This window comes from Rhinolophus sinicus, chromosome 14 (genome assembly GCF_057876585.1).
Source record: "Rhinolophus sinicus isolate RSI-liver-muscle chromosome 14, RSI-T2T, whole genome shotgun sequence".
Lineage (NCBI taxonomy): Eukaryota > Metazoa > Chordata > Mammalia > Chiroptera > Rhinolophidae > Rhinolophus > Rhinolophus sinicus.
In genome coordinates this window covers 123,209,683-123,270,630 of record NC_142514.1, presented here as the reverse complement: position 1 = coordinate 123,270,630, position 60,948 = coordinate 123,209,683, and the positions used below count along the sequence as shown (strand labels likewise).

The window sequence follows — 60,948 nt, the reverse complement described above, 5'->3', positions numbered from 1 at the left end:
TTTGGTGAATTACATCAGTTTCCCAGCCATTTTGCCAGAACTCATCAGATTGATGCAAATGTGCCTTATCTGTGCCGAGATATGTAGATTTATCTACCTTTTTCTAGAAACACACTCACATATTACACACTTTTTTCCTACTGATAGCAAGAATTGTTTCATGGCGGGGAAATGGGAAAAAATAGTTGTTATATGTGAATGCTTGGGAACCATTTTCATAAAGGATAGGAGCTGAACTTTTTGGAACGAATCACTTAGGTACCTTAATGCAGCAGCAATAAAATTTTTTCCCTGACATTAGAACATTTTCCCAAGATGAGAAACAGATATCCCAAGAACTTTGGGCTCCACTGTGGATCTAGAATTCCCATACAATATTTAATTAGTTTAGCTCTGGCCAAGCTACTCTGGGATTTAACCCATAAGTCAGCTTGAAGAATGCTTCAGTGTGGGTTAAAAATACATTCAGAACCTATACAGTTTCCTAACACGATAGGGCACCTTATGCTTGGTGTTCTGAAAGTGTGCTATAAATACCAGAGCTGTTTGAATCAGGAGGGAAAGGCAGAGGTCTGAGCTCGGTTTCCAGCCTTGCCAAGGACAACGTATCATCTGCCCTGGGGCCTGGGCAGTCCCTTCTCAATGTACTTTCTTACAGAGTCGTGAATGCAGCCACAACTGCATGCCACTTCCTGGATCATGGAGAAGCAATTGGGATGGTGAAAGCTTCATGCAGTGTGACAATTTGGAATAGACTGAGGAAAACAGATTATGTGCATGTACGTATGTGTACATGTGCATGTATGTGTACACACAGGTGTGTGTAGAATAGACAGATAGCAAGTGTGCATGTGTGCTTGACTGTAAAAGCATTTCATCACAACTCTTTGAGCCCAGACTAGCCCATTAACACCTACCTGCCCTGATATCTGGGTAAAAACACAGAATGCAATGTAGATAAAATGACTGTTATATGTAATGTTACATGCTGGGAACTTGAAATGCGTAGCATGCAGTTTCTCTTTTATAGAGAGAAAAATACAGCCCACTGGAGGGATAAGACAAAAGCACAAATAAAGTTTTTTTATAAAAGACAGAATATACATGTTAATATTTATGTTGTATCAGAACCAATGACATCCCATTTCTTAGTATAAATAAAGAGAAAATACAAAATGTTGATGGCCCTACTGTATTTTGACATCTAGTAATTTATTCAAGAGGTGACTGGGTTTAAAAGTAATGACCAAGCACATTTCTCTCTTCTCCCTAGTAAGTAACCTAAGAGAGAGTCAAAAGACATTGCATATCTAAATATGGAACTGAAATAAAAATTGAAGTGACTAAGATTAAGTTTCTTCTATCTGAAAGGATAGGGGCTGGAAATAGAAAATAAATTTAATTATTGCAAAACAAAAATATATATACAGAGGGTGCCAAAAAATGTATATACCGTTTAAGAAAGGAAAACTTTATTAAAATTGTAATACTCAATATATAGTAATAACAAAAGATGAATACAAGCCATGTTTGACTTCTGCAATTACAAGAGGTGCTCAAAGTGGTTACCATCAGCGTCCAGACACTTCTGATTACGGCGAACTACTGCTTGAGCAACATTGACCAAAGTGTCCACTTGTATACATTTTTTTGGTACCCCTGGTATATTTGCATACCTGAGTCTGTGGTCTGAGAATTATGCCTGCTATATATAGGGCAGGAATTACGTTTTAAGATGATAATCTCTCTCTCTCTCTCTCTCTTATATATAATATTAAAGAAAAAGATATTGTAGGTCTAAAACAGGGATGGGATAATGCAGTGATTCTCAAACTAAGATCAAGATTGTAATCAACTAGAGAACTTCAAAAACTATGGACGCCTAGGTTTTATCCCCAAAATTTCTGATGTAATTTGTTGGTGTGTGGCCTTGGCATCAGGGTTTTTAAAAGAGCCCAGGTAGTTCTAATGTGCAGCCAAAGTTGAAAACACTGGGATACTAGGAGAGCGGTTAGAGAATAAAGAAAAGATCTTGAAAATTTTAAATGTGCTTGCCAAAATTAAACAAACAAAAAATCAGCAAAATAATTTAAATAGAAGGGGTAGTGAATGCCCTAGAAAGAACAAAAAGACAGAGACCAAAGTATGAGGAAAAAATAGAGGGTTAATATACCAAACAATTGGAGTTCTGAACAGAGAGAACAGAGGAAACGGAGGAGGGAATTTTTCAAAGAAATGAGAATTTTTTTCCAGAACTGAAAGCCATGAATCAGCAAAGGACTCATTGAAAATCAAATATTATAAATGGTAATAGACTCATAGCTAGGTACATCATTATGAAATTCTAGAACAGAAAAAGAAAAAGAGGGAGCGAGACAAGAGACCATATCAAAAGACTGCAAACATTAACACAAAATACTAGGACATGCATAAAGGAATATGAAAAATATTGACATCAGAGCAATACTGAAGTTTAAAAAGAAAATCAACAAAGCTTTTAAATTCTAAGAGAAATTTATTTTAAACCCATACTCAGGAAAACTATCAATTAAAGGGTGGGGATAGACTAAAGTAGGATGTAAACATACAAGGACTCAGATATGTCACCTCACATTCATCCTTTCCTAAGAAGTTACTTCAGGATGTATTCCATGGAAAGAGAGGAACATATCAAGGAGAAAGACATGGGACACTGAAAATATGGGGTTCTACGTGGGAAAGCATTAAAAGGCAGTTCTATCATTAACACTCATGCTGGGACCACTAGTCCATCTGGAAGGTACTAGAAAATTGATGACTTGACTGTTTATTATAATGAAATCACTTTTTAAAATGAGGATAAGTAAATGAAGACATTAAGGAAGAAAAGAAAGACAGACTCTAAGAAAATAAAGCTGTCTAAGCAAGGAAATTTAATTATAATGTTGGCACTGTAAATTCTTTAATCTACAAAATCTTTTTATGTAACTAATTTATCTGTTATTGTTTTCTGCTTTTGATATTATGCTTAGTTAGCAAGGCCACCCTTCAATATTAAATATATATACATATATCTATTTTTTTCTCTAATACATTTTTTTTTTTTTTTTCTCTTCAAATCTGTAAACCACATGAAATTTATCCTGGAGGATTTGTGAGGCATCTGTTGGGACACATCTCTGTGCTGGCACCCAAGACCTCATATGCATCTCCATAGACCACCTGGGCAGGACTTGAACACAGCTGCTCTGAATTGTGACAGAACACTTTGGGATCCTCCTGGAATGTGGGAACATGGGAGGCTCATGAGGAACTGCTACAAGATTATTTCTCAGGCTATCAGAGATAGTCCCATGGCCTCCGGGATGAGGTTTGAGGTTTTCTGACTCACATCCTTCAGGAGGTGGCTGGAAGCTGTGACACTTAGCTTCAGCATGACATTGGTTTCTCCACACCAGGGTGTCCTGTCAATAGTGTTGCTATCACCTGGTCCCTTTTGTTTCCCGGTTGCCCTGCACAAGGGCCACAGGGAGCTAAGCAGCCTTGGTGACTTCTTTTGCTGACTATGTAAGTGCCGAACAATCTGAATCTGAAAAGGGCTTGTTTCTTTACTGGCCCACATCTATCATTCTTACCCTGGCCTTTTGCTTGACAGTAGCAATTTATTTTCTACAAAATGCTTAGAAAATTTTCCTGATACCATTTACTGGAAAATTCATTCTTTTCCTATTGATTTTGTTTTTTCTTGTTCCTTTTCCTTTAAAAATTTTTGTTACATACAAAATTATTGTATGTATTTTGCATTTGTTTCTGGACATTTTAGTATGTTCCATTTTTTCCATCTCTCTATGTGGGTGCCAGGACCACACTAATTTTTATATATTTATAATCCATTTTAAAATTGGTGGAGAAAATCCTTCTCATTTTTCTTCTTTGTCAGACTTTTTTCTTGATGTTTTTACACATTTATTTTAACAGACATTTCTAAAATAGTTTGGTCAAAACATTAATTTTTAAAAATTCCAACCTCCTGGAATGTCATAATAATTTCTTTTGGGTGGAGCACGGATCTTTTTTTTCATTAGTTTCAGGTGTATAAAACAATGTAATAGTTAGACATTTATACCCCCTCATAAAGAGATAACCCCCCTTCCTCAATCTACTACCCCTCTGACATTGCATACAGCCATTGCATTTCTACTGTCTCTATTCCTTATGCTGTACTCCACTTCTTGTGAATATATATATATATATATACAAAATTATAGCTGACATTCATTATTATTCAGCTTCAGGTGTACAGTGCAGTGATCAGGCATCTACACCATTCCTGAAGTGGTCTCCCTAATAAGACAAGTGCCCATCGAATAATTGATATCTTTATACTATTGGTACTTCCCTCCCAGAAGTAGGTATTTCTCCACATTTACTAAAGCTTTTTTTTTTTTTAATGCCCACAGTAGAGTATTAGTGTTTTCTTCAGAGAGGTCCTGTGCATTTCTTGTTAGGTTTGTAACTATGTGTTATCCATTTTCTGTAGCTATCATGAATGGGATCGCTTTCCATTATCTTTCCTAAATGGTGATTGTTTATTGAAGGGTTTAAACAGGGAGGTGGGTGGTAGCTCTTCCAGGGGTGGTGGGGAGGGGTGGCCTGGCAGGATGCAGGGGCCTGGTTAGAAACTGCGATGTCTGTAGGGTCTGTTGTCAAGGGGAGCAGCCTTTGATGCTCTGTGAGCTTTACCACTTCTATTATCCCAGTTTTTCTCCTCATTGGCAGCTTTTTCTTTCCTTGGGGGCTCCTTTGAAGTAAACGCTTCAAAAGGGTGACTCAACTCCCAGCATTTATTTAACCCACCCTCTGCAAATAGGCCTCTGAGGCCAAGTTAGAGGAGCTGTGCTCATTGAGAAAATCTCAGAATGACATTAAAACCCTTTCCTCTGAAAAAGTCAAAAGATTATTTAAGCCACCCACCTCTTTCCTCCTTCCTCATACTCTAGCACATTCAGAGATGGCTGAGCTGTCAGGAAACTGCTTCCAATTAGTTTGGGGCCATTAGGTGTCGTTCCTCTGCCTATTTCTCAAAAGGGAAGCATTTTGAAAATATGCTGAGATGAAAAGTCACTCCGGAGAGAAAAGCTGGCAGATGCCTCTCAGGAGTGTGAACACGACTGATTTCTTCCTCCTCTTTCCCCAATTTAAGTGCCTCTGAGAACTAGGCCAGGAGAGAACAGGATATATTTTAAAAAGTGAAAATGAAAAACCCCTAAAGAGTTTCTGTATAAAAAGATTCCAAGAGATATGCTTATGTGGGGACCTCCTTCCTTCCTTCCTTCCTTCCTTCCTTCCTTCCTTCCTTCCTTCCTTCCTTCCTTCCTTCCTTCCTTCTTTCCTTCCTTTCTTCCTTCTTTCCTTCTCCTTTCCCCGCCCCATCCCTTTCTATGTTTAACACATTCAGGTTGCATTTTATCTAGTCGTGTGTGTGTGTGTGTGTGTGTGTGTGTGTGTGTGTGTGCGTCTCTGATTACCTACTTATCTATATTTAGCACATCTTATGAATGCTGCTGTTGTCTCACAAGCTACTTGCGTCTACACTTAGTTTCTTTACTCTCTTTATTTGCTTTCTTGTCTTTAACAGATTCTAACCTTCTCATGTTAGATATGTGTAACGTAGATGTCAGATATGTGCCATATATAACATGGCATATGCACATGACAGATATCTTTTCATTGATTTTGTTTTTGTTTTCACTCCATTGAATTCTGATGTAATATTCATCTTCCCTTGTGTTTGCTTTTTAAAAAATTTTTAAATTTATTGGGGTGACATTGGTTAGTAAAATTATATAGGAGGTGCCTTTGAAGTATTAAGATGAACCTCTGTTTCATTTGATTTCTGTTACTGGGTTTCTAATCCTAGCAACCAAGCAAAAGCATCCTTGTCGGGCCATACATACCAATTGCCCAACCTAATGTCTGAGGAGCTAGAGAAACTCTTAAAAACCGCACCTTTATGGTAAAACAAAACAGGCTTTCAAACTTTTAGCCAGCCCCTGCTCTGTGCTGGTAGAAGCAGGTAGAGAGAACATGTGTGAAATCCCTACTATGTGCCTGCCAGACCTTGTATTTATTAATTGCCACCAAACTCCCTTACAATTGTCTCATTATTATCATTATTTCATAGGTGAGAAAGTCAGATGGGCTCATTAACACACTAGTCAAGCACATTAGCTAAGAGGATGGGCTTTAAAATACAGCTTCATGTTTGAATCCAGCCCTATCCCCTTCAAGATTTATGACTGCTTGTCTCTTACAAACTTGTTTCCTTCTCTATGAAACAGAAAAGAATGCCTACGTTACAGGGCACAGTGGTGTCAATTAAATGGCTGCTCTACAAGCACACTTGGTGAACATGCAGTTGCTTTAGTAAAGCCCAAAGTGACAGAGCTGGGTGTCACATTTAGGTTCTTCTGGGTTCAAAGCCCTGGCTCTTACTCAGGTTGGATCCTTGACTGATTCCTCAATCGAGTCAATGCAAGATGTCTGGCACTGAAGAAGCAAGGCATTTTAGCGAAGAAGGCTGTTACGTTATCTGCTCTGCAAATCTGAGAGCTGAAACTGACATTGATGTGTATCCTGGATCTCTGACCAGTTATACAATGTTATTTTACATTGGAAAATATTCAGGAAAGGGAGAAAGAAATCACTGAAATTAGCCTCACTCTGATTCTTCCTGAACCTGTCAAGCTCAAATAGCGAATTTGATCTTGGAGTAATGGTGCACCTAAATCAGACCCGTTATATGCCTTCCAGATGTAAAGAGTTTATATAGTGAAATGCTGCCGCTTTTCCTCAAAATTTACTAAGCCCCAAAACCAGTTTTGGAAATGTAATGCCGCTCACATCTATAAGCACATTTTCATGTAATTCTAAGGCACTCATACATGTCCTATTACATATTAACCTTTATCCAGCCTGAATTTCATTTTCATTGACTTTGAATAACCTAGTATTTCCTATGTAACTGTTGCTATGAAGAAAATTGAAAATGAATGTAAACGCACCTTATAATTCTAAAGTTGGAGATACAAATATTTTAATATTGAAAAACTAACACTAGTCGGGGTGGCTGGTTAGCTCAGTTGGTTAGTGTGGTGCTGGTAACACCAAGGTTGTCAGTGTGATCTGTGCCCTTAAAAAAACAAACAAAAACCCCACTAGTCAAAGTATTCAAAATTCTGTGTCAATAGCTGTTAGGAAATAAAGTACAGAGCATAGCATGGAGTTGAGACCTGGGCTCCATTCCCAGCTCCACACCTGACTCAGGCTACATACAACCTGTGTCCAGGATTCCACTGTGAAATGCGGGAGTGAGTAGTGAATAAGGACTTCGAATGGGTCTCTATCTGTAGAAGGCTCAATTTTTGGTCCCAAACTTTCTATCAAAGTGATACCCGTAACGTAAGAGCCCAGGTTTAGGAAAACTCATTTCTCAGCTGTGTAGAGACTCCCACTTACCACATATATATGCTCCAAGATAAACAAACAAGCAAAATTCTATTTCCAAAGGTTTTATTTCATGTATTACTTGGTGTTAAACTTTCCTAGGCTTTGCATCTAATGTGTCAGTGTGCAATCTCTATCTCATTCAACAGAAACATGGCAGTTGAGTATCCAGAACACAGGTGAGCGCCACATGCTTCCTAGGCACGCTTCAGGAGCTCTTCTCTTGGGCCAACAGAAAAGAAAGGAGCACCTGCAGAAGTAAGGGATACCCCATGCTCCCTCAGACACACAATCGGGGCGCTTCCTGATTGATGGCACTCTTTTATAAAACATGTGGTCCAAAATGGAACCCCTGAAGCTTTCATCATACTAAAAAAAACACACAGATATCATGAGTTAACTGACCTTAAATCAATGTTAGAGAAATAAGGAGAAAAAGCTGATGCACAAAGAAATACAATACACAAAAGAAAATATACAATGTTTTATAAGCTGCATACATTTCAACAAAAAAGTTGGGGACACAGATTTATTTAGATTATTAAAAATATCTATTACATGAAGAGTCCCTTTCACATATTAAAAAAAATGTGACCAGAAACAGAGATGGAAACTGGGTTAAACCAACCCCCAAGTCCTTATCAAATAAGGTATCAATAAAGGAAAAGATATTTTGGAACTTAAAATTAGGGGAGACTATACACAATTTAGGCAGGGGGAGAAAAAAAACCAAACTAACCAAAATGATCATTTACATTTTAGTCTTTAAGCACATAAAACTGTACTACTTAATATATTTCTCCATGAACTTTTTGTGAAATTCAGATCGCAGCGTATCATTTACAAATCGTTTGTCTTTCTTCTGATCATCTACACCTTTTGCACAGTTCTTGAAAACAACATCATCATCCCACCTGAAGGAAAAAAAAAAGAATACTCTTATTTATCATGCGTGAATCAGGAGACAACACTGTGTGAACTGCAAAATTAGTCACTACACAAAAAGATGCCAGCACGTACCGTGTTTCTCCGAAAATAAGACCTAGCCAATCACCTCCAATACGTCCTTTGGAGCAAAAATTAATATAAGACCTGGTCTTACAGTAAAATAAGACCGGGTCTTATATTAATTTTTGCTCCAAAAGACGCATTATAGCTGATTGTCCGGCTAGGTCTTATTTTCAGGGAAACAGGGTACATCATTGGATGCAGCAATTACACACAAAATAATAAAGTAATTCTGAACAGGTTGTAAGCTTGCTTTGTAATAGCAGAAGGAGCAATTCCTATTTAGAACATATAAAACAGTCTTATTACTTCTCCACTATAAGAAGCTTTGAGTTAAACACAGAAATACATACATTTTAATTACATAAACACTGAATGTGTTCAGGTCGAAAACAAAGAGAGGCAGCACGTGGTACTACCCCGATTAGTACAGACAGCTCTAGATGGTGAACTGAACAACTTACTGCAGTTCAGATTAGGTTGTTTTAAGGATTTTATTTATATGCTCTTTCAGCAGTTAACATTTAGTAGTCATCCACTGTAATTAGATTTTAGGATAACAAAAGTAGAAGAAACTACTAGGGTCTAACAATTAAGTCTAATATTGGCACACATCTACATTAACAAAGAAACAGCAGCTGAAGAGCTTTGGCAGGACTCTGGTTGGATTCTTCCGGTTGGATTTCATCTTGTACAAGCATAAAAAAATACTCATGGATGGGCTATAAAATACATATTTTATAGATAATAAAGAGTATAATTTCAAAATATCATCTAGCATGTAAAAGACAAAACCGTACATGCAATATATATATACTCACAAATTGATATGAAATGAAAGACCATGTAAGAATATGTTTGTGTGTGCATGTCTGCATGTCAGAGGAAACTGCACATGGAAAATAAGCAAAGAACGTGCACATATTTGGAAAAGTGTTAGCCAAGTCATTGCTGCATGACACAGACACTTGAAAAGCTGAGCACAGCTGGGTCAAATGTGACCTGCATCTTAACACATGTTCCAATCTCCAAACAATTCCATCTGCATCCAAACAAGGCAAAAGAACAAACTATACAGTTTGGTATTAATATAATCAATGTAGCTTTTTTCCTCTATCCACTCTCTCAACTCACTCCCGAAAGGCTTTTAATCCCTCCATCTCAACACCAAAACTGCTCTCCTACGTTGCTATATCCAACAACCACTTCACAGTACTCATTTTACTTGTCTTGTCATCAACATTTAATCTAGATAATCACTCCCCTCCTCCTGAAAGCAAGCTGTGTGTGCTTGGCTTCCAAGACACCCACCAATCTCTTTTGGTTCTCCTCCTTCCTCACTGGCTGCTAGTGACTTCTCACTCACTTCTCAGCCTAGTTTTTTTTCATTCAAAATTCACTCGATCCATATTTACTGAATATCTAGTACATACCGGGCACTGTTCCAGGTATTGATAGCTAATCATCTACCCAACCTCTAAACATTATCCCAGGCTCAGTCCTGACTTCTCCTCTCTGACTATACTCATTCCCTAGGTGATCTGGTTTTGTAAATATCTATTGAAAATAAATTATTTTCTTTCATTCTCCTTCTTCCATTATTCCAAAATCTGATACAGTAGCCGTGCAGTGGTATTTCAGAAACTTTACATAATATAGTTTGCTATAAAACTCATAACCTGTGTGTATGTATTTCCAGCCCATTTTTGTATAGTACCTTCTTTTAACTTTGAAGTTGGCCTGAGGCTGGGATGGGCCAGTGAGATTAAGGAGAGGGTTTCCACTCAGAATGTTTTCCATACGAATCCTTTCTTCTTCAGCTTTTTGTTCTTGTTCCTGTTAATGACGGGAAGATTCATATTTACTTATATTAACTCCAGGATCAATCTTCTTCTACAGCTCATATTTTAAAAAGATTATTAGGGATAACAACCAACGTAGTGTTGTTTTTTGTTTGTTTTAAAGACATACCAGAAAAGTCTCACCTAGCAAAATAAATTTGGCACTTTTATTATAAATATTTCATGGCTTGCCATTTACACATTCATTAGTTTCTTTTGACTCTGTAATTCTTAACACATATTTAAATCTATTTTCTTTCTTGAAGTACTTACAAAATTAATTGCTTATTTTGAGAAAGTAAACCAATAAACATATTCTAATAATTTAAGAACATATTAAACATCAAAGACACGTTTAGTAAAGCAATTACTTCAACTTTTAAAGAGGGCTATACATAACTGTGATTAAAAATCACTTTATTTTGAATTGACTAACAAGGTAAACTTGTATCTCTAGGATTGGGACAAGTTTTTAGTAACAAAGAAGTATTTCCTAATATAAGACAAACTACTAAAATGTGTCAGTGTGCATATATTCAGTTAACATGCATTTCTACTAATTTACCTGAGGTTTATACATTTTGTTCTATGATTTATTGTTATTGACTTTCTATTTTTATACCTCTCATACCTTTTCAGTTACAAGCTTGTTTTTCTCCACTTTTATTTTAGCATTAACCTCTTTAAATTCAAATCCTCTTTAGTTTCATTCTTAGAACTAGGAATACAAAGTGTCTAAAATCCTTAACCATAGCTTCTAGATCTACCTGATTCGAAGCTATCTTATACCAAGATAAATCCTACTTTGCTATATTTTGGGGATAACCAAAATTGATGATTTAATAGATCAAGGAAAAAGAGACTTTCTGGGAGTCCATTTAAAATAAACCTGTTAAACCAGTTGGAAAAATAACCTGATTTTCTATGCAGGTTAATGATAACTTCACTTTAATATCCAAATGTAAAAATTTCATTTTTATGACGCCAAATAACTGGGAGGTGAGAAGATACAATTCTTGGGGTGGGGAGGGGAGAATTCTTTTAAGTCACTGCTCAGATCTTAAACAGAGTTAGGAACAACCATCATACATTAAGAACAGATAGCTTTCGGGGCTGGCCCGGTGGCTCAGGCGGTTAGAGCTCCGTGCTCCTAACTCTGAAGGCTGCCGGTTCGATTCCCACATGGGCCAGTGGGCTCTCAACCACAAGGTTGCCGGTTCAACAACTTGAGTCCCGCAAGGGATGGTGGGCAGTGCCCCCTGCAACTAAAATTGAACACGGCACCTTGAGCTGAGCTGCCGCTGAGCTCCTGGATGGCTCAGTTGGTTGGAGAGCATCCTCTCAACCACAACGTTGCCAGTTCGATTCCTCAACTCCCGCAAGGGATGGTGGGCTGCGCCCCCTGCAACTAGAAAATGGCAACTGGACCTGGAGCTGAGCTGCGCCCTCCACAACTAAGATTGAAAGGACAACAACTTGACTTGGAAAAAAGGCCTGGAAGTAAACACTGTTCCCCAATAAAGTCCCATTCCCCTTCCCCAATAAAAATCTCAAAAAAAAAAAAAAAAAAAAAAAAAAAAGAACAAATAGCTTTCTAAAAACTAATTATTTTTCACAAATTACATTGATGCTGTAAGTAAAAAGACATTTCTCTGAGATGTTAGAAAACTAGAAGCTCAAGCATAAAATGTATCCAAACTTATAATTAATAATGCGTGTGAATGTAGTAAGGTCCTGGCCATTCTATGTTTGGAATATTATTTCCTTTAGAGTCACTGGTTGGTTGCTACACACAGCTCTGGAAAAAAAGGTACCAATTCTTTTCATATTCAAGTTATCAGGCACATTATGCTTCATGAATACAGGCAAAAGGTTTAACAGCCTGTGGGTCAAATCCAAACCACTCCGTTTTTGTAAATAAAATTTCACTGGAAGATAGTCACGTTCATTTATTTATGCATTGTCTATGGCTGCTTGTGCTACAACAAGCAGAGTCTGCGTGGCCGCAAAACTAAAATATTTACTATGTAGCCCTTTACAGAAAGTTTCCCAGCCCCTGACATAGGCTGACTGGTCTGAAATTGTTACTTTGGGACACCTCAAAAATCAGCCACTAGAATGCCAAATCGGGAAACAGGGACAAAAGAAATAAAATTGTCATTCAACCCCAAGAAACACCAACACATTTTTGTACAAAGATTAGATGAAACTCAAAAAATGACAAGATTTCTTGTCTAAAATGCTTATCTTCCCTAAGGGTTAACCAATGTTATTTAAATTGCTCATTTCTTTATGTATTCAGAGCTGTTAGACAAGCCAAAAATTTAGAATAGAACTGCCCTCTAGTGGTGTGCAAGTGATATTAGGAATGTTCTTATACTTGGACTTCTAGACATAAAAATTACAAGCTATTATAGAAGTTATTCTACCCTATGCCAAACTTTGATGAGAATTGTATTTTAAAATATTTTTCTTCTTCCAATCTGAATTCTAGCAGTCTTCAAAGCCTATCCCAAATTTGACCTCTTTGCTGAATTCTTCCCTGACCCTTCTGACAAACATGATTCTCATAACTGCATGTGAGGATTACTAGAACAGCCTCCTAAATCAGTTCTTTCCAATCTACCCTCCATACTTCTGCCAGAGTAATCTTTCTAAAATGCATATCCAATCTTACGAATCTCCTGCTGAAACTGACTAGCTCCTCGTATGGTTCAGAACATAGTCCACTCCTTTAGCATTGGTTTAAAAACCTCTAAAGCTCTGACCTGTTCTTGCTTTTCAGTTTCATCTTTCATTTTCATCACTTTAAAGGTTTAAGGTATGTACTATGGATCCTATTAAATCCTTATAACTACCTTTGCATTAGACATTCTTTTCTTCCATTGTGTAAACTGACAAACTGTGGGGACTAAGAGAAGTTAGGTAAACTACCCTAGGTTATATGAAATCAACTGACAGACTGCCTATTGACAGACAAGTTCCTGGAAAGAAGGCTGAGGCAGGAAACAAGGAGAGATGAGGATGGCCTCATTACATCCATGGGTTCTTTGTATGCCACGACTGTATCTTAATCATCTTTGATTCTTGATAGACTAAATATCTATTGAACAAATGATCAAACAAGTGAATGAAGAGCAATTTGATGAGTATTATTAAGCATGTGTGAACTATTTGGAAAGAATTTCTAACATAACCAAGAGACTTAGGATGTCACAAAAATTATCGCATTTATAGATCTACAGCTGCTGTAATATCTAGACATGGCAAGAATGATTTCTAATATACAATTTGAATTGAAAAATATTTCCACTTTAGTTATGTAAGATGTAAATATTTAACACTTCAATTTTGATTTTACCTTCCTGGCTTGCTCTTCAGCTCTTTCTTTTTTAATTTTTTCCAGTTCTGCAAGAAGAGCTGCAGTATCGTCATCATCACTCTCCTCTTCAAAATCTTCATCTTCATCTTCCTCCTAAAAAAGAATGGTGATGGTCCAGGAGATTGAGGGAGAAAATGCACATTATTCATTTTTATCCAAAAAAAACTGCACTTATCAAATCTTCGATGCAGGACTAATTTTCCTAATGGGAAGGATGAATGCACCTAAATATGATTGAAATCAACAACCAACCAAAAAATAAAACTTCACATAAAAGCTTATGAATACATACTAAAATGTCAACCCCTGATGTGTTTTAGAGATAATAGCAAATAGTATAATAAATAAAGTACCTTTCAAATTTACATGATCAAAAGGGAATTTACATACGAAAATATTTCTAAAACCAGAAAAGGAACACTTCACACTGATACACAGTATGTATGTATTACCCTGAGAATCAAAAATAATTTTATAATATATAGCTCGAAACAACCTTAAGGTAGGAAGGATGATCAAAAGTACAAAAAGGGTGCTAAAGTTTCAGAAAAAAACTAATTTCAAATGAAACTTATTTCAAACTAATTTCATTAAGTGTCTTAAAATTGAGTTCCCTATATTTAACTAGTGAATTATTTAATTCAATCTGTCAACTCTAGAATTAATTGCCGATATATACAGGGTGCCAAAAAAATGTATACACATTTTAAGAGAGGAAAAAACTGTATTAAAATTGTAATACTCAACGATAACAAAAAATGAACACAAGTCATGTGTATACTTTTTGGCACCCCCCGTAGGTACTTAATTAGACGCTACTCATGAAAGGGCACTCAGATTTTTCTCACTGTATGTAGAAAAATGCAAATTAATTATAGACTATGGGTCCCATTAAATTTTAATGTTAATTGAAGTGCTAATCCTTAAAAATGTTCCAGTTCCATCACTTTCCTCCCTAAGCACAGAGAGAACCATTAAGTGCACTGCACATCTGGAGGGGCATTACTGGTATCTAATGTGGAAAGGCCCCTGGGTTCAACTCTAGGAGGTGCTACTCATAGACAGCCCAGTCTATGGAGTGCTCTCTGGAGGTCTACAACATGGTAGCCCAATCTTTGTGATTTAACATAGAGAATTATTTCTTAAAGAAGCATATTCTTTAATAGACCACTTCCGTATTTGGGTCTCCAGAGATCAAACTTGTTCTTGAAGTTTGATTAACCACATAATAACACTTTTTGTTTTAAAATCAATGATAAAAGTTTAGCATTGAAATCAGGGCTATATTTAAATAACAGTTAAGTAAAAATAAATACAGGGCAATGAAAGCCAAAATAAAATAATATTTCAGAAAACACGCTATAAATAAATTACTACATGGAGACAAAAGGAGTTAACAAAACATACGTCTGTTAGCGGGTCATCTGCATCGAGGTTGGCAGCGGGAATCTGGTCTAACCGAGGCTTCTTTGACACGGAAGAGGAGGTTGTATGTTCTGGAGAAAAACAAACACCACTTAGCTTACTGAAACAAATACTGTACTTCTTAAAACATTTTACGGACGTGGGCACAAAGAGCTTAGACTATAACCATCATGATAACAGGGATCAAAACCATGGTGCCTGGCAAATAAATCCTTGTAAATATTTGTTGACAGAATTAACAAAAGTATTGATTTTCACATGGGAACTGCAGCCTCTCTCAGGGGAATTTAGAGAATAGTTTACATATGCTGGAAATATAAAAGATGTTATATTAATAACTGATGTCCCTAAACGCCTTCCTATAGTCAGTGACAAAAATGGGAAAATTTCATAGACTGAAATCACGGGGCTCCAAAAAGTGTGGCTCTTGTAATAATCAATAACTCCTTGATCTAAACTGAAACAATGGCTGCTAAATAGCCCCAATCACCCTTTTCCTTCTAATACAGAATCATAAAAAGATGGACCTGAAATTGACCTCATTATCACCTCTCATCATTTAAGAAAGTTTTGCAGGTCATACCAATATTTAAAAGAAAATACATAATCTATTCCAATTACCCCATGAAAGAAAAACTACCGTCAACATAATTTTATGAGACAAATGTCGGGGTAGTGTTTGTACCTCGGGTTGGACGATCTCTATTTTTTTCTCTTGCAGCAGCTCTCTCTCTCTCTTCCAACTCTCGCCTGAAGTCACGGTTCCGAACCTCTTCAGGGGCATCCTGAGTGGTCTGTCTAGAAACAAACCAGGACAAAAACGTTAAAAAACAACTCCAGCATGTAGCAATGGAAGATAATTCACAAAAAGCAACTTTGTCCTCGAGTCCCTCAAGTATGAAAGAGGGAACTGGACAAAATTATTATCCTAATGTGAAGGTTATTAACAGGCATCCTTGTGATATTTCCATATTTCAAGAAGCCCAAACTGAAATCATATTATGTCCCCGTAAGGCTGCAGATTGATTAAAATGTCTTTATTTTTTTGTTAGTATGTTAACTCAGGTCCTGCTACAGTAATACTTTTGATCTCATATTGATTAGTAGTAATAGTGCATGGTTCCTCTGAGTTAATATATTAGTTATTGCTCTATCTACATACAGAAATTCCTGGTTAAACAGGAATTTCTGCTTAAGGAATATCTGCTAGTATTTTACAATCATAGAGCATAATTTTAGTGTTATACACTACTGCATTCTATTCCCATGAAAATAGATAACTTAAGCAACGTAAGCTAAACATGCTCCTATCTCATGACCATGCTATTTAACAGATTTGATTTTGCTTTGTGAACACAAAAAGAACGAAAGTCTTCATTACCTGTATTTTATCTTTGTGTGAGAAGGTAGGTCTCTACTTGAATATTGCTTTGAGAGTTGGCTCAAATCACCTTCTCCTTTTCCTCTTCCACCTCTTGCAGGTTCAAAAGTTGGCCTAGCCGCTGTTGTCATCTTTTACGCTTTGAAGAAAAATATCACATTACTTCCCATATGACAAAATCTCATTTGGAAAGTATTAATCAATATTCAATTATTGTGAAATAATTTCCACAGCTCATTCCCCAAAACTTACTTAAATAACCTCAAACAAAAGTTCTAAGGGGAAAAAAAAAATGAGGTTCAGGGGGGTACAAGGAATATGGCTTGTTAGGAAGCCCCTATCTGGTACAAAAATTCTAGTCACGAAGATCTGAATTTGTGTTCCTCTTCTCCTTCTGGTTCTGTCGCCTTGGGCAAGTCACCAAGCTTAAGTTTCTCTCATCTGTGGAATGGGGATATTTGTCATAGAATTATTATGTGATTTGACATGGCAAAACTCTTGTAAAATATAATACTGCCATGACTGAGTCTTAAATATTCTCAACTCAACCTTACTCCACCAGACTCCTTAAAGTTCGCATTTTATCTATTAGGTTGGTGCAAAAGTAACTGCGGTTTAAAAGGTTAAAAATTGCAAAAACCGCAATTACTTTTGCAACAACCTACTTAACGTCACACAAAATAGGCTAGTAACTACCAAAACAAAAAGAATATTTTAAAAATCACAAAAAAGATACCTTAATTACAATTACTGAGTGTCCTGGAGAAAAGTGTGCTAAACTTCAATGACAGTTACATGGGAAGAATTCTCCAACAACCTTCTGCTGACCCAACTTTCTCTTACAGCAGCCAACGTAATACAAAATCAGGCCTTTTGTAGGTTATAACTTAAGGAATGCTCAAAAGACAGGAATCTCACCCCCAAAGAATTGTGATTAGATCAGAGACTCGTTCTTTACGTTACTTTTGGTTTTGAATAGTCGAAAGAATACCACACCCAGCAGATGTGGCTACTAAAATCCCGTTAAGCGTCAGAAAACCAAGTGCGTGGAGGAAGTTTGGGTAACTAACTGGTAGTATACGTCTCTAGATGTTCAAAAAAGGTAAAAGGATGTATCCAGTGGAGGAGAAACAGGGTTTCCTGCCGCTGGGGGCGCCGCTGCCTCCCACACCCCCTCCGCACAATTGTCACTCTTGCCACCCGGGAGTTCGCCTTCGGGAGGTCACCAGGAACTCGCGGACTCTTCACCTTGCCCCACCCCGCGACAGATGCGAGGCCCAGACCCTGCTTAACGCGGTCTGCAGTGTTGCCTCGGCGCTGCACTCTCCGGGTCCCCGGGGACTGGAGACGCGCTGAGCTCCACCCCCCCCCCCAGCTCCAGGGCCTGCTCCGCCCGCGCTCGGTCCTCCGTCGGCGACTCCGACCCAAACCGTCCTTTCCCGCCCCAGTTGGATAACGAAGACAATCCGCTCTTTTCCCACCGCTCACGTTGGCTGAGATCCGATGCAGCAGCCGTCGAAGATCATTCAGACACCATTCCAACTCCTGACTCCCAGAACCCTCTGCGCCAGGGGCCAATGCCGAAGACCCGGAAGCGAACCGCACGCACTTTAGCCGCCCTTCAGAGGCGGAGCCCTCGACCAATCCTCAGAGACCGAGGGGGAAGTCGGCGTGACGACAGCGAGGGGCGGGGCCGAAGCAGCCCAGGGGGCGGGCGTTTGAAATCCGTGCTTTAGAGCAGACCCTAAACATGATTTTATACCTTCAAGAACCAATTACTTAATGTCTCTTCCGTCTTTTCCTTCCCCGACCCCCTCCCAGACTCCTTCATTCCGGTACTGCGTGGACGGAAAGCCCCGGGTAGCCGACACCACGTCCCCGGCTAGCGAGAGAGAGCGTAGAAAAGGATTACACCAAACTGTTTAAATCCAACGGCTCCTGCTGCCTTTTCTCCTGATCTAGACCCAACAAGCCTAGAGAGTTGGGCTACGGAAAAACTAGTATTTTCATTTAATTGGATATGAAGAAAGAACAAATATGTACGGGGGCAACCACGATCTTTATAAAGGTACCATTCCTGCAAAAATATTAGTCTTCAAAGAAAAGGTTGTATTCGTATTGTTTGGGAAAATTTTTACTTTAAAAAAAGCTAAGTTCTAGCGGGAGGGGAGATGTCACTATTAGAGATTCATTTATTAATTGAGCGTTTAGAACGGTGGGCCCAACTGCCAGGAGCACGAGATGCAATTATTATAAGATGGCTACTCATGCGTCAGGTGAAGTTTTAGAAAGACAACGAATAGGAAAAAAAAAAAGCATTAATTGTTCTTCCGTCTCTCCTCCGCCCCCCGCCCCCCCAAAAAAAAACACTCTGGGGGCGGGGATCTTGTTTGCTTAGTTTATTTTGGTATCTCATCACTTGGCTATAGTAGATCCTCAATAAATGGTTAAACAAATGAAAATGCAGCTCCTTCAACTTAGTTTAAAATGTAAAAGAGCTTGTAAAATTAAACATTAAAATGATTGTTTTCCCAGAACTCTTTCTTTGAAACTTTTAAATGGAAAAAAAAAAGTAGAAAAACTCCCTTTCTCCATAAAGTTCAAGATGTAAATCTTCATTTTTCTTACTGAAGGTATTACCCAAGTTTCACACATTTCAGTAAAGGACACTGTTATACTATTACTTAAACCCAAATCCTAAGGCTTCTACTTAAATTCCTTTCTCGTCACTCTTCACATGCAGTTCCTTTACAAATCTTGCTAATTCAACTTCCAAAATATACCCTAAATTTCATTCTACTGCCAATATCCCAGTCCAAGCCACCGTCATTTTCCACATGGATTGTTACTGCCTCCTGTTGGATCTTCCTGCTTCCACCTTTGTCCTACATTCAATTTTGCATGTAGCAGTGAGAGTGATATTTTAAAATTACGAATCACATGGTGTTACTGTCCTGCATAAAAATCCATTACAGTTAGAATAAAAATCATATTTCTTAATGTGGCCTGAGGACCCATCAGGCCTCCCCTCCTGCCTACCTCACTGACTTCACTTCTAATCAGTCACTTTTTTACACACTAAGTTCTAGCACAGCCAACTGGACATCTCTGTTTCACAAACAAGGAAAGTCTCCTTTACACTAGCTTTTCTCTGCTGCCTGCGCTCCAAGATAACTATATTTCCATCCTTCCAGTCTCAGTCCAAATGTCACCTCCTCAGTGAAGTTTTCCCTGACATATACGTTTGCATCCCTACCCCTCCAACACAGAAATATTGTCACATCATCCTGTTTTATTTTTTCATAATACTAAACCTACCTGAATTTGTTCATTATTTGTTTATTGCCTTATTTATTGTCTGAAAGGTGGCATAGCAAAGTCTTTAAGAGAAAGAAACCTGTAGCCTGACAGGCTTGGTTCTGAATTCCAGTTCTGCCCTTTCCTAGCTGTGCACCTTTAGGCAAGTTATTTTCCCTTTCTGTGCCCTCAGTTTCCTTGTATAAAATGGGAAAATTCTACACTGTACTTCATAATGTTATTATCAGGATTAGTTGAATTAATATTTGTAAAGTGCTTAAAACTGTCTCAGCAAACAGTACTTGCTAAATAAATGTTAGCTATTATTATTATTAATATTATTTTTATTATTGTCTATCTTCCTATATTAGAACATAAGTTCCAGAAAATCAGGAACCTTGTCTCTCTTGTTCACTGGTGTATCCTCTGCATATAGAACAGTGCCTGGCACATAATAGGTGCTGAGTAAGTATTTGTTGAATGAATGAATGATTGATGCACTATGAAGTGGAGGAATGAAGTAACAATGACAAGGTGGTGACACAATTATAGAAAATACCCCTGATTTTTGTGTTCCAACTGCCCTTATCAACCCTGAGCCAATCACCCTGATTCACTTAACTACTGGCCCACCGCCTAATCTTTTGATCATTATCCGCGGTTAAATAACCACGCTTGTAATTTACCAGCAGTGGTATAACTAACACCAACATGCAATATAATCAGTCCACAAAATTAAAAGTTTTGACTTAAATTCTCTGAAAGTATTAAGAAGAAAAAGAAAGTAATTTTTTTTTTTACTTACGTGATTGTAAAGTACTAACAAGAAAATGAAACTATAAAGCTTTTGAGTTAAATGATTTGAGAGTCTTAGAAAAAGAAATGAAAAGTAAGTTTACTAAAAATTTAAAATTCATCCTTTCAGCTACGCTTGCTGGCAAAAATCATTTATTACCTCCCAAGAATTCTCATCTTAAACCTATTACCACAAAAATCTAGTTGAGCCCTTAATTCTGCCTGCGAGTCCTCTTATATTGTCCTAATTGTTTATTTTCTCATTCCGCAAATAATATGATTTCTCACATTCCTCTCTTTCCTCAAATCTGTATGCCTCTTCTACCCTCTTGGCCTTCCTCATCCTCTTTCCCGAGTGGACAATCGTCTAACTTTCCAGGGAAAATAAAAGCTCTTAAACAAGGATTCCTCATCTGCTCCCCAGCAGACCTACCAAGCTGCCTTTGACTTTTCCCATGCCCTCAGCTTTCCATGTGTTAGAGGTGAGGTGACCCAAACCCTCTCCCTTATGCTCGGGGTCCCAATCCCTCTTGTCTGCTTAGTGACTGGCATCCTACTATATTTCCTGTCTCTCATAATCTATTAATCCATCCCTTTCAGTTCATTCCTACCAGTTTTTGGATATGGTGTAGTACATATTAACCTTAAAAATTGCTCCTTCGTTTTAACATGACACAGTTGTCTTTTAATTCAATGTGAAAAGGATGTTTTGTATAACTATGATAGCAAAACTGACTATTCTTATAGCAGGATATAATGTAGGAATTCTAGCTTCAAAGCCTACACAAACACTACGTCCAGTTGAATTAAACACCCCAAAGGAAAAAAGTAACTGTAGAAATCTAAGAAGAAAATTTAAGACTATATAAACTAGGGTTTGTAAAAGATAAACTCCAGATTAGCAGGTGAATTCTGTAATGTATCTAACATATGAAGGATTACAACTACCACCACTATTAATACACATAATATAAAAAATACAAATAGCCCAATAAAAAAATTGGGCAACGAATGTAAACAGGCTATTCAGAAAAAGCAATTCCAAATAGATAATAAACATGAAAGACTCAAGCACCCCATTAAGAAAATGAAAGCAAACTAACAATTATCACATTATAGCATCAGCTTGGCAACAATTTTTAAAAATCAATAATACCGTTAGATGGGATTGGGCGCAAAGGGGATCCAGTCAGACAGTGGGGAGGCATTGACTCCACTTCCCTCACAGTCAAAGTCAAAGGTGCTCACAGTGACTTACAAGGCTCTCCTCAACGTGTTGACCTCTCTTGATCATGCCTCTCTAGGCTACAAGCCTTCCTAGTGTTTGAGCATAGCCCCTGCATTAGCTATTTCCCTGGCCAAGAACACTCTTGCCTGTCTTATTCAAGTCTTTGTTCAAATGAGGTCACCAATTAAGACAGCCCTGTTTATAGCTGGCAACCCTCCTCCGCCTTTGTCCTGTAACATCCTGCACTCCTTATCTCGCTTATCCTGCTCTACTTTTCCTTTAGCACGTATCATTTTCCATGATCCTATAAATCTAGTTGTGTTTATATTTCTTTCTCTACCTATCACTTGCAGGATATAAATTCTACAAGGGAGGAGTCTTTGTTTTGCCCAGTGATGCAGTCCCCATATCTAAAACAATGTCTGGCACCAACAGGCGCCCATAAACGTTTTACAAATGAGTGAATGAATGAATGAATGAATGAATGAGTTTTAACGGGGGGAATCACATTTTGATGTGAAAAGGATTGCCTTAATAGTTTTATATTTTAAAGGAGAAAAAGGTAATTTACGTTCTGTTAGTCTGAAATTCATATTTGAAATGAACATACACCAAGACCCAGAAAGATGATTTTTCAGGAAAGAATTTCTAAATGGAAAATCATGTGATTATCAGGCATATATGTCCCTCAAAATTCTAATTCAATCGCCCCACCCCCAATCCAATCACAATTCTAATTTAATCCAACCTCCCTCTTCTTTAATTGAATTAATTATCCCCAGTTCTAGTAAGTCCCCTTATTCACCAGTCCACAAAATGTGAAAATTTTGCTTGAAAATGTTTCTTTGAGACTTTTACTAAAAAAAACGGAGGAAAAAAACCCAATGGGCATAAGGCAGAAATCACATTTTAAAATAAATTAATATAAATAATGGCATCTGTGTTAAAATTTAACTTGAAAATGACCAATTTTCTAATATAAGAAGATGGTGCTTTAATCTGTTTTGACAAGTGAAAAGAATAGAAAAATAAGGTAGCTTGCTTTCTACCAACAAAATCCGGATTTTAAACGAAGACATTCTGGGGCCTAGAGAGATGATTTCCTAGAGAGAGCCTCAAAATGAAATGTGCTGATGGTCCAGGCAAGATTACTGGATAATATTAAAATTGAACCACCTCTTACCTATTCGGAGCACATGGCTACCTCACTAGCTGGCTAGTCCAGTATTACTCTGACAATTAAAAACAAACATTAAAAAACAGTTAAACCTAAACAACTAGAATATAGAAAATAAAGGGATAGAAAAAGATACACCAGGCAAATTCTAAACAACAACAACAACAAAAAACTTTATATAGTAATATTATCGAAGATATTTTTTAAGGAGAGTAGCATTAACAAGGACATTAATAGGGGCATTTACTTGCATCGCAAAAATCGCTAGGAAAATACTACCATCATGAACATGTATGCAACTAACTACATACTGTGTTTCCCGGAAAATAAGGCTGGGTCTTATATTGATTTTTACTCCAAAAGACACATTAGGGCTTATGTTCAGGGGATGTCATCCTGAAAAGTCATGCTAGGGCTTATTTTCCGGGTAGGTCTTATTTTCCGAGAAGCATGGTAGTCTGGAAAAATATGAAGCAAAAATAATTAAAAGGGAAAACTGACAAATCTGCAATTATGGTGGGAATTTTTTTTAACACAAATTTCAGATTGATCAACAACTTAACATTGATGAATTATGTGCATAAATATGTATGCTTATTGCATTTATGCATTTATATTTATATATTGTAATTATATGTATATAAAATCCTTCAACCAAAACAGGAGAATATAAATTCTTTTCAGTGAACACTGAACATTTACAACATTTAATCAAATATAAAACCATCACATAAATTTCAATAAATACCTATGTATTCATTTCTAAATCATAATGTTTACTCTTGCCAATTTTTGACCTTTATATAAATTTTCAAAATGTTTACATAAATGAATCATATGTGTTCTTTGCTGGTTTGCTTTTCCCTTCTACTTTATATGTAGCTATGGTATACTATATAGAATTTCATTGTGTAAAAATACACAGTGTAATTTATTCTAATAACTGTTTCCGGTGTGGGGGTATTACTATATTAGTTTGGTGCAAAAGCAATTGCGGTTTTTGCAATTATTTTTAACCTTTTAAACCACAATTACTTTTGCACCAATCTAATAGATAATGCCACTATGAACATTCTTGTAAGTGTGCAGAGGTGCATGTATATGTATATATCTTATTAGCGCTCTAAGAGTTCTCCTTGTTCCATAAACTCACCACTCTTGATGTTGTCCAGCTTTTCAGTTTTAGCTCATCTGGTGGGTATATAGTGAGATCTCATTCCTAATTTGCATTTCTTTGATTACTAATCATCTTTCATATGAGGTTGGACAATTATGTTCGTGAACTTGTTTGAACTTGTTGCTAACCTTTTTTGATATCAGAGGGATTGTTCATTATGAATTTGTACCAACTGGACAAACGGTTAACCAAGTTTACTATTTGAAAGTGCTGAAAAGGCTGTGTGAAAAAGTTAGACGACCTGAACTTTTTGCCAACAATTCAAGGCTCTTGCATCGCGACAATGCACCAGCTCACACAGCACTGTCTATGAGGGAGTTTTCAGCCAGTACACAAATAACTGTATTAGAACACCCTTCCTACTCACCTGATCTGGCCCCCAATGGCTTCTTTCTTTACCCAAAGATAAAGGAAATATTGACAGGAAGACACTTTGATGACATTCAGGACATCAAGGGTAATATGATGACAGCTCTGATGACCATTCCAGAAAAAGAGTTTCAATATTGCTTTGAAGGGTGGACTAGGGACTGGCATCAGTGCATAGCTTCCCAAGGGGAGTCCTTCGAAGGTGACCTTAGTGATATTCAGCAATGAGGTATGTAGCACTTTTTCTAGGATGAGTTCGTGAACTTAATTTTCAGACCTCTTATGTTTATTGGCCAATTGGATTTCTTCTTTTATAAAGGGTCTGTTCAAGTTTTTCTACTGAGTTGTCTTTTTCTTATTGGTTTCTATGAGTTCTTAATACTTTAGGCATCAATTCTCTGTCTTATTTGTGCTACACGTATATTTTCCACTTCTTGGCTTCTCTTTTGGTATATTTTGATATACAAAAATCTTGAATATTAAAGTAGTTCAATTTGTCAGTCTTGTCCTTTTTGCTTAATGCATGGTATTTCTTAATGAAGAAATTGTTCTTTACTTTGAGGTTATGTTGATATTCTTAGGTATTATCTTCTGGAAGGTTTTATAGTTATGCCTTTCACAATTCCACCAGGAATGCATTTGTATACATGGTGTGATGGAGAGGTCTTGTAATCTGGTAAAGCAATTCTTCTTACCTTGTCTTTCTGTTATGAATGCTTTACTATTCTTGGCCCTTTACACTTCAATATAAAATTTAAAATGTCATGTGCTATAAAAATACTTTTGAGATTTTTATTGGGATAATGTTGAATCTATATCGATTTAAGAAGACTTGACATTTCTGCAATATTGAGTCTTAAATCTATTAACACTTTCTGTCTTTCCATTTATTTAGGTCTTTAATTGTCTCTAAATTTATATTATCATCTTCATAGAAGTCTTGCACATTTTTTTAGCTTTAGCCCTAGATGCTACTTAATTTTTAATGCTATTATAAATGGCATCTTTCTTAAATTTTGATTCTCTGTCTACATGCACTTTATTCAATTAAAAACATGCCTAGAATTTTTAGTTTGCTAAATGGATGGTGAATTTTATCAAACACTGTTTTGCATCTAATGAGATCCTCTTTTAATCTGTTAGTATGTGTTATGATATTAATTTATTTGTTTAACTATCACCTCACCTTTCATTCCTTGAATAAACCGATCTTTATCATGATGAATATATTGCAGGAATAATTATTCTCAGATTCTATTTAAGACTTTTACATCTATGTTCATAAGTGAGATTGGCCTATTCCTTTCTCATAGTGTGCTTGGTGGAGACTTGTATCGTAAAGTTTGTATCATAAAATGTGTGGGAAATAGTCTTTCTTTTCTGTTCTCTGGGAAAATTTGTCTAAGATTGGAATTAAATTTGCTAATGTAGCCATCTGGGCCTAGAGTTTTGTTGTGAAAAGAGTTTTGACTACTGCTTCAGTTTCCTTGATGATTATAGATATACTCACATTCCATTTCTTCTTGTGTCAATTTTGCAATTATGTTTTCCTGAGAATTCATTTATTTTTTCTAAATGTTAGTATATTGGATTAAAGTTGTTTAAAGTTGCAGCATCTATGTTGTTGACCTCTTTGTCTTTCCTGATACTGGTTATTTGCACCTCCTATTTTTGGTCTTTACCATTTGCATCAGAGATTTGTCAATTTTATTAGATTTTTTTTCAAAACACCAACTTCTGATTTTATTCATCTCTCTATATTGGTTTTCTATTTCATCAATTTCTAGTCTTACTTTTATTATTATTTTTTTCTGTATTCTTTACTGTATTTTTTTCCTAACTTCCTGCGATGGATACTTATCTCATTTAATTTTTCAGCCTTTCTTTTCTTAGCTGTTGATTTTAGTCTATAAATCTTTCTGTTTGTCAGCATCCCATAAGATTTGAAATGTAGACTCTTTACTTTCATTTGGTTTAAAATATTTCCTAATTTCCATTTTTATTTATTTCTGATTAAAGGTATATTTAAAAATGCATTCTTTTACAGAATTGCAGGTTTTCTAGTTATCTTTTTAATATTAATTTCTCTTTATTGTTTTGTGTTTAGAGAGCAGTCCTTCCTGCTTTCAACCTTTTGACATTTGTTAAAATTTGTTATATGGCCACAGTTTTATGGCCAATTTTGTAACGTTTCCATAGTACTTGAAAAAAATTATAGTCTGCAGTTTGGAATTACCAAATTCAATATATGCTCATTAGGCCAATTTTTAAATTTCATTGCTCAAATAGTCTATATTGCTTTTCAACTGCTTTATCAATTAGCAAGGACCTGGCTTATTTCTGTCTTCCCTGAGTCCCTGTCATTCTCAAAGTATTTCAGATTAAGTGATAAAAGATAGGATGTAACTTAGAACCGCTCATTAAAATATGAAATAACTGTAGAATTTCTACGAACTCAATCAATGTTTAACATTTTACTGGAGATCATATTTAATTATGTAAGACTTCCATTCCTTCCCAGCTCCAAAATAAACAAAATAATATAAAATAAAGAATAAGAGCTATGACCACTGGAAAAGAAGAGATTAATTTTTGTATTTTTCCTGAAAACATGATTACATGGAAAACTCTAGAATCAGTGGTCAAGCTAGTAGAACTAATAGAAAATAAGAGGTATAAGATTTGAAAAGAAAAAATTCATAAATAATAAGAAATAATAGAAAAATGTATCCATTCATGAATATAGTACTCAGACACTCAAAAAAAAAAAAAAAATTCTAAGACTATATGAGGTCTAACAATTAAGTTCACAAACTTGCCACCGTGTCCTTACATTGGCAGCACTGTACAAACAGCTCGGAAGTTTTCATAGCCTTGGTATATCAGTGACTCAGTTGTGTTCGTGTTGATGTGTGGCGGTGTCTTGCTGAGTGATGTTCATTATTGTTGTTGCATGTTTTTGTGCCATCACGAGAATATCTGAGCTTGAATTAGAGCAACGAACAAGCATTACATTTCTTGTTAAACTTGGCAAGAGTGGAAAGAAAATCAGGGACATGTTAGTCCAAGTTTATGGGGATAATGCCAGGAAGAAAACAGTAGTGTACAAATGGATTGAATGTTTTTCTGAGGGGAGAGAACATGTCACTGATGAAGAGAGGTCAGAGTGGCCAGTAACAAGCAGAACTGACAAAAACATTGGAAAAATTTATCAACCTGTGCATCAAAATCATTGGCTGACTATGAGAAGCATAGCAGACCAAGTAAATATCGACAGAGAAACGAAAGTTTTAACTGAAAATCTTGGCATGAGAAAGGTGTGTGCAAGAAAAGGTCCCAAAAGAGCTCACTGATGAACAAAAGTAAAGGAGAGTCAAAGTTTGCCAAGACCTTTTGGAGAGGCAAGATGATGTTTTGGGCCATGTTATCACTGGTGGTGAAACATGGGTGTACCAATACAACCCTGAAACAAAGCATCAAAGTGCACAATGGAAATCAGCCAATTCTCCGTGACCAAAAAACTTGCATTAGTCCAAATCAAGAGTCAAAATGATGTTACTAACCTTTTTTGATATCAGACGGATTATTCATTATAAATTTGTACCAACTGGACAAACAGTTAGCCAAGTTTACTATTTGGAAGTGCTGAAAAGACTGTGTGAAAAAGTTAGATGAAAACGACCTGAACTTTTCACCAACAATTCATGGCTCTTACATCACGACAATGCACCAGCTCACATGGCACTGTCTGTGAGGGAGTTTTTAGCCAGTAAACAAATCACTGTATTGGAACACCCTCCCTTCTCACCTGATCTGGCCCCCAATGACTTCTTTCTTTACCTGAAGATAAAGGAAGTATTGAAAGGAAGACATTTTGATGAAATTCAGAACATCAAGGGTAATATGACAACTGCTGTGATGGTCATTCCAGAAAAAGAGTTCCAAAATTTCTTTGAACGGTGGACGAGGTGCTAACGTCGATGCATAGCTTCCCAAAGGGAGTGCCTCAAAGGTGACCGTAATGATATTCAGCAGTGAGGTATGCAGCACTTTTTCTAGGATGAGTTCACGAACTTAATTTGTCAAACCTGGTATCTAAGGAAACACACATTATTTTTATGGATACAGTTTATTGAAGCTTTATTGAAATACACACAAGATTTGAATAAATGGAAGAATATACAAATTAATGGGTGGGAATACTCAATATAGGAGCTATGTTCACCCCAAATTTTTCTTTAGCTTCATGCAATTTCAATTAAAATCAATAGGATTTTTATAGAACTTGAAAAATATATTCTAAAATTAATACTGATGTTTAACTCTACTAATCTAGCCAAATTAATTCTGAAAATGATGTATAAGGACACAGACACTTGCCTTACCAATTACCAATATTAAGTGTAAAGCTATGGTAATTAAAACAATACAGTTTCAGCACAGATATGAACAAATAAATCAATGGACTTCAATGAAGAATTTAGAAAGAGATCCATGTTTATATTGGAACTTGGCATATGAGACTAGAGGATTTCAACTGGATGGGGAAAATGGTGGTAGACTATTGGATTTCAAGAAAAAAAATCCCAACAGCAACAACAATATAGATCCTTACCTCTCAACAACAACGACATAATGTTATAAATGGGTGAAACAAATGAAGATGAAAATCAAAGAAATTAAAACAATTAAAAGAAAATAAAATCTTTGTAACTTCGAGGAAGCGCGGATTACTTAAACAGGATGTAAGGGAACAAATCATAATGGAAAAGATTAATAAGTTTGATTGCATTTGATTTTTCAAAATATCTGAAAAAAGACACCATAAACAAATTTAAACGGAGGTGGTGACCTGGGGTAGGATATTTGCAACAGTACAATAGACATGGAATTAATATCCAAAACATTTGAAGAACTTTTACTAATCAGCAGGAAAAAAACAAAACAAAACACTAACTGCATAAATGAGCAAAGGATATAACTGGTAATTCACAAAACTGAAACTGCCAAAAGGCCAAAAAATCAATGAAAAACCATGTCACCTCACCATAAAGCAGGCCACACAATATTAATAGTAACACAAAAGAAGATAAATTTTTTTGCCAATCAAATTACCAACAACTAAATATTTGACATTATCAGGTGCATCTGGGGGTGTGGAGAAAGAAACTTGCCTACTCTGTTAGTGAGTGTATTAATTAGGAAAATCATTAGGTAAAGCAACTTGACAATGCCTGACAACATGTAGTTTCTATATCACCTAAAAATAACACTTCAAATATCTACTCTAGATAATTTCTCACATATAATTACAAGGACACATGTAAAAGGTTTTTAATGCAGAATTGTTTATAATAAAAACACTGAAAGTAATATAAATACCCACCAATAGAGAAATGCATTATTAAGATACAGTCTTATGACAGACTATATGTATGTATATATGTACATATGAATATATCTTGAAGCTGTTAACGTTAAATTTAAAAGTTGCGAAAATATTAGCATATTTGGTATAAAATTTATATAAAATTAAAAATAACAGACACACAAAACAATACTCTTTATTATTAGAGAACACACAACATACATACAAAAATGAAAAGATAATCACAGATAGGAAATGCACCAAATTCATGATAGTTGTTGCTTATGGGGCTGGAAAGGAGAAGGAACTTAGGATTTGGAGTTTGGATCTCAAAGGGAATTCCATGTCATCTGAAATATTTGTTTTTAAAAAATACTTGAAGAAGGATCTAGAACTTCAGATGTCTGTTGTCACTACTTTTATTCAGCCTTACACTGGTAATTCTAGTGAGGCCAGTAAAACAAAAGAAAAGAAAAGGCCCCAAATTGGAAAGGAAAAACATACAACTATATTGACAGGTGACATGATTTTATATAGAGAAAATTTAACCAATTAAAAAACTGCTAGAACTAATAAGTTCAGCAAGATTGCAGGATACAAGATCATACACAAAAATCAATTGATTCCTATACTCTCACAATGAAGACTCTGAAAGTTAAAACAATTCCACAGCAACGAAAAGAATAAAATGTGCAGGAATAAATTTAACAAAAAGAGTGCAAGCCTTCTACACTGGAAACTACAAAACATTGTTAAAGAAGAGCTAAATAAATGGAAAGACATTCTATATTCATGGATCAGAAGATTTAATAATGTGAAGATGGCAGTATTCCCAAAATTGATCTACAGATTCAGTCCAATCCCTATTATAATTCCTGCTGCTTTTTTAAAAGAAATTAAAAATTGATCCTAAAATTGATATATAAACACAAAGGACCCAGAATAGCCAAACAGTCTTGAAAAAGAACAAAAAGAAAATGATGGATTCACACTTTAAAAACTTACTACAAAACTATAATAACCAAATGTTGGTATAAGAATAACTACATAGTTCAATGGAATAGAATTGAAAGTTCAAAATAAACTCTTACATTTGTGGTCAATTGATTTCAAAAAAGGTTTCAAGACAATTCAAAAGTGAAATAATAGTCTTTGCAACAAATGTTGCTGAAACAGTGGCTATCTGAGTACAAAAGTATAAATTTGCATCCCTGCCTCACAGCAGACACAAAAATTAAGTCAAAATTGATCATAGACCTAAAATATGAACTAAAACCATGAAAGTCTTAGAAGAAAACATGGGAATATATCTTCACGACCTTGAACTAGGCAACACCAAAAAGCAAAAGCAATAAAATAAATTGGACTTCATCAAATCTCAATAGTTGTGCACTTCAAAAGACATAATTAAGAAAGTCAAAAGATAATCCATAGACTGGGAGAAAATATTTGCAAATCATATTCAACAAAGGAACTATATCTAGGACATGTAGCGATCTCTTGCAAGTCATTAAGACAAAAAATGAGCAAAGGATTTGAATAGAAATTTCTTCAAAAAAGATACATGAATGGCCTGTAAGTGTAGGAAAACATGCTGAACGTCATTAGTCATTAAAAAACTACAAGATCCGACTTCACACCAACTAGAAGTGCTATTTTTAAAAAGACAGTGTTGGTGAGGATTTGGAGAAGTTGGGACCCTCATAATTGCTGGTGGACATTTAAAATGCTGCAGTCACTTTGGAAAAACAGCATAGCAATTTCTCAAAATGTTAGAGATAGGGTTACCATATGACCCAGTAATTTCACTCCTAGGTATCTATCTACCCAAGAAAAATAAAACCATATGTCTCACACGTAGACTTGTATATGAATGTTCATAACGGCATTATTCGTAATAGCCAAAGAATGAAACCAACCCAAATATTATCAACTGATGAATGGATAAATAAAATGTGATATTCACAACAATGGGATATTGTTCAACCATAAAAATACTGATATGTGCTCTACCATGGATGAACCTCAAAATCGTGCTGAGTGAAATAAGCCAGACACAAAAGACCATATATTGCATTTATATGAAATGTTCAGAATAGGCAAATCTGTAAAGACAGAAAATACATTAGTGGTTGCCTAGAGCTGAGCATAGAAATGGGCTGTGGCTGCAAGTGGGCACAAGGTTTCTTTTTGGAGTGATGGAAATGTTCTAAAACTAGATTGTGGTGATGGTTGTGCAGCTCTGTAAATATACCAAAAATCATTGAATTGTACACTTAAAATTGGTGAAATTTCTGTTATGTAAATTATATCTCAATAAAGCTGTTTAAAAAAACCACTTGAAACAAGTATGACAAAATATTAAGATGTCAATTCTGGGTGTTTGGAATCGATTGGAATGCAGGTTTTTGTTATACTATTTTTTCTATTTTTTATGTTTCTCAAAAACAGAAAATTAAGACACCATAAATTCCTGGACCCCAATTTCAAGTCAGATAGATGCACAAATTTAGAATCTTTTCATTATACTTACCTTCACATACTGACAGTTGCCCCCCTCCTCAAAGGAAATGACTGGATCCTTGTCAGAGCACTCTCAGGGGTCTACCAATCCTTCATAGCAAATGCAATTCATTAGTGCCTGACTTTTAAACATAAGCCAAGAAAAACTAGACATGAGGAAGGCATTTTACATGAAAGACAGAAACAAAAAAACATCTTGGAAGGATAAATTCTGAGGAAACAGACAACAATGTAGAGCAAATGAAACTTAAAAAGAAAAATCCCTATAAATACTTCTAAAGAAAGAAGAGAAAATATGCAGCCATGGAAAATACCAGAAATCTGTAATAAAAGGAATATTCAGAGGAGAAAAAAAGAATTTGTGGAAATTAAAAATAATTGTTAGAAGGTTTCAAATATGAAATATTACAAAAGAACAAAAAGATGGAAAATAGGAGAACAAAGATATGAAAATGAGAAGGTCAGTTCAAGAGCTTTCATATCCAACTAATTGTATTTACAGAGAGAGAGAGAGAACAGAAAATATACTGAGAAGGAATATATTGATAAGAGAAAATTTCACAGCAACGAAAACATGAGTTTCTCCATTGGAAGGTTAGCACAATATTGGACAAAAAAGACTTACCAATCATATTTTAGTGAAATCTCTGAAAATAAGGTGCACAGGAATATCCTAAATATTCAGAGTAAAAACAGATTGCACAAAATTGATCAGAAAACAAATTGGTTTTTGATTTCTAGTACCTGGAATTCAGTGAAACAATGTCTTCAGAATCCTGAAAGAAAAGCCTAAGGGTAGAACAAAGATATTTTCAGACATGCGAACTCTGGTAGACAGTAACATTTGTGACGGATCGATAAGTTTAGAATTCTCTTTTTATATTGGGGGGATTCCCACATTAGGAACCCTGCCTTGCCAGGGTTGAAGTCAGAACAGCATCTACTGCAGCAAAGACAGGCATATGAACTAAGCTCTTTCAATCAGACACTACCACAGCAGCTTGAAGAAATAATTTGAGAAAGTTGATTTTGCACAGGATCTGTTCCCAGAGGAGGGAGAGGAGAGACAATGAGCTTTTGGAGGCAGCAGTGGCTAGGTTCTAGTTGGTAGTGTCCCTTACTCAGGGCCTTTGGTGCCTTTGACCAGAGGAGGTATTGGAATACCTTAATTCAGATTGTTGAATGATTTGGGCATCGTTCCTGGCTGCACCATCTCCAAACCCTATTCTCTGGCCTCCTAGAGATTCTGTGAGCTACTTCATAATCCTAATGAAGCTTCCAAGGTTGCCTCTGGTGGATATGCTCCATTGGAACAAGGGGGTAAACCAGGAAAGAAAACGAATGGAGAGACCCAGAGGATATGACCTAGTAAGAAGGAAAGGGAATCCCTAGGATCACGGTGACTAGAAATTCCAGAATGCAGGCCGTGCAACGAACTAAAGATTAACCAGTCCAGATTCAAGTAAGCACATAGAAGCTCCAGGAAGAATATTTCTGAAAAGAGAAACTTGGTTTCGTAACTGATGTGTTTTATGTATTTAGAAGAGATTTACACTACTGGAAGTGAATTTGGGAATGAATGTATAAACCAAATAAATGGAATAATGAAACAGGATAAATAATTTTTTTTTTTTACATGAAAGGCAGTGCAATCATAGTAAACTACATGGTTCAGCTGTAACTAGTTTTACATGGTAAATATTCAGACTTAATAAAAAATGTTGATATAGCTATATGAGAGGATGGGTAGGAGAAAGTCTGTGTGTGTTGTGATGGAGCATAAGAGAACTAAATCAATGTCTTTGATAGTATGAGAGTCCACAATATCTAAAACTGAAAAGTCTAGAAATATTGGGGGAAAAACAGAAGAAACAGCTAAAATACATGAGAGTGATTGCATTTGAGGAGTGGGAATGAAGGAGAGGAAGTATATTGGTCAGGGTTCTTCAGTTGCATACTATAGAATTCACTCTCTCTAGTGTAAGCCAAAGGAAATTTTTTTTTTAAAGTACTAAGTAGTTTGCAGAATCTCTGGGAGAGTGCAAGAACCAGGCTTACATGCTATTCAAGAAATGTGTTTCAAATTTATTGACAGTTCAGAGATGTATATATGTTAAAAGTTGCCTCAAAACTCAGTAGAGTGGCTGTGTCTTGGAGATAGAGGGTCCAAGAAGACTTCTGGCTCCTGCCTTTCTCGTGACTGCCACAGTATCCACGTAACAGGAAAGTTGTTGATGAGAAGGCCAAGTCCCAATCTTTGTCATGATTTAGTCCATGCTGTTCATGCTTGACACTTCCCACCATGAGTCTTTCTCTATATCCCCACGCTTGGATGTTCCTAAATAGGAAATCCACACCAGATGTTGGCATTTGAGGTACAAAGGGTGCAGGAAAAGTCACCTTTTTTTTCCTTTAATCTCTTTTTCATACATCTTATCAAGAAGGGAATATTGAAGACTGTGGGGCAGAACTATGCAGATATCTTGGAGAGAGAAGCAAGCACATCTCATGGCAGGGATTTATTACTTTCGACACGTACCCATTAGAGGTGAAAGCTAGCTGTCAAGTAAAACATTCTGGAGAACTCCCACCTGAGCAGGTTGTATTAAGAACCCAAACCCAATAAATGGTGCAAGCAAATAGTTCTCACGGAGTGTAGAAAATAGAATCTTCACTAGGGGAAGGATGACTCAAGTAGGAGATTCGTCTGGAAGGCAGTGGTCATAATTTAGAAAAGGGTAGAGAGGTGAGGGAAGAAAAGCATAGGAAAAATGCCTAGAAGTATTTGACTGGAGCCAAGAGTTTGTATAAGGAACTATTGAGGGATATAGTTAAGAAAACAAAAAGAGATAAAGACGGTGGTTTAAACACAATCATTTACTTCGCTCCCTCCCAAACTGCACTACAATGACAGGAATAGGATTTTTGTTTTAAGAAAAAAGTTACAGAGAGAGAACTGGTAAAGGAGATAAGATAGGAGCAAAATTTGAAAACAGGTGAATAAGTAGGAGCTAACTGACTTATCAAACCCTGAAAAGTTGAATCTTAAATTGGCAGTGAGGAAAGCCAAGAAAGAAGCAACACAGTTCTCTCTACAGAACCCCAAAGGCTTAGGATTTCACAGCACTACATACCTCTGGATGTGGCAGTTAAAATGAGACTAAGGAGGCTTCATTGAAAGGCCAAGAAGAGATTAGAGCCTTAGATCCCCTCCCTTCCTTTGGGCAGCAGGGTAAACTGCTCCTCTCTCACCCTGACAAGACTAATCTTCATTTTCCAGAGAGGTGAAAAAGATGGCGTATGGACTGGGAATTTCCAGGAATCATTAAGAGTGTGGTTGCCATAGGGAGAACAAGTTGATTTAGTTTACTTCATTCCCTTTCTAGCTTACATTTCCTAGTGTTCTAACAGAATTATTTGACCGAATGGAGGAATTTAGCCATTCTGAATTTTAGCCATTCAGAACAGAATCGAATATTGCTCTTTCTCCATCATCAACCTCACGTTCTCATTTCCTTTTTCACTCAAACTAGATTCATTGGCCCGTCGTTATAAGCATTCTCTTGTCCCTCCACCCAATCCATCGATACCCTCGTCCTCTCTCTCTGAGATAGACTTGCTTGGAAAAACCCTAACCCTGATGCAAACCTTACTATTTGCTTTCTTCCCATCTTTTGAATGCTCCTTTTCTATGGGGAAAAATTCTGTCACGCTAAATTAACTCTTGTGGTGCTGCCACCTGTTGTACAAGGTGTGGGGAGAAATACGTCAAAGTTATACAGTGTGAGCTAAGGAAACGCATCAAGACTAAGGCACACACAGTCTCTGCATTTCTTCAGCATCCCCACAGAGAGGCATTCCATGTTCAGGAGAGATGCTGGATATGCCTTGGGTTTTGTTTTAGTGAAGGGGTCCCTATTGTTCTTCCTTCATATAGTGCTTCGGTGACAGCAACATTACCGGGAAAGAGACATACAGACTACTGGGGGGAATCAACCTGCTTAGATATCATGCCAGTCATATACAGGAATTGTCTGGGAAAGCCAGAGGCCCTGTACTTCAGGAGGCAGCTGGGGACTTTGGATCCTTTTGGATGGTATAGTCCTCCGGCCATAGGAAGGAAGCCATGATTCCCTTGGGAAGCTATTTGAACATGAGCACTTCCCATCCAGCTGATAAGGGTTCTGGGCTAGCTCATTGTTCAAGCATTCCAGGGTGAACATCTAGGGTCATTTTGGATAAAGCTGTTCCTTCATAACAATCTGTCCCTGAAACTGAGTACTCATTGGGTATATTGAATAGGAAGAGCGATGTTATTTGATTTCCACCCAATCTAAATTAATTGGCATTTGTCATACTCCTCAAGGATAAGCCAGATTGTCATCTACTTCCCCACCCCTCACCTCCATTTATTAGCAGTAAGTTCTATAGAGACCTAGAGATTGTTTAACCAGCTGTAACCCTTCGTTCAACCTTTGACATCAAAGTTGGAAAGGAGTGTACTGACCCCTTTTATCTCACCCTCTGCAGATTCCTTGGTACATGAGGGTCCAACTAGGGCAGAGGTGCTACTCAAGAGGCCCCTGCCATTAGCATTTGGGTCAGCCGTAAACATTTACTCTTATAAAAGCCACAAGCAGATGGTTACAGAGAGCAAGCCCTTCCTTGGCTGTTTTTGCTCCAGACCTCAGACCCAAAGGAAAAAGGATTTATGTTTGCTCAAAGAAGCCAATTTATAGTCACCTCCCTAGAGATGGGGGTGGTGGAGGATTGGGCCCCAGCCCCAGCTTTCTCTTGTCTGAATGGACCTGGGTGCCAAGACTCTAGGAGACCATGGAAGATGTGGGGGTGGTGGGAGTCTATTATTTTGAGCAGTGGCAAACAAGCTGATACTTTGTAGTCTTTTGGGAGACTGCAGGCTGAGGAAGATTAAATGCCTTGATCTCTAAAGGGAATGGGTCACCTCTTCCCCAGGAGGGCCTCCTCACCATGTTTCTTGTGCAGGCCTCAATGCTAATGGGGTTTTGGGCCCTGACAGTTGTGCTGGCTTTACTGTACTACTTTTCCTCCCATCCTGGCAGCTTTCCCAGGGAACTCTTTCTATTCCTAAGAGGGCCCTGAAATTTGTATAACCTTCAGACCCCAAAAACCCTGGATTTGTTCTTGGTTTCTAGCAAATTTCCAAGTAATTTATCCAGAACCGGTAACTCTGAAATTTCAAATAATTTTATAAGGTGACTCCAAGTGGATTCAAAACCTCTAGGAAGTCTCCTCTGATTTCATGCACCAACTTAAGACAGGAGGAGGCATGTTTGTGCCTCCTGACTGGTGAATCAAGGTAATTTTTCTTATACTAGGGAGCCCAGCATTAACCCATATCTCCTGCCAGCCAGTCCTCTGTATTCGGTCATGTGCTGTCTTCTGTCTTCTTAGCAATTCCTCCAGACACAGTAGCTCTCTCTGGCTGTGGAGGGAGCTGTTTGTTTGAGCTTACAAATTGTTTTTATTTTTTAAATATGATTTCAGACTTGTTGAGGGGTGGCAGTTCTTTCCGTCCTAGATTTTCTTGTAAGTAATTTCAAAGAAAAAAATTTTAGGCAAAATACCTGTTTTGTGAGCTGATAACATTGACAATGAGGGCATTTACTAGGACAAGGAAAGGTGGTTCACTTGGGAGTGACAGATAGCTGAATGGATTTAACTGTGATTGGACTAGGGATGATGGAATTAGGGTGGGGCTGATCTGACTAGAATTTTGAAAAGACACAAGTATGGGTCCTGATTATCAGTACATGTTTCATTTGGAGATGTTTTCTTCAGAGAAAAATCATCTCTTATTTTTTTCCTAAAACAAGACTATCGGAGACCTTACTGAGAAGGTGATATTTGAAGGAGGTAAGAGTTGCCTGTGTCAAAGACCATCAGGCAGGAGAATACCCAGCATTTCTGAGACACAGCCAGGAATATGGTTGGAATTGAGAGGGCAAAGGGTAGAGTAAGAAGAGGTGAAATCACAAGGTAATTGTGGGCCAGATCATGCAGGGAGCTTAGGGATCTTTGAAGGATTCTAAGAGCGATGTAGTAGGCGTGCCTGAAGTTTGAGAGAGGAAGGTGAAATAGAATATTTGGAGAATGGAAAAATTTAGAAATTAGGAGAGTGTACTTACACTTTTAAACAGTATTAAGGAACCACTTGAGGTTGCATTAATGAAATAGTTTGCTGATGCGTCTTTTTTCTAACTTTAATAAGAATGTTTCCTTTGTTTCACTATTAAGAATGATACTTGCTATTTATTTTTTACATTGAAACCCTGTACCTTACTTACAGAAATTTTTCTTAACGTTTTACAAGGAAAACATTTTTAAATGATGAATGAATGTTGAATTTCATCAAATGCTTTTTGGTAACTACAAGATGATGATATTTTTCATTTCTTTTGTTAATATTCTGAATTATATCAATAGATTTTCTAATCTTGAATCATTCTTGCATTCCTGGGGTACATCCTATTTGGTTGTGATGTATTATTCTTTTACTATACACATAACGATGTATTTGACTGGATAATATTCTATTTAGCATGCTTTCATCTATGCTTATAAATAAAGATGGCTTATAGCATTATTTTGTGTTATCCTTTTCTGATTTTGCTCTCAGACATAAGAATAGATGCATCTGAGTAGCTTTCGAACTCTTACTATATACTCTGAAAAGAATTTGCATACTAGGAGTTAACTGTTTCTTAACAGTTTTTGGGGTCGTACTTTGAACCAGATTTTTATACTGGGGTGTTCAAGTTTCTAGTGTTTCTTGGATCCATTTTGGATATATTTCCTCTCTAGAAAATTGTTCTCTTTTGAAGATTTTGATGTCAAATTGCTAAGATTCTCTTTTGAGATTTAAAAAATTCTCTACTATATTACTAGCTTCGTGCACTATTTAATTCTTAGTATTGTTTATTCCTAACTTCTCTCTTTTCTCATGATCATTTATGCCCAGGTTTGTTCCTTTTACTAGTCTCTTCAAAGAACATTTTTGGTCATCGTCTCTCTGTTTTGCATGTATTATCTTTCATTAATTTAATCTTTATTCTTTGTTATTTCTTTACTCTTCCTCCTACTATTTTTCTGGCTTTTTCTTTTTTTAGTTTCATGTTTAATTTTTTTTAAAAATTTTTATTAAAATATAGTTAACATACAATATTATATTAGTTTCACGTGTACACTATAGTTATTCAACACTTATGTACCTAAAGAAGTGATCACCATAAGTCCAGCAACCATCTGACACCTTACTATACTATGACAATATTATTAACTGTATTCCCCATGCTGTACTTTATATCCCAAGATTTATTTGTTTTATACATGGAACTGTGAATTTCTTATTTCCCTTTATATTCTCTCCCTTTTAAGTTTTTCAATTATAGCTGACATATAGTCTATATTATTTTAGATTAATTTCAGGTGTACAGCATAGTGGTTAGACATATAATTTATGAAGTGTACCCACCTGGCACTATAAGTAGTTATTACCATATTATTAATTATATTCCCTATGCTTAACTTTACATCCCCATGACTAATTTATAACTACCAATTTATATTTTTTAATCCCTTCACTTTTTTCACCCCGCTCCCAACCCCGCCTCCCATCTATCACCTGGATAAATCTAGTCCCCATCTGACACAATACACAGTTATTACAATATTACTGACAATATTCCTTATGCTATACCCTACATCCCCATGACTACTGTGTAACAACCAATTTGTACTTCTTAATTCCTTCCCCTTTCCCAATACCAAACCCCCTCCCATCTGGCAACCATCAAAAATGTTCTGTGTCTATGAGTTTGTTTGTTTCATTTGTTTATTTTGTTCTTTAGATTCCACATATAAGTGAAAGCATACGAAATTTGTCTAACTTACGACATTCAACAATATGCTCTAGGTCCACCCGTGTTGTTGCAGATGGCAAGATTTCATTCTTTTTTATGGCTGAGTAATATTCCATTGTATATATATACTACCTCTTTATTCATTCATCCTTTCAGGGACATCCATGTTGCATTCATATCTTGGCCATTATAAATAATGCTGCAGTGAACATGTGGATGACCCTGTCCCTTCGAAGTAGCGTTTTGGGTTTCTTCAGATAAATCCCCAGAAGTGGGATTACTGGGTCCTTTTTGTCTCTTGTTATAGCCTTTGTTTTAAAGACTGTTTTGCCTGGTATAAGTATTGCTACCGCAACTTTTTTGTTTCGATTTTCATGAAATACCTTTTTCCATCTCTTTACTTTCAGTCTGTATGTGTCTTTCGATCTGAAGTGAGTCTCTTGTAGGCAGCATATGTAAGGGTCTTGTTTTCTTATCCATTCTGACTCCCTATGTTTTGATTGGAGCATTTAATCCATTTACATGGAAAGTAATTATTGATAAGTATGTAGTTGTTGCCAATTTATTATTCATATATATATATATTTTTCATCTTAAAGAAGTCCCTTGAAGATTCCATGTAATACTGGTTTGGTGGTGATGAACTCCTTTAGCGTTTTCTTGTCTGGGAAGCTCTTTATCTGTTCTTTGATTCTAAATGATAGCTTTGTTGGGTAGAGTAATCTTGATTGTAGGTCCTTGCTTTTTATCACTTTGAATATTTTGTGCCAATCCCTTCTGGCCCACAAAGTTTCTGTTGAGAAATCAGCTTATAGTCTTATGGGAGCTCCCTTGTAGATAACTACCTGCTTTCCTCTTGCTCCTTTTAAGATACTCTCTTTGTCTTTAATCTTTGACATTTTAATTATGATGTGTCTTAGTGTTGTCCTTTCAATCTTAGTTGTGGAGGCTGCCGTTCAGCTTCAAGTTGTTGTCCTTTCAGTCTTAGTCATGGAGGGCACAGCTCAGCTCCAGGTCCAGTTGCCGTTTTTTCCCTAGTTGCAGGGGACACAGCCCACCATCCCTTGCAGGAGTCCAACTGGCAATCTTGTTGTAGAGAGGACGCGCATCCAACCAACTGAGCCATCTGGGAGCTCAGCGGCAGCTGAGCTCAAGGTGCCGTGTTCACTCTTAGTTGCAGGGGGCGGAGCCCACCATCCCTTGTGGGAGTCAGGAGTTGAACTGGCAACCTTGTGGTTGAGAGCCCACTGGTGCATGTGGGAATCAAACCAGCAGCCTTTGGAGTTAGGAGCATGGAGCTCTAACCGACTGAGCCACCGGGCTGGCCGCTTTGGGTTCATCTTATTTGGGACTCTCTGCGCTTCCTGGGCTTACATATCTATTTCCTTCACCAGGTTAGGGAAGTTTTTTCATAGTGACTTCTTCAAATAGGTTTTCTATTCTTTTTTTTTCTCTCTCTCTTCTCCTTCTGGTATTCCTATGATATGAATATTGGTATGCTTAATGTTGTCCAAGAGGCCTCTTAAACTATCCTCATCTTTTTGTATTCTTTTTTCTTTTTGCTGTTATGATTGAGTGTTTTCTGCTACCTTATCTTCTAAATCACTGATTTGATCCTCTGCTTCATCTAATCTACTCTTGATTCCCTGTATTATATTCTTCATTTCAGTTATTGTGTTCTTTACTGCTGATTGGTTCTGTTTTATGTTTCCTATCTCTTTGTTGAAGTTCTCCCTGAGATCAGTGAGCATCCTTATTAACCAGTGTTTGGAATTCTGCATCTCGTAGATTGCTTGTCTCCATTTTGTTTAGTTCTTCTTCTGGAGCTTTGTTCTGTTCTTTTATTTGGGACATGTTTGTCTCCCCGTTTTGGCTGCCTCCCTTTGTTTGTTTTTATGTATTAGGATGGCTGCTGTGTCTCCCAGTCTTAGTAGAGTGTTCTTATGGAGTAGGTGTGCTGTGGGGCCCAGTGGCACAGACTTCCTAGTCACCTGAGCTGTGCACTCCAGGTCTGTCCCTTGTGTGGGTTGTGTGTGCCCCCCTCTTGTTGTTGAGCCTTGGTTGATGTTTGCACATCAATGAGAGGGACTGACTCTCAGGCTCATTGGTTGTGAGGACTGGCCATGACTACAATGGAGGAGCTTTGGTACAGGGGCTGACCCTACAGTGCAGGATCTGCCTCAGCAGGGCTGTGGTAAACCTCTTAGGTGTGTCATCCTTGGAGGCAGCTGGGTGATGCTCCAGCTCATTTCAAAGCTGGCCACTGGGCGTGCAAGCCCCAGGACCACCTGGGAGGGGACCTGCTGCAGGTCAAGTTCAGCTGCAGCCCATGCCCCACCCAGCGCCACCCAGAAGAGCTACAAAGCTATTGCAGATGGCCACAACTCACACTGTGCTTGGAAGTGCCTTGAGAGGCCAAGCTGCAAACCAAGGCCAGCTGCCACTAGTGCCGGGCTTAGGGCTGCTCAGCCAGTGGTATGGGACATGCTCCAGCCAGATGCTGCTTGTCTGGGTTCTTCAAACCTTTGAGAGACCCTAGGAAAGTCTGCAGCATGACCTAAGGCAGGCAGTTTGTACAAAAAAGCCACTGGAAGCGGCTTAGGTTTGCCTGAAAGTTGGTTGAGGCGGGGTTTCAAATCACAAGGGTGTGGCAAACGAATGGTATTAGCCAGCTTGATGGATACTCAGATATGGCAGCTGCCTGCTTCTGCACACCAGGAAGTGGGAGGGCTCAACAAAGAAATAATGGCTTCCACCAGCTCCTCCATCTAGGAGAAAGCTGCCCCTCCAGCCCTTGTCCTGCAGCCAGACAACTTATTCCCCCACCCCTTTCGTCTCTGTTGCCTCTCCAGCTGCTGCCCCAGCACTGGAGTTCAGAGCGAGTGATTCTGTCAATGGAGTAAGACTGTGCTTGGTACCTTTAAGAGGAGCACCTGGGACTGCAGCCACCCTCCGTCTCACTTGGCCACAATCTCCATTGGTTTTCACAACCAAATATTATGAGGGCTTCTCTCCCTGGCACTGGGTTGGGGGGCCTGGTGTGGTGCTGGTGGGACCCTTTGCTCTTTCAGGGGCAACCTCCCTAGTCGAGATATCCCTCCCAGTTTTTAATGGTCACACGTGGGTGTGGGACCAGCCTGTTCCATGTCTCTGCCCTTCCTACCATTCTCAAGGTGTCTTCTTCCATATGTCCTTAGTTGTAGGGCTTTGGTTCAGCAAAATTTCAGACAATTCTCAATGATGGTTGCTTTGTAGTTTAGTTGTAATTTTGATGTGGTCATGAGAGAAGGCAAGCACAGCATTTAGCTACTCGCCATCTTGACTGGAACTCCTCTAGCTTCTTCAATTAAATGTTTAGTTCATTTATTTTCAATCATTCTTCCTTTTCCTTTGAATACAGTGCAATATGTTTCTTACTTTTCTTTAATGCTCTTTATCCTAAACTCTATTTTTTAAATAAACACACAGAAATTTGTGAAACTCATCATAACTTGATGAATTATCACATTAGCTATTCTGATGGCTTTATAACCAGCACCTAGGTTCAGAACAGATTATTAACCACTCCAGGGACCCCCTTCTGCCTTCATTTACAATCTCCTTCCCAAAGGTAACCACTACTCTGACTTATAACATAAATTACTTTGCCTCCTTTTAATCTTGATATTAATGGAATTATGGAATAGGTATTATTTTGAGTATGGATAATTTTGTTCAGAATTATGTTTATAAAATTATTCCTATACTTCCATGTAGTTTATGTTCATTTTCATTGCTGTACTGCATTCCATTGTGTGAATACACCACAGTATATTTACCCATTCTAAGGCTGATGGACATTTGGGTTGTTTCCAGTGTTTGACTACTAGAAATAAAGTTGTTACGAACGTTCTGGAATGTGACTTTCAGTTCACAGCTGTACACATTTCTTAGGCATGTGGTAACAGTTGGATCGTAGCACATGCATATGTTCTCTTTTACACATGCATATGCTTAATTTTAATAAATAACTATCTGAGTAGTTTTCCAAAGTGAATGTAATGATTTCCATTCTCTCTACTAAGGTATGAAAATTCAAATTGTTCCACATCCAACCATTTCTTGTATTGTCCATCTTATAAAATTGTAGCCTTTCTATGAGTGTGCAATAATATTCCATGGTGGTATTTTATTTGTAGTTCCCTTATAACTTTTTACAACCATTAATTTTCAATCTTTCTGTATTCTTTCTTTTAGGTTTTATTTAAACACTGCTCTGAAGACACTACATTTAGAATACACACGCAGGACTGGGTGATTCAATAGACCTCAAGAGGACAGAGCCAACTGAGGAACATAACAGAGTTGCAGACTCAGCCAACATCAGTTCTGGGCAAAACTTCTGCCTAGAGTGGAGTCTCTAGGTGAATCAGCAGCCAAACAGATATTATCATCTCATTTGCATAAAAGTCCCCTGGTAGGTCCTGCTGACTCATAGATACTCAAACCCATTTTTGAAAAAGTAGCATTTTCCAACATCCTCAACTATCTGAAAAATACATAAAATCTTGGGAGTCTGTTACTTATTGATGGAAGCTATGAAGTCTAAGGCCAACTGTGCCCAGAACCCAAGTTGTAAGATAATGATATTTCATCCAACCAAAGAAGAGTTTCATGATTTCGATAAATATATTGCTTACATAGAATCGCAAGGTGCACATCGAGCTGGCCTGGCCAAGATAATTCCACCCAAGGAATGGAAAGCCAGACAGACCTATGACGATATCAACGACATCTTGATAGCCACTCCCCTCCAGCAGGTGGCCTCTGGGCGGGCAGGTGTGTTCATTCAATACCACAAAAAGAAGAAAGCCATGACAGTGGGGGAGTATCGCCGCTTGGCAAACAGTGGGAAATACCGCACCCCACCACACTTGGACTTTGAGGATTTGGAGCGCAAATATTGGAAAACCCGCCTGTATGATTCACCGATATATGGCGCGGACATCAGTGGCTCCCTATTTGATGCAAACACTAAACAATGGAACCTTGGACACCTCGGAACCATTCAGGACCTACTGGAGCAGGAGTGTGGCGTTGTCATCGAAGGCGTCAACACACCCTACCTGTACTTTGGCATGTGGAAGACCACCTTCGCCTGGCACACGGAGGACATGGACCTTTACAGCATCAACTACCTGCACTTCGGGGAGCCCAAAACGTGGTACGCGGTGCCCCCGGAACACGGCCAGCGCCTGGAACGCCTGGCCAAGGAGCTTTTCCCGGGCAGTTCGCGGAGCTGTGAGGCCTTCCTGCGGCACAAGGTGGCTCTCATGTCGCCCACGGTCCTCAGGGAGAATGGGATCCCCTTCAGTCGGATCACTCAGGAGGCTGGAGAGTTCATGGTGACGTTTCCCTACGGCTACCACGCGGGCTTCAACCACGGCTTCAACTGTGCGGAGGCCATCAATTTCGCCACCCCGCGATGGATCGACTATGGCAAAGTGGCCTCTCAGTGCAGCTGCGGGGAGGCCAGGGTCAGCTTCTCCATGGACGCCTTCGTGCGCATCCTGCAACCCGAGCGCTACGAGCTGTGGAAACGCGGGCAGGACCGGGCGGTTGTGGACCACGTGGAGCCCACGGCGCCGGGCAGCCGGGAGCTGAGCGCCTGGAGGGAGAGCCGGGCGCCCGGGAGAGCCACGCTGGGCCTGAGGCACCTCCAGCCCCGTCGGGCGGCACGCACCCCTCGGCGGGTGGCTACCAGCAGTGGGCCCCGCCGTCGCCGTGCCCCTGTGCGCCAGGCATCCTTGCGCCCCTCGCAGTCCCGGGGTTCTGCCTCTGCGGCCCATTCTGGGGCTGCTGCCGCCCGCAGCTCCCCGGAGCCCGGGCCATCATCTCTGCCGCCAGCCCCGGGTCAGTCTGCCGCAGATCTCCAGCCAAATGGTAGATGTGGTCCTGGTCGTCGTCTTCGGGAACAGGAGGCTCAAGAGTCCATTGTCCAGGCCCGGGCTAAGAGGTGCCTCTCAGTGGGCTCAGCGAGCACAGCTCGGGACCTTGATGCTGAGCACAGCTGAACCCTACCCACCCCCCAACCCCTATCTCTACATCGTGCAAAGGCTTCCGGGTGGTGCTGTGCCCCTGTCCCTAAAGCCCAGGGTATGCCTTTGTTTCCTACTGCTCTTGTGTTTGGAGACTCATTGATACTGGTCACATTTACATCTCAGAGCTTTGGGCACATTTGTAGGTCACGGGCCTTGCATGAGAGTCCCCATTGTTGCCTCTGATTGGGTTGAGTCCTTGGTATTTACCAAGTCTGCTGTAGTTTGTTCTTCCTCCCAGACCCTAGAATGTCTTTGGACATTGCTAACTCCTGTGTTGCCAACCGAGGTTTCATCCACTGGACACTCTTGTGTCTTTGCAAAGTAGGTTCTGCTGAGTTTGCCAGAGCCTGATCTACCCAGACTCCCATCCTCTGAGACAACTCTGAATGTTGCCCAGCTTTTGAAGAATCCTGGCCTTTGGTTCCCCTCCAATCTCCCTCCCTTTTTTCTTCCTCCCCCGCCCCACCTACTTGCAAAACTTGGCCTTTTTGACCAATTAGGTCAGTAGAGCTCAGAAAATAATTTATGATCTTTCTGAGTTATTGATGTATTTAAAATGTGTTATCAGTATTTGTTCACAAATATATTAAAGGTAATCAAAATGTTAATATCTGACTTTATTTCTAATATTGTCCATTCAACCGATTGTGAGGCATTGCGGTTATTGTTTTCTTCACTTTTCTTAATAATTATATCAAACCATTTTAAGCAAAACTTATTTTTATTGGCTGGTGAATTGTGTGGTGTTGATGAATGAAGTTGGAGGTGGCAGCTGGGTTCTGGCTGGCTGGCTGGCCGGCTGCGGGGATTAGGTTTGTAGCCGTTATTTAAAAGATGAGCTCTTGCAAATCATCTGGTACTTGACTGGGTAGTAGATCCCAAGTTGCTGGGAGAGACGAATAAGCATAGGACAAAAGTGCCCTCATCCAAATAGCTTCTCTCCAAGTCTCCACTGCTGTTTCAAGCCTGTATGTATATTTCACATGATTAATTCATTGATTCATCCTAATAAACAAGTCCACAAATAAGTGAACAAGATAATCTTAATTGGTTATAGGTGCTGTGAACAAACTAAAGGGGATGGGGCAATAGAGCAGAATGGGCAGGAGTTGGCCTGGGTTCTAATGATCAGGGAAAGCTTCTTAGACCAGGAGACCTTTCTGAGACCCAGCTGACAAGAAGAGAGGTCCAGAGCTGATTTCCACTTGAAGGAACAGCAAGTGTAATGGACCTAATGGGGAACTTGGTGTTTTTGGTTTTCCAGGAATAGAAAGGAAGCTCATTTATGTCTGGGGTATAGGAAGGAAGAAGGAGAGAGGCAGGGTCTAGGGTATGCAGGACCTTGTGATTCATGTTAAGTATTTGAATGTTTTTCAACTTGAAATAAGAAGGCATTGGAAATTTAAAACAGCACTTGACATGATCTTATTTGCATGTTTAAATAATCAGCTTAGTTCTGTGGACAATATGGGGAAAGGAGAAGTAGTTAGAAAATCTAAGTAATACAAGTGAGAGTTGGGGTTACTTAGACTTACGTGTTAGTACTGAAAATGCACAGAAGTGGACAAACTCAGAATAAATTTTGGAAATTGAAAATAATAGTTTGGATACAGAAGGAAACATTTCAAAGAAGCAAACCACCTCTCCCCTCCTCCTAGTTGTCCGCCACAGAATTTCAGTAAGGCTCAGGAATTTGAAGCACCGTATAAAACTGAAGGCAGGAGTAATGAAAAAGTAGTGATTGTTTGGAGTTCTGATGGAGGAGCAGCAAAAACCCATGTCACACCCCTACCACCATGCAGCTAGGCAACTGTATGTTTCCTAATGTAACAGGAAATGGAAGTGTATTCTGTGGAAAATCAAAGCTGAGAGTCTGAACTCAGGAACTCCAGGCATAATGGAGGAAGGGAATGAGATACTTAACTGAAAAGGAGGTATTGAGATGGTAGAACCACAAGATGGAAGCAAACTGGAATCACTTGGAAGGTAGCAGCCCTGGAGAGCAACTGGCGAGAAATAAACTTTTATGTGATAAGTACCTGAGATCTTAAGGGGTTTTTTTTGTCGTTCAATTTAGGTTAACTGTGGATACGGCAGTGCAGAGAAATAAATTCTGAAAAATTCTCTCTGAAGACAGTAGAATCTGAAATTTTTCTTATTATAGTTCAGAAATATTATAGTCTTTTCCCTGGCAGATAGATGCTCTGGAAATCCTAAGATAAAAACATTTGGGTTTTTGAAGAATAAGAAGAAATTTTTTTTTTTTCCAGAAAATATTGCTCTCATTATACTCATATATATTTTCACTCATTTACTTTCATACATTTTTCACTTATTTTTGTCCAATAAGGACACACAATATTAAGAATATAGTTTAGCTGTACCAATAAACTGGTTTCTAAATTAGTCTTCTTGAAAGGACAGGGAGCTGGGGGTGGTGCTGAAGGAGATTCTTCAAACTTATTCAAAATTCTATTTTCATGTCTACACAATTTGAACACGCAATTTGGATCACTCTTCTCAGTAAAAGATGCCCGTATCCAGCTGTTTCTCCACATCCAATAAGTTTTTGCTATACTTGGTCTTGGAAAAGCGAAGGACATCGATCATGAAAATTATGTAAAGGCAAGGACAGAGCCGCCTTTATCTCTCTGCCATGATCTCTCTTCACTTCTGAGAAATAACAACAGGAGTTTAGTGTATATTCTTCAAGTTTAGAGATGAAAGTCTTCATAGCCAAAAGTCTTATGTCGTGTGCTTTTATCAACTTATCCCCACCACCACCATCTTTTTAAAAAATCAATATTATACTTACAAGATCTAAAGACATTGTTATATATAGATCCTAGTCAGTCCAACAAAGTCAACTAGATCTGTGTAATTTTTTATTAATTCCCCTGCTGATGGACAATAAGATTATTTCCAAATCTTTGTTAATTTAAACAATGCTTTACTAAATAGTTTTGTACATAGAAATAGAATTATTGGGTTGTATTTATGTTCATTTTTGACTTTTCTAGGAACAACCCGATTGGCCTCCAATTCCTACCTCCATTGGCAGTGTGGGAGAGTTCTGGTTTCTCCATATCTTGGGCCATTTTTATATTGTCAGACCTTTTCATTCTTCTTCACCTAAATGGGTGAAAAATACTACCTTGTTGCATTTCCCTGATTGCTAGTGATCCTGCACATCTTTTCATATTTATCGGCCATTTGGATTTCTTCTTTTGTGAATTGCCTACCCTAAGGCTTTGTCCACTTTTTTGAGGTTTTAATTTATTTTATTTTATTTTATTTTTTTAATCTGTGGTAGTTTTGTGATTTTCAGGATACTGATTCAATGTCTATTTTATGTATGATAAAAAAAATTTGCCCTGGCCTGTAATTTCTTTTAATTTTTTAAAATGTTATTGTATTAGGGTTCTCCAGAGAAATAATCAATAGGGTAGATACAGATATATATGAGGAGCTTTATTACAGGAATTAGTTCAAGTGGTTATGGAGGCCAAGAATTCCCAGGATCAGGCAGATTGGCTGCCTGCAAGCTGGAGAATCAGGAATATGGTGGTATAATTCCGTCTGAGTCTGAACACCTGAGAACCTGGGTGCCAATGGTGTAAGTCCAAGTCTTGGGCTGAAGCCCAGGAACCACGAGTACCTAGGAGTATGTAAGCTGTCCCAGGGTAGGCAAAGAAGAAGGTGTCAGCTCCAGCCTAAAGTGAATTCGTCCTTCTTCTGCTCTTTTGTTCTGTTCAGGCTCTGAATGGTTTGGATGATCCCACCTGTATTGGTGAAAGCATCTTTACTCAGTCTAGTGATGCAAATGCTAATCTCTTCCCAAGACACCCAGGCAGACATACCCAGAAATAATGCTCCACCAGCTGTCTGAGCGTCTCTTAGCCCAGTCAAGTCCATACATAAAAATCACCATCACATTTGTCACTACATTGGAATCAGGTAAATATATCAGACAGTTCCATCTTGGTGCTTTGGTTCTTTAAGACATTTTTTTCACCCTGAGTTCATAAAGACATTCTTCAATATTTTCTCTCATAGTCTTTTTAAAAAGTTATGTTTTGTATCTTCAGTCTGTAATCGATCTAAATTTAAGTAAGTATCACATATTGAATAGTCCTTTCCTCCCCACCAGTTTGATATGCCACCTCCATTATATACAGAGTCCCACATACAAATACATTGTGCCTGGCCCTTCTGTACATAGATGTATTTATCCATTGGAGATCAAATATCGCAGTTTGATAAGGGAGAAGCCACCCCTCTTTGTTCTCATTTTGGAGATTCTTATTTGCCTGACTCCACCACTGACTAGATGTGTCACCTTGAATAAATTGCTTAATGTCTCCTTGACTCAGTTTCCTCATCTGAGAAATAAGGCTAATGGGATTTCCCTTATGGCTAATAGAGTCATAATAAGGATTTAAAGAGTTATTCTATGCAGAATACATTGAACAGAGTCTAGCATTTGATAGTCACCATATGTGTTAGTTACTTTTAATAATAAAGAGGGACTTCTGTTCACTAAAAGATATGAAAAAGAGAGTGAAAAGACAAATCAAGGAGTGAAAGTTTGTATTACTCATATCCAGAATATATAAAGAACTACTATAAAGACAGAAAGACTGACAGTGCAACAGAAAAAAGGACAAAATGTTTGATTAGGCACTTCATGAAGGAGCATATCCAACTGGCCGATAAACACACAAAAAATTGCTCACCCTCATTAGTAATCAAGCAAATGCAAATTATAATGAGACACCCCTATGCCTTCACCTGATTGGCCAAAACTAAAAAGGCTGATTATCAACAAAGGTTTGCAAAAGTTAAGAGCAACAAGCACCCTCATATGAAGCTAGTGAACGTGTAATTTGGTAAAAACTGTTGAAAAACTGTCTGGCCAAATAAAGTTTGAATTCACATAACCTATGACCAAGAGATGCACTTTTAGGCATGAATGAGGAGTGCTCCAATATACAAGTGGGAGAATGTTCAGAGCAACGGTGTAAGAAGCCAAAAGTGGAAACAACCCAAAGACCCAGCAACAAAAGAAATGTTCATGGGATTGAATATTTTACAGCCCCCAAGCCGAACAAAGTCCAGCTATATGCACTTTAATGAAGGAAAAATACACACAAAAGAATACATTAAAGTATATGAAATATGAGTCTATTTTTTAAGATCTTAATAACATTTTCAAAAATGGGTATAGTGTTAATTTTGTATTCTTTACGAAAATGAATACGCCTGTAGTTAGGATAGAGTTATTCTAAGAGGCAGATAGGGCTGTACTCCCAGAGGCTCCTGGGTGCCTGGCAATATTGTATTTCTTGACCTGGGTGGGGTGGTTCCACTGTTGTTCACTCTGCAGTTATTAATAGTTATTAATATATGTACAGTTAAGCTGTACATATATGCTTTATGACTCTCTGTAAGCACATTATAGTTTATAATTTTAAAATATTAAAGAAACCTGCTTTCTACTTTAAAAAATTATCATGTAGTGGTTTATAGAATCATTCAGTTTATATTGTGTTGTATTGTTTTATAGACTGTTTTAAAAACCTAGATTATATTTCTAATTTTTTTCATTCTAATATTATTGATGCCTTCTCTTGTTTATTTATTTTTTATTGTGTTACATTTAGTGAGACTATTTTTTCAAAACAGTTTTAGATTTATAAGAAATTGAGCAGATAGTTTGGCGATTTCCCATATAACCATCCCTAACCCACCCACTCACATTTTCCCCTATAATTAACAACTTACATTACTATGGTACATTTGTTACAATTAATGAACCAATCCCAACATGTTATTGTTCATTAAAGGCCATAATTTATTCAGATTTCCTCAGTTTTTACCCAATGTCCTTTTTCTATTCCAAGATCCCATCCAAAATACCAAATTACATTTAGTTTTTATGTCTCCTTATGATTCTCTCAGCTGTAACAGATTCTCAGGACTATTCCTTGTTTTCAACAAAATGTATAGAAACTTGGCAATTTGGGGCGTATTGTACAGGTATATTTATAATGCCCCTCTTGGAATTTGTCTGATGTTTTTCTTATGATCAACCTGGATTTATGCGTTTTCTGGAAGAAGATTACAGAGGTAAAGTGTAATTTTTATCACATCATATCAAGGACATATACTATCAATATAATTTAGGACTCTCGATGTTGAACTTGCTGAAATAGTGTTTGTCTCCACTATAAAATTACTACCCCCACCCTACTTACCACTCTGTACTCCTGAAGACAGTCAGTATTCTCAGGCCACACTCAGTGGGCAGGGTGTTACACTTCCCTCCTTTAGGGTGGAGTACTATATAATTTATTTAGAATCTTCTGCAGGAGAGATTTAGTTGTCTTCTCGTCCCAATTTTTTATTTACTCAACCATTTGTTTATATCATTATGACCCATAGATACTTGTTTTATACTTTGGGCTCTCATTTAATACTACTTTACTTTGTTGCTGAAATTGTTTCCTTTGATTCCTGTGCCCTCATCAATGTGTTTGTTTTTAGCACATCCTTAATTTTAGGCACGACAAGATGCTCCAGGCTCATGTGTATTTCCTGCCCGAGTGCTTGAAACTTTTTTTTCCTTCATTAGTATCACCAGTTTTTTATTTTAATTTTCTTTGAAAGTATCATATTTCTGGTTTTATTAATCATTTATATTTTTGTCTATGTTTTCCCTTCTGTTTATCATTCTATCATTATATTTTATCTTTCCTTTTCTTTTGCATAATTCTGTCTTATTTTTTTTTGCAAATGACTTAAGTTGAACATAAAAATCAATAGATTTTTAAATGTTATATCAATATTGTAGATATGTGGATATTTTCAAATAATATGTTTGGGTTCAGTATTTTTATTGTTGACTTTCAATTTTATTTCATGTGGTCAAGATTGTGCTCAATATGTTGATTCTATGGAATTTTTATTGATATTTTTGTGGTCTTACATTGGTACATTTTTGTAAATGTTTTATATGTATTGAAAAGCATTTTCCATTTGCTATGTGATTGTTATAGGTCAACGTTGTTAAAGTTGTTCATACGTTCAGAGCATTATTAATTTTCTTCCCTGCTCATCTACCAGTTTCTGAGAGAATGTTTAAAGAAAAAACTCCCACCATGATAACAAATATGTCAATTTTATCTTACAATTCTCAGTCTTTGTATTCTGTCTCAGTCTACAAGGTTAGATGCATAAAGTTCATCACTGTAATATTTTCTTAGTGAGTTTTTCTTTTTGATAACTATAAGAAGTCCTTCCTTTACCCTATAAATACATTTGATATTAATTACTGCTTGATCGGGTTTTTGTTGTTGTTTAATATTTGCATGGTTTTACTTTCCCACTCCTTTATTTTCAACCTTTTTGCTTGCTTTGTTTTAAGATTGCTTCAAAGAAACAAAAGGGCATCTTCTCTTTTGGTGGATGCCGCTGAGTAAGTATGGCTAAAGTCTCCTCTCCATGGGCGTCCTGTCCAAGTTGGAGTCTCCCAAGGAGCCAGAACAGCAGCGGAAGTTGTTCATCGGAGGTTTGAGCTTTGAAACAACCGATGAGAGTCTGAGGAGACATTTTGAGCAACGGGGAATGCTCACAGACTGTGTGGTGACGAGAGACCCAAACGCCAAGTGCTCCAGAGGCTTTGGGTTTGTCACCTATGCTACTGTGGAGGAGGTGGATGCAGCCATGAATGCAAGGCCACAGAAGGTGGAGGGAGGAGTTGTGGAACCAGAGGGCTGTCTCAAGAGAAGATTCTCAAATACCTGGTGCCCACTTCACTGTGAGAAAGATTTGTGTGGGTGGTATAAAAGAAGACGCTGAAGAACATCACCTAATAAATTGTTTTGAACAGTGTGGGAACATTGAAGTGATTGAAATCATGGTTGACCGAGATGGTGGCAAGAAGAGAGGCTTTGCTTTTGTAACCTGTGATGACCATGACCCTGTAGACTAGATTGTCATGCACAAATACCATACTGTGAATGGCCACACTGTAAGGAAAGCCCTGTCTAAGGAGGAGATGGCTAGTGCTTCCTCCAGCCAAAGAGGTCGAATTGATTCTGGAAACTTCGGTGGTGGTCGAGGAGGTGGTTTTGGTGGGAATGACAGCTTTGGTCATGGAGGAAAAGTCAGTGGTCGAGGTGACTTTGGTGGCTGTCATGCAGGGTGTCATGCGGGTTATCTGGTCCCGCTCCCCACATAAGAATGCAGGATATGGTGAGGCCAAAAAGGAACACCCACAGAGCCATAGATAGGGGAGTCATACCACTATAGTCACTCTGGCAGCTGGGTTGGAGACACAGGGAGCAGGAGCCACACGATGCGCAATCCGCCATCCACTTCTCTGCCTGCCAACCAACCGACCAACCCAGTCATGGCAGTTATATCAGTGGCAAATTGGCTCACTGGTTACAGCTGATGGCCAACCAGTCACAGCTGATGGCCATCTAATAACCGAGCCAGCACCTTTCCACGAGAGGCCGAGAACCTGGAACTGCTCTCCTGGGACTCTGTCCCCACAGTGGCAGTTGTGGTGGTGGAGGACCTGGTGGCAGGGGATGGCTATAATGGATTTGGTAATGATGGATGCAATTTTGGAGGTGGCGGAAGCTACAAAGATTTTGGCAGTTACAACAATCAATTTTCAAAGTTTGGACTCATGAAAGGAGAAAACATTGGAGACAGAAGCTCTGGTCTTTATGGTGGTAGAGGCTAGTACTTTGCCAAACCGTGAAACCAAGGTGGCTATGGTTGTTCCAGAAGCAGCAGTAGCTATGACAGTGGCAGAAGGTTTTAATTATTCCCAGGAAGCAAATTTAGCAGGAGAGGAGAGCCATGAAGTGATAGGGAAGGTTCAGTTTTGTGAACTCAGCCAAGCACCGTGGTGGCAGCGCCTACCTGCTACAAAGAAGACATGTTTTAGACAATATTCATGTATATAGGGAAAGAACTTGAGGACTGTATTTGTGACTAATCGTATAACAGGTTATTTAGTTTCTGTTTTGTGCAAAGTGAAAAGATTTCCAACAAACAGTTTTAATTATTTTTTTTGCACCCATGCTGTTGATAGCTAAATGTAATAGTCTGATCATGATGCTGAATAAATGTGTCTTTAAACACACACGCACGCACGCACACACACACACACACACACACACAAACAAAAGAGCATGGACAAAGTGAGATCACTAACCAAGACATTAGTCACAGTGATTATAGTATGTGGTTACTGATTAGATTAGACTTTTACCCAGGTATAAAGCCAGGCCCATCAGGATGTGGGAGGCTAGTTATCAAGACGACACTCTCTCTCTGGGTCCTGCAGTAACTTCACCTGGAATAAGGATTTTGCTGGTAGAAGGTAGGTCACTTTATTTTTGCTATTTGTGCTTGCAAGCAAACAAATTTTTTCCTATTACAGGTTTAAAGAAGTGACTACACTTATATACATGAGATTGTTATATACATTGGGATATCCTTTCCTTGAGTTAAAACAAGTTTTTATTTTTAAACTGTTTTTCAAACTTGTGGGGTTAATTTTTTTCTTAATATTTTTTTGGTAAAAGTCGCAAAGATTTTCAGGAACAAGTACTGCATTTAGGGTGTTGGTATCCAATGGAAATAAGAGCATTTCTAGAACTGGGAAAGGAATCAGTGAATTGGAAGGAACTTGGAAACTGTGTGGGATTAAATTAGAGACTTTGATTGGATAATGGGGGTATTGGAATTGGGACAGTGTTGATTGCATTAGAATTGTTAAAGGACATATATAGCCTGACCTTGAGCAGAGCATGTTTCATTTAGAGGCTGAATCCTTAAAGGAAATCCCTGGCAACCACTTTTCTATTCTGTTTCTATAAGTTTCACTCGCTGGATTATATGGTAGTTCTATTAATTTTTTGAGGAACCTCCATATCATTTTCCATAGTGGCTGCACCAATCTACATTGCTACCAACAGTGAGGTTTTTTTTTTTTCTCCCTTAAGTTCTTATTGTGAAATTAATATTGCCATGCTAATTTTCTTTAACTTGGTGCTAAATCAAAATTTTTTTGCCATTTGCTTATTTTCAAATATTCTGTATTCTTTTCTTTCGGTTTAGCTTTTAATCTTCCTTGAAGAGACTTTCCGTTACAGTGGAATGAGGAGCCAGCCATGCACTCAAGCCTGTGACGCAGGAGAGCCCTGAGTGACACCAACACCCCAACTGAGGAACCTCACAGAACTGCAGCTTGAGCCCTGACTTGGTTCACAGTGCCTGCTCCCCTGGGATATACTCCCATTTCCTTTGGGCACAAAATGCTGACCAAAGTGGAGTCCCACTGGTCAGTCAGCAAGCCTGGAAAAGATATCACCTCATTTGTTTAAAAGCTCAATCAAGTCTGAGTAACTGAAATCACAGATACACCAAACTGTTTTTAAAATAAATAAGGAATAGTGAAGACATTACTCCCATCATTCTCAGATCTCTAAAACGTACCTAAGAGCCTGGGAGCCCACTTACTATATTGCAGCCATGAAGTCTAATAAGCACTGTGGTACCCAGGGTTCAAGTGATATAATCATGACCTTCCATCCAACCATGGAAGAATTTAAAGATTTCAACAAATATATTGCTTACATAGAATCGCAAGGTGCACATCGAGCTGGCCTGGCCAAGATAATTCCACCCAAGGAATGGAAAGCCAGACAGACCTATGACGATATCAACGACATCTTAATAGCCACTCCCCTCCAGCAGGTGGCCTCTGGGCGGGCAGGTGTGTTCATTCAATACCACAAAAAGAAGAAAGCCATGACAGTGGGGGAGTATCGCCACTTGGCAAACAGTGGGAAATACCGCACCCCACCACACTTGGACTTTGAGGATTTGGAGCGCAAATATTGGAAAACCCGCCTGTATGATTCACCGATATATGGCGCGGACATCAGTGGCTCCCTATTTGATGCAAACACTAAACAATGGAACCTTGGACACCTCGGAACCATTCAGGACCTACTGGAGCAGGAGTGTGGCGTTGTCATCGAAGGCGTCAACACACCCTACCTGTACTTTGGCATGTGGAAGACCACCTTCGCCTGGCACACGGAGGACATGGACCTTTACAGCATCAACTACCTGCACTTCGGGGAGCCCAAAACGTGGTACGCGGTGCCCCCGGAACACGGCCAGCGCCTGGAACGCCTGGCCAAGGAGCTTTTCCCGGGCAGTTCGCGGAGCTGTGAGGCCTTCCTGCGGCACAAGGTGGCTCTCATGTCGCCCACGGTCCTCAGGGAGAATGGGATCCCTTTCAGTCGGATCACTCAGGAGGCTGGAGAGTTCATGGTGACGTTTCCCTACGGCTACCACGCGGGCTTCAACCACGGCTTCAACTGTGCGGAGGCCATCAATTTCGCCACCCCGCGATGGATCGACTATGGCAAAGTGGCCTCTCAGTGCAGCTGCGGGGAGGCCAGGGTCAGCTTCTCCATGGACGCCTTCGTGCGCATCCTGCAACCCGAGCGCTACGAGCTGTGGAAACGCGGGCAGGACCGGGCGGTTGTGGACCACGTGGAGCCCACAGCGCCGGGCAGCCGGGAGCTGAGCGCCTGGAGGGAGAGCCGGGCGCCCGGGAGAGCCACGCTGGGCCTGAGGCACCTCCAGCCCCGTCGGGCGGCACGCACCCCTCGGCGGGTGGCTACCAGCAGTGGGCCCCGCCGTCGCCGTGCCCCTGTGCGCCAGGCATCCTTGCGCCCCTCGCAGTCCCGGGGTTCTGCCTCTGCGGCCCATTCTGGGGCTGCTGCCGCCCGCAGCTCCCCGGAGCCCGGGCCATCATCTCTGCCGCCAGCCCCGGGTCAGTCTGCCGCAGATCTCCAGCCAAATGGTAGATGTGGTCCTGGTCGTCGTCTTCGGGAACAGGAGGCTCAAGAGTCCATTGTCCAGGCCCGGGCTAAGAGGTGCCTCTCAGTGGGCACAGAGGGCATAGCTCAGAACCTCAGGGCCCAGCCTCTGCCTGCTGGTGGACTCTCCACAGACAACCTTGCGCCGCTGAGCCCTGAGTCCCCGCATCCTGTTAAGCCTTACGGGTGCTGCTGTGCCCCTGATCTTCAACCCTTGGGGCCCCCATTAGATCCCGTTGAACTCATGCACCCTGGCCATTGCCTGCTGTCTCTGGACAGTATTACAGCCAATCTTCCTGACAGTGTCCCACTAATTCCTCCCAATGTCATTGGGACTCAGAGATGGTTTTCCAGGGATGATGCTGGAGATTGCAAAGCCCCTGTGAACCTCCCTGAGGTTGTAAGGATGGACCACTCTTATGCTCGTGTGGTCCTGGCCCCGGGCGCCGTTCCCAGAATCTCTTGGACCCCTGACTGTGATCTCCTGGGGCTAAATCTAGAGGCAGCTGCATCTCTTGAGTCCTGGAACATGTTCACTACCAAAGGACAGTCTTCAGTCTTTGAGCCCATGACTATTGAAGATTTTGCCCATTATGACTGTATCTGATCTTCAGTCCTGGGAACCACAGAAACTCCCAGCCAAGCAACAATGTGGGCTGGACTTGTCCCCAGTCATGATGCTTTAACTTCTAGAAATGACGCATTTCCAAGCTGCTAGATGTTTCTACTACTATGACAACCAGGGCTCCCAGTTGCCACTGCAGTGGACTTCCCCATCCGGAGAGCTGTCATCGAATGCCACAGTACCTCTCAGGGATTCTCAGCCGACTCCTGAATATTGATGGGCTTTTGGCCTCTGTCCTGCCCTAGATGCCATGGACACTGCCTGTTTTGATGGCACCCTCAGAATAATGCCTCCTTGCAGTGGTATGCCCTGGTAAGGAGGAAATTCTGAAGTGTTCTAAGTTAAATTATAGCAGCCAGAGAGTGCGAGAGACAAAACTGTTAGTCTGTTTATAGCTGTGGGCCAGCTAACAAAAGACTTCTCACATTCCTGTGGATGTCTATTGGAACTTTGGATTAATTTCCAGATGGCTATTTCCGCAGATTATTTTAGCTAGTCACCATCGAAGTCCTGGAGCCTCCATGCGTTGTTTACATGTGGGCTTTCCCTTCTGCTGCCCACTGCCAACCTACATGAGCAGACATTTCTTTATGTGGACTCTGCGTCTATCTCACAGCTGGCCTTGCTTTACCTTCCACCGTTTGCCTATGGCTAATGTAAATTTCTCTCAGCCTACCTCTTTCTTCCCTTTTTCCCCTACTTGATGTATAAAAATGCGGTAAAACTCTGGGACAATGGACATGTCTTTCCTACCTAGCCATGCCACTGCTGATTTAGACTCCATGCCCCAAGACTGGTCTTCCTTTTGTGTAACATTTGGCTCAGTTAAACCTTACTTTCAAAAAGACTTTTAGCCATGGAAATTTAAGATTGCTTGCCTGTTTGTTTGTTTGTTTGTTTCACAGCCTCCAGCCCCCAATAATCTAGGGCAACATTGGATGATGCTGAGAACCTGGCTGGGCTCCTTCATCTCCAAGTTGCATCTGGGCCTTTGGGCCCCTGGCTTCCACTGGCATTAATTGCTATGGCCACAACTGAGCCCCAGGAACCTCTCATAGTTCTGCTACTCTGACACATGCGACCTTCCAGGCCAACACACAGGCCACTGCTCCTGCTGAAACTAGACCTTTTGCCCAGTGAGTCTGTCAGCCCTCAGGAATTTTTGTAATTTTATTGATGTATATTAAACTTGTTATCCTAGGTGTATCTGCAAAACAAAGAAAGGTAAAATCCAAAAAAAAAAAATGTTTAAAACCAGAGTTATATAAAAGATATATCTTGTTAAAAACAAGACAACAAGGACCAAAATGGAGTCACTTATGCTAAGCTTCACATCACCAAACCAAGACTTAATTACAGTTTCCATTTTTCCAGAAATGGAATCTTAAACCCATCAGTCAGGAATCATCTGATCAGCACTAACTGATAATCCGCCTGACAGAGCCCTGCCATCTCCTAAAGAAAAGTAGCCTTACATTAACCAACCCACGTGTCTTGCCTCATAGTATAACGTTCTTCTTCCCGTTCCCTTTTGACTTTCATTTTGTATAGCTCTTCCGAGCTCCTTTCTATCTGCTAGATTGGATGTTGCCCAATTTGAATTGATTTTGGCTCAAATAAACTCTTAACGTTTTAAATATGCCTCAGCTTATCTTTTAACAATCTAAAACAAAGTGATTTTAAAAAGTTAAAGGTAAAAGAACAGGCAAAACTCTATCAAGCAAAATAGAAACAGAAAGCAGGAGTTCTGTACCTAAATATCAGACAAACTAGAACTGAGTTTCAAATGTACATAGAAAGGCTCTTTATAAAGCTAAAGGCTAAATTTCACCATGAAAATATGGCACTCATGAATATCCATGCAACTTTGATAAAGTATAAATCACAGAAAATAAAACAAGTTAAAAGAAGCACATTAAAATACGATATTATATGTGATATTGTGACTTATCATAATATTTGGTCTTC

General features: G+C 38.7%; 3 protein-coding genes and 1 pseudogene across 4 annotated transcripts; 3 read left to right on the top strand and 1 right to left on the bottom strand.

Annotated features, from left to right (window-relative positions):
- Positions 1–7,534: 7,534 nt before the first annotated feature.
- Positions 7,535–18,150, bottom strand: CWC15 (CWC15 spliceosome associated protein). 2 transcript variants are annotated; one of them, XM_019737568.3, is made up of 7 exons: positions 18,011–18,150; positions 16,523–16,661; positions 15,827–15,939; positions 15,124–15,212; positions 13,696–13,809; positions 10,211–10,329; positions 7,535–8,399 (listed from the first exon to the last, which is right to left on the bottom strand). In XM_019737568.3, exons 2-7 carry the CDS (start codon positions 16,651–16,653, stop codon positions 8,270–8,272), a joined length of 696 nt encoding a protein of 231 aa, XP_019593127.2. In that variant the 5' UTR covers positions 16,654–16,661; positions 18,011–18,150; the 3' UTR covers positions 7,535–8,269. The 2 variants fall into 2 exon arrangements, with proteins under 2 accessions (XP_019593127.2, XP_019593128.2); XM_019737569.3 differs by having other exon boundaries at positions 18,004–18,122.
- A 79-nt stretch (positions 18,151–18,229) lies between these two features.
- On the top strand, positions 18,230–47,045 carry LOC109450317 (lysine-specific demethylase 4D-like). Its single transcript, XM_019737502.3, has 3 exons — positions 18,230–18,590; positions 20,191–20,284; positions 44,594–47,045. The coding sequence occupies exon 3, from the start codon at positions 44,926–44,928 to the stop codon at positions 46,408–46,410; it is 1,485 nt and encodes a 494-aa protein (XP_019593061.3). The 5' UTR covers positions 18,230–18,590; positions 20,191–20,284; positions 44,594–44,925; the 3' UTR covers positions 46,411–47,045.
- A 6,101-nt stretch (positions 47,046–53,146) lies between these two features.
- On the top strand, positions 53,147–55,417 carry LOC109450310 (heterogeneous nuclear ribonucleoprotein A1-like; annotated as a pseudogene).
- A 1,574-nt stretch (positions 55,418–56,991) lies between these two features.
- LOC141572333 (lysine-specific demethylase 4D-like) lies at positions 56,992–59,091 on the top strand. The gene has a single exon (XM_074337072.2). The coding sequence runs from the start codon at positions 56,992–56,994 to the stop codon at positions 58,960–58,962; it is 1,971 nt and encodes a 656-aa protein (XP_074193173.2). The 3' UTR covers positions 58,963–59,091.
- The last annotated feature ends 1,857 nt before the right edge of the window (positions 59,092–60,948 follow it).

Excerpts from the sequence above, each read along its gene's own strand:
- LOC141572333 (XM_074337072.2), top strand. The coding sequence starts at position 56,992 with ATGAAGTCTAATAAGCACTGTGGTACCCAGGGTTCAAGTGATATAATC.
- CWC15 (XM_019737568.3), bottom strand. The coding sequence starts at position 16,653 with ATGACAACAGCGGCTAGGCCAACTTTTGAACCTGCAAGAGGTGGAAGA. Across the intron at positions 15,940-16,522 it reads CACACAAAGATAAAATACAG|ACAGACCACTCAGGATGCCC; the intron begins GTAATGAAGACT and ends GTTTGTTTCTAG. Across the intron at positions 8,400-10,210 it reads AACTTCAAAGTTAAAAGAAG|GTGGGATGATGATGTTGTTT; the intron begins GTACTATACAAA and ends TTTTTCCTTCAG.
- LOC109450317 (XM_019737502.3), top strand. The coding sequence starts at position 44,926 with ATGGAAGCTATGAAGTCTAAGGCCAACTGTGCCCAGAACCCAAGTTGT.